The 72,089-nt window shown below is 43.3% G+C and overlaps 1 protein-coding gene across 1 annotated transcript; it reads left to right on the plus strand.

Annotated features, from left to right (window-relative positions):
* The first annotated feature begins 23,849 nt into the window (after positions 1–23,849).
* On the plus strand, positions 23,850–54,236 carry LOC144797642 (arylamine N-acetyltransferase, pineal gland isozyme NAT-10-like). Its single transcript, XM_078668343.1, has 2 exons — positions 23,850–23,967; positions 51,426–54,236. Exon 2 carries the CDS (start codon positions 51,434–51,436, stop codon positions 52,304–52,306), a length of 873 nt encoding a protein of 290 aa, XP_078524469.1. The 5' UTR covers positions 23,850–23,967; positions 51,426–51,433; the 3' UTR covers positions 52,307–54,236.
* Positions 54,237–72,089: the final 17,853 nt, after the last annotated feature.

Consider the following 72,089-nt stretch of genomic DNA (forward strand, 5'->3'; position numbering starts at 1 on the left):
GCGAGGGTGGGGAGCCATGCTACGAATCGACAGCGTGCAGAGAGTGGGTCTGGTCAAGGCATCTAAAATGGCTGCCGTGCACGACAAAAGTGTGGCATTTCAAAAAAGGCAAGATGGCGCAGACAATGTTTTTCAACACTTCCTCATTTCCTTCGAATCGAACGTTAACAGACGTTGGTGCATATTACCAAAGTTAAGCGATATTTATCGCTAACGATGCTTACCAACGAATTTTTTACCGCTAAGCATCGTCAGAAATTATCGAAGATAAACCTTGCTATTATCAAGGTTTATCGCAAATGCGATAACAAACGGCCGCAATGCATGAATATCGCTAAAAAGTCAGCGATATTCATGCATTACCGAGCTAATGCTCTTAGCCATGTTATCCACCTCCCATTGGATAACATGGCTAAGAACTGCTCAGGGCAGGTGTTACTTTTTGGAGATATTCGCGCTTAGCGCGAATATCTCCAAAAGTTGGTAATAGGAGATAGATATCTTGCATGTTGTAATGCAAATTATTGTGGTATATGGAACTCATACCATAATCTCTCAGGAAAGCAGAAACTGATCCTTTTGGGACCGCCTGAAAAGGCCTAGGGGGTGAGGGGTACTCTACTTTGCCCCCTTTTCACGTTCCGAACTATTTTATTTTACTCTCTTCTGTAATTACACAAAATAGCAGCGATAAGATGCATCGGAGACACACAGTGAGAGAAAGGAGGCCGGAGATGAAGAAGACATGTCAAATACACATTGGAGATAATATAGTGGCAGAAGGGAAGTAAATATGAGTAAACTTACCATGTAACATAAAAATGTTGCACTCTATACTATAAGTCTCATTTTATACAACAATCACTTCGCTACAACCTCATAAATTAAAAATAACAATGAATAATGTCTCAAACAATTTTTGATTTCTAAATATAAATTTATTCTTCAGAATTTTCTAAATTTGAAAGAACTAGTAACATGTCCTCATCAGCAATTTCCTCATGAAAAGTCTGCAATGATGATTCTTGTAACTCTATGGTCTCCAAACATTCGATAAATTCGCCATCAACAGATTGATCAAAAAAATCATTCAAGTCATCTCCTCCTTGTGACAATATTTCATTATTGGTGCTGTCAATTTCAATCAATGTAGTGGAATCATTCAAGTCATCTCCTCCTTGTGACAATATTTCATTATTGGTGCTGTCAATTTCAATCAATGTAGTGGAATCATTCAAGTCATCTCCTCGTGACAATATTTCATTATTGGTGCTCTCAATTTCAATCAATGTAGTGGAATCATTCAAGTCATCTCCTCCTTGTGACAATATTTCATTATTGGTGCTGTCCATTTCTCACAATCTAATGGAATCATACAAGTCATCTCCTCCTTGTGACAATATTTCATTATTGGTGCTCTCAATTTCAATCAATGTAGTGGACAATTCAAAAGAAATTGCCACGGTCTCTTCATTGTGAGCCATTTTATTTTGAAATTGCTTGCTGTAAATTGCAGAAAAAAATAATCACTTTCATTTATCGTTTTTAGTAATACATAATATAAAACTAACTTTATCAAGTATTTAGTATAACAGAAGGACTGCAAATAAATAACAGAAAACATTTTTCAAATTATCTTAAAGTGTACAACATAGTTCCCCTTACAAATTAACAACTCACCTTTTTAAAAGTAGGAGAAGTGTTAGTACTGTGTAAATCAAACACCAGAAATTCACCACCAAAAATTCCTCACAAATGTACCTCAGACAGTAGTATCACAAAATGGCTGTGGTTTCCTCTCATTTGACATATATACATAACCAATTAACTTTCATCACACACAAATACAAAACCAAAGTAACATTTTAATTGGTTCTAAATTTCAACACTTTCAAATGTGTTTTCCCCATGCAATTTTCCATAGGACATTTACATACGTCTACAGCCTGAATGGCTGAACGGAATTACACCAAACTTGGCAAAATGGTACATCAAACCTAAGAGGTCAGGAAGGATCTACTATGCCCCCTTATGGTCATTTCCCCCTTCGCTTTGGCCTCCTCTTGTCTCTCAATCCTACCGAGAGACAAGATGGCGGCCGCTACGGACTGTTTGGAATATTGACAGACGCTGGAGAACCAATCAGCTTCGCAAAGCTCCGTAACGCGAAAAGTACGCGAAGCGGAGCGCTGTTACAGATATATATCTTTTTTTGAACGTTAATTTCTCAAAATCCACTGGAGCACATATATTGAGACCTAGCAAAGGCACATCGGGCTACCAGTCCCTAATATTTTACCAAGTTTCGTGCAAATCCATTCAGCCGTTCGATTATTATTATTATTATTTTTTTTTTGCCCCGCGGGGCCCTTTTAAAACCTCCACATCAAACCTAGGGGGTCAGCGAGGATCTACTATGCCCCCTTATGGTCATTTGCCCCTTCGCTTTGGCCTCCTCTTGTCTCTCGATCCTACCGAGAGACAAGATGGCGGCCGCTACGGACTGTTTGGAATGTTTACAGACGCCGGAGAACCAATCAGCTTCGCTTTACAAATCTCCGTTGCGCGAAAAGTACGCGTACTGGAGCGCTGCCCGGTCCGCTGTTACAGATATATATCTTTTTTTAAACGTTCATTTCTCAAAATCCACTGTAGCACATATATTGAGACCTACAAAAGGCACATCGGGCTACCAGTCCCTACAATTTTGCCAAGTTTCGTGCAAATCCATTCAGCCGTTCGGGCTAAAAGTGAGGCCAACCGCCCTATGGAAAACTCAATGTTAAAAACACGTTTTGGGACCGCCCTTTTTTCTCGACCCCCCCTGGACGAACCCCCCCCCAATTTTCAGGGGCTGCTCAGAAACAAAATGTGCCATTTTCCTGAAAATTTCAGCCAATTCCGTCCACAAACGCCAAAGTTATTTGACATAGAATTTTCAAAAATCCCATAGGAAAAAAATCCTAACTATATATACCTACTGGCGACCGCCAGTAGGTAATATATATATATATATATATTTTTTTGTAAGCTGACTCATCTGCAGAATAATTTCTGAAAATAAAATACTTGGCGAACTTACGCTGCACTGGCTTTGAGTGCTCTTTACTATTGGAAATCCGGAGAATTGGGGGATTCCTGAGTTGAAAAAAAAAAAAAATATATATATATATATATATATATATATGAATATTTAAATCAATATTTTTTACATTGATATTTTTGATGAGATTTTTTGGTACTTACCTGTTTAGGTATAGGAGTCGATATTTTGTAATCTATATATTTTTTTCGATATTTAGAACATTAATATTTTTGATATCGATATTCTACCTGTGAACCGGTTGGGGGTCGCTTCAAGACTTTTTTTCCGGGTCTGGGAGGAGTTTGTTCGGGATCAATGGGTCCTGCTTGTGGTATATAAATAAATAATACCGGATCTATTTTTGAATGTATGAATGAATAACAGATAGCTCAATAAAATAAGAGTCAAGATTCGAGGTAGTAGGAGTTTCTGCAGGTTTATTACAGCATAAGGACAGGATCAGGACAACCTGCATAGAACGGGGGTAACAGGGCCCAGCAGGACAACTGGGGCCCAGCAGCTGCCGGGGCTTGATCTGGGATGAGCGCGCTAGCTTTTAATAACAATACATCGACTTATATACATAGCGCAAACACATAGCATTACATTGCAGTAGGCGTAGCAGTGGGTGGAGCAGAAGGCGTGACGCGTAGCAGTCGCGAGAGATAACAGTAAAAGTAGGTGTAACTGGGAGTATACATGGACATGTGATGCAAACGTAACAGAATATGTCATGAATGGGCGGAAACATTGGAGGGGGCTACCTAAGGAGCCGGGACCTCTAACCTAATGGTGCGCGAAAACTGGCAATGACGTGTTACTAGGAGAAGCTGGGGGCTACGAACTCTGTGCTAGGAGCAGAGACTAGAGTCTGGAGGGTCGGAGCGACATGTACCTAAACCCTATCTGGTATCTGATGTTTAGGGAACATGTTGATATAAACTAGAAGTCATGAGGGGAAAAGCTAACTTGATTCTAAGACTGGACCATGCATTATTCTACATGTAGTGCGTGATGAAGAATACTAAATGACCATTAAATGCAGTATTTCTCTAACGTGGAGACGAGAAGGCTAGACAATGACGGAAACTATTGATGCAGTTCAGTAGCTTAGGAATGCAAAGGAGGAGGACTGAACTGATAGCTGGAACTATAACATACTTTTGGCAGACTCAGAGGCAGAGCCAAGCTGCACCGGGCACTGCGAGGCAGGAAGTAAGTGAAGGGTCGAGGATACAGGTGGGGGCTGTATCGCTCCTCAGCGAGGCTTTCAGGAGACAGGAGCTGAATCTGATGTCCGGGCCCTTTTGAGGCCTAGAAACGGGGACTTTATAATGGAATAACGTGCACACTGAGAAACGTGACAACGTAACTTTACATAGGCCTGATATTCGTAGTATTCACGAGGACTGGAAACTGACATACCAGAGGTGGACACAACTGTAATTGCGTCATTAATCAGACACGGGGAATAACATATGCATATTGGTCATGCACACATAACATATGATGGATGAGGCGTAGGGACACAGAACATGGCAAAATTTACTTTTCCACATTCCCTCCTTGTCACTACGTTTCCATCAGGAAACATCAATTTTCATGATACCGTCTATCATTTCATACAGTACCATTTGTTCGTCTCGAATTATCTTGGAACGGGATTTAGAACGGGGCTTGGGACTAGGAATACAAGAGGTAGCACACATGCTGCAAATCGCAGGGCCACATTGTATACAGAGGCAGCAGCTGAATATGATCGCTACTGCAATACCTAGAAAAGACAGGACTTTCCATCCCCATGCGGAAATTATATTCCAGAACCAACCGGACCATGTCCAGGTGCCTGGATCTTGGTGTAACAGATGGGCAATTTTATGGAGTCTGGTTATAGCTGAATAAACAGACGGCGCGTTATTTGGAATGAAAATGCAGCAACTAGATCCGATGACTCTACAGGCCCCGCCCCTATCGGCCAGTATGACGTCAAGGACGAGACGATTTTGCAAAACGACAAATCTCATAGCAGATTGTTCTTCGGTTAAGTTACCTAGAGCAGAGGCAGTCTCATTTACTACAGCTTCAAGGGTTCTTGTTAACCTACGGATCAGTTTACTATTCTGGACAGGTCCTACAAAGAAGAAGAAACCTTTATTGAAATCTGTATACTGTTCTAGAGTAGTTTCAGTATAATCGACAATTGGGGACTCCCTTCTATGTCTAATGTGTACTAAAAGTGTGTTTCTGTGATAATCAGATGGGGCTAGGAAAACAGGTGGCAGTAGGAAAGCAATGTAACAGGTTCCCTCCCAATCGAGGGGCAGACGGACATATGCAGTTTGACCACAAATAAAATAAGAATGACGTGAAGCTTTGAAAACAGATTTCCCACTGTCACTATACTGGATAACAGTAGTACATTCACTATGACCTACATGTATGGAACCATAACTACGGACACATAATTCACCTTTGACTGGTAGTACTGAAATAGCAGGTAAGTCTGGAGTAGTATCAGACTGAACATTCAGGACCATAAAATTCGACGAATAATTACCTAAATTATACACCTCATTTTCTAGGTCTAAACCTGTTCTGTGGGGGAAACCTTGCTTGTCTGAAAAACATGTACTGTTAAGAAAAGACATATCTGTTGAGGATGACGTTAACGTGGACCATGCTCCACACGAACCATTGTGTGAAAATGGATAAGGAAAGAGTGGCAGAACTCCCTTCGGTGTCTGGAAAGGGGGGAGTCGACCACACACCCAACAATTAGTGGCATTGCTGGTCTGGTGTGAATAATGTAACATGCGGATAAATGTGTTGTTGCGCATAGCGAGGCGGTAAGAATATTCGTGAGGAGGCAGATCACTAAACGTGTGCTCTACTGTAGCATTAGTAGACATATTAGCATGAGAAACTGGAAAATACAGATAGAATGCATAGCTGGTGCAGGAAATCAAAATGCTGATGAATAATACGAAACTCAGAAAAACGATACATTGAATTGAGTTATTACTGACTCTCTCACTATGGGGGTCTATTTTATACATGTCAGAAACAATCTAACCGTTTCACCTAGGGGAGGACTTATACAATCAAACTGACTGACTTATTTTACTAGACCTGAGCTTTAACTTATACTCCTGCTGCGGAGTTTTCTCTAACAAGGGAGGGGTTGTAATAATGTCTTTTGCGGGACAGTCCTTTAAAACAATGTTCTGGCAATCTTTCGAATCCTGGGAAATGTTTTTAGAGACGGATTTCAATCCTTTAAAAAGTTTAATATGAGACAGGTGGATCCATCCTTTTCTGCCTTCCAACTTGACGGCAGTACGGGTGGTCAAGAGGACCTGACGTGGCTCCTTCCAACGTGGTTCCAGCGGACTTGATCTGTCAAAATTTCTGATCATCACCAAGGAGCCTGGAACGATCTCGTGCGGTGCCACCTCGGTATTGTCTGGAAATGCGGCGGCAACCTGTGAACGACATGAGTTGAGGGCAGACATCAAGGAAGCTAGGTAATCTGTCAGCATATTACATGAAACATCGGTAATACTTCGGGGTCTAGGAGTACCCCACATGTTAGGGGGGCGGCCGAATACGACCTCATACGGGGACAGACCTGATCTGGAATGTGCGACCATGCGCATATAAAACAAAGCGACTGGCAGAGCTACTAGCCAGTCCACACCTTTTTCTTTACAAACTTTGGCAATACGGATTTTCAGGGTCTGATTATGTCTCTCGACCAGACCGGCTGCTTCAGGATGGCGTACACAATGAAACTTCCACTGGTACCCTAACAACAGGGAAACATGCTTCATTAACTCTGAGGAGAATGGCTGGCCATTATCAGAATATACGACTCTAGGGAGTCCATACCTAGGGAAAAACTCACGAACCAACTGCTTGGCAGTGGTCGCGGCTGTGTAATCTGGGACTGGATATGCTTCTGTCCACCTGGACAAAGCGCATACAACTACAAGGACATACTTGAAACCTCGACATCGCTCCATCTGAATATAATCCATCTGGAGGACCTCAAAAGGGTGGTCAGGGGGCTGGAAACCACCTTGTTCCACCGGGACACTTTTACCTGGGTTAAACTGACAACATATCATACAGGTACGGACTTTCTGCTTGGCTGTAGCTCGTAAATGCTTGTTGAACCAAATGTTCTGAATACTGTCTAACATAGCTTTTTCTCCTAAATGTGCTGGACTATGTGCGGTATTGATAATGACTTGAACCATAGAGTCGGGGAGAAACCATGTGGCTCTACCCTTCGTTAACCATCCTTGATCTGTCTGGACCCCTCCTTGTTCAGACCATTTCTTGATTTCTTCAGGAGTAGCATGTAACTGTATATCTATGACGTCTTGTGTAGGGTCCTTAACTGTCATGCATGTAATCGGATCTGGAGTATGTGTCAGGTTAACTGGAGTGTCTGGAGTCTGTGCTGTAAGCTTGGCTGTGCGGTCTGCTAGATCATTACCTTGGGAAATAATGTCAGTAACTTTCGTATGTGCTTTGCACTTCATGATAGCGATAGATGTCGGTAAATGTATGGCATCTAACAGGGCTTGAATAAGGAGACCATGCTGAATCTTGGTTCCATGAGAAGTCATGAAATCTCTCTCCTGCCAGAGCACTCCGAAGTCGTGTACAACTCCGAATGCGTAACGTGAATCTGTGTAAACATTAACTTTCAGGTTCTTGGCATGTATACAGGCTTGTGTCAGAGCGACTAGCTCTGCTGCTTGAGCGGACAGGGTATCAATACGGTGTGTTTCAATAACTTCGGTGTCAGTAGTCACTGCATATGCTGCGACTAGTTCTCCTGTACTAATTCTCATACATGAACCATCCACATAAAGTGTCAGGTCAGGATCTGGTAACGGAATGTCTGTCAGGTCTTGTCTTGGCTTTGTCGTAATATTAACTACTTCCACACAATCATGTGGGTCTGGATTTGAATTAACTGATGGTAACAGTGTAGCAGGATTCAGAACGTTGCAGCGTCTGATTTCTATGTGTGGCTGGAACAGTGTCAATTCATAACCTGTTAAACGTGCAATTGTCAAGTGCTGTGTTTGTGTTCGGTTTAAAAGAACTTCTACTGAATGTGGGACTTGTACTGTCAGGGAGTGTCCTAAAACTATGGAATCACTTTGTCTGATAGCTAGTGCTGTGGCTGCAACTGACTTGAGGCACGCAGGCAACGCCTGGGCGACTGGATCTAATGTGCTCGAAAAATAAGCACAGGGCTTGTATTGACCTGCTTGATCTTGTGTGAGAACAGATAATGCTGTACCTTCCCGTTCAGTAACGAAAAGTGTAAAAGGCTTACTGTAGTTCGGTGTAGCTAGAACTGGAGCTTGACATAGGGCTTTCTTTAACTCGTTGAAACTAAGTGTATGTTCAGATGTCCAAGGGAGGACAGTCGATACGGCTGCCTCCTGTGTCGTTAACTGTATCAGTGGCTTGGCTAGAAATGCATACTGGGGAATCCATTGTCTACAATAAGAAGTAAGGCCGATAAAGGCACGTACCTCCTTCTGGGTTCTGGGCTGGGGAAGACTCGCTATTAACTGGATACGGTCGGGTGTCAACTGCCTACCCCTCTTGGACAGTAAGTGTCCTAAGTATACCACTTGCTGGACACAGAATTGAAGCTTCGAAGGTGACACCTTGTGCCCCATCTCGGCAAGGAAATACAGGACTGTAAGTGATGCTCGCTCGCAGTCACGTTCAGAACGGGCTGTGATCAGTAGATCATCGACATACTGGAGCAGGGCAGTGTCAGTTGGCATGTGAATATTGTCTAGTTGTCTCTTGAGTGCTTGACTGTAAATACTAGGACTTTCTGTGAAACCTTGAGGAGCGCGTGTGAACATATAGCTCCTTCCATTTAAACAAAATCCGAAAAGAAACTGGCTGTCTGGATGAATTGGAACACTGAAAAATGCATTCTTGAGGTCAATGACAGTGAAAAACATGGCTTCGGAATCAATAGCAGTTAACAGGGAAGAGATATCTGGGACAACTGGGTACTGCGGAATAATACATTTATTAAGCTCTCGTAAATCAATCACTAATCGATATACTGGGGGTGCATTTGGATCAGTACGTTTCATGACTGGAATGATCGGAGAATTGCATACATTGGAGTCAGTTTCTACAACTACTCCTTGAGCCATGAGCTCGTCAATAATTTTGGATAAGGCTGCTACAGCCTCAGGTGGCAATCTGTACTGTCTGATTCGGGGTAACACTACACCTGGTTTGAGAGTCACACGATGGGGTGTGATTTGCATGTAACCTACATCAGTTGGACCTTGCGCCCATAAGTGCTGTGGAACATTAGACAATCTTGAATCAAAATCTCGTAATACATAGTGACCCTTAAAGTCACGTAGGAACAGACGTATTCCCTCTGGGGAACAGCAAATGACTGCACCTAACTCTTTCAGTGTCTTAATGCCTAACAGATTTTCTGGACATGACTTAGTAAGTAACAGATCAGTAGTACGGGACAATGGACCTACTTCTAGAGTAACTGGCTGGGATATCTCATTAACTATTGGCTTTCCTGAAAATCCAAGGGAAACATTTCTTGAGCCTGAGAGCGGAGCCCCTGGAACTTCGGCATGACTAATTGTGGTCCTACTTGCCCCTGTATCGATCAAAAACTTTCTGTCTTTCCCTAATACTTGACTGTGAACATAGGGACCTTCTTGATCTACAGGTATCTCGATGAGAGGCAAGCCTACCTCCCTCTCTAGGCTGTTTCATGAATATGGCTGATACTCTGGATACTCGGTCTGAGCATACTGGTACATCTGCGATGTAACGTGCTGTGTTGCAGCAATAGGCTGCGGTACTGTAACTGTCTGTGGTGCATTCTGTGACTGAGGAATCTGTGAAACTTGTTCTTGTCTAGGCGGACGTGGTCTTTCTTTAGTCTTACCAGTAGCTATGTTATGTTTCAGAACTGCACACTCGTTTATAAAATGACCTGGCTGTTTACAATAATTGCAGTTCCCTTTAACGGGAGCGGCAGGATGACTGACTTGATTCGGACCCCTCTTCTGACTGTCTTGAGGAACAGATTGTGCAACTAGCACTTTCATTTTCGTGTCTTTCATACGTTTTCTCTCGTGTTCTTGCTCTTCCCTGATTCTATTCTGGTGGTACTGGAGCATCTGGAGCATCTGGGACGGAGTATTTGCTTGCCAGGTGCTTTCGACTTTCAAAACTCGATTTTTAATTTGTGGACTTGAATTCTCGACTAATTTAGTTACGAAAAGATGAGGGTATGACTCACTACTTGTCTTGAGACCACTATTGATACTGAAACATTTTTCAAACCTAGAATAAAAATCACTAATATCTTCGTCTTGTTTCTGTTTACAGGCTGAGATTGCATCCCAGTCTTCTTTTCTCGTTGTCAATAATCTGGGTAAAACTTGAATCAATAATTCTGGTAATTCTTTACATTTATCTCCAAGACCGGTACCTGGTACTCGTGCCTTGTCTTCAGCTTCTAGAGCTGCCCAATCGATCTTTTTCTCTCCCACCTCCCATTCTTTTTCCTTTAACTTTTCATACACCCCTGCGGGTAACAGGACCTTTAACATTTTAATGATATCTGGGTATGTGTATTCTCCCATACGGAGCATGTCTTTTAATTCTCTATGGAACCCTGCTGGATCTTTGTCATGACAGGGAATTAATTTCTTCATTTCAAGAAGTTCCATCTTTGAAATCGGAGTGTATACAAACACTCGTTGCATTACGCCACCCGCCCCTTGGACTGGGTGGACTTCTCGTAACGGATTCTGTCTGTCTATGTAAAATGATTTACTTTCTGGGGGTGAGACATGAACAAAATGCGGATTCAGGAACGTTCTATATTTGTGGCGCTGTTCTAGAATGATACTGATTAAATCGGTACCTAGACCTCTCCATCTATACTGGAGTAACTCGTTCAGAATATCATGCAATGGACCTGGATCAGAATGTTGACCCTCATACAGAGTAATGAGGTGCTGGATCATATACATGCCCACCAGTCGCTGCTCGGCTGGGGGCAGTTTCAGAAACATTTGTGCCACTATTTCGTCTGGAAAAGTGGTAGAATCAGTAATCCATCGGACTGCTGATCGGGCTAGTTCTTGTTCATGCATAGTACTTAACTCACTATAACCGACTCGTGATTTCAGAATGTGATCGGTAGCTTGAAATACTTGTTCTAGAGAACCTTGTTCTGGTGCTGGATGATGAAAAATAGACTTGTGTTCTAGACGTAAATGGCGATCTGGAAATCTAGATTTTCCTACATACGCTATTCTGGCGGAATTCTCGTCGTCTTCCTCTTCAGGATCAGAGATACTTTCTTTCTCGCTTACTTGTGCTGCTTTACGCTGGTCGTGTAACCTTATTATCTCTTTACGGATTTTCTTGTACATACTTTCCATGGCACCGACGGTCTTGTGCTTACCCTCGGCTATATTATCACTCCACCTTGTCAGGATTCTCATTTCGGCGGAATCTTTAGACGGGTAATCTTGTTCTCTTATTAGACAATTGATCAGGAACTTTAATATCATGAGCTGAATCTCGGCTTTCCTTTGAGACATAATCTCGCCAATACTTTCTGGATCATCCCCTGTACGGATGAAACGATATATTCTGTCTAGATCTTCTTTCATATTCGGTAAGGTGACTAGATACTCGGTCACTCTCCTTACACGTAAGGAATATAAAACCATATTATATTCGCCTGGAACTGGATCATAGACACATTCGTTAAGGGTTTGCCTGATTTCTGTAACAGACTGATGTTTGGGCGTGCGCTGTAACGCTTGAGCATGTAATTCGAGTAATGTTAAACGCTTGTGTGGCGGCGGGGTTTGAGGAAGACCTCCTCCTACGGCCCCTAGACTAGAATCGTCGATTGACATTCTTCGTGCTGACAGGGTCGGTAGTTGTAACGTGGGCTGGACTTGTATGGCGGACTGGACCGGGGGAGCTGTTAAGGGCACCCCGGTGTCTGAAGGAGCAGGAAGTGCCTGATTTACAGGGACTGGCGGAGCGCGAACAGGATTTGCATATTCTGGGACTGTGTCGTCCAAGTAGGACGAAATAAAAATATCAGCTGCGGTCGGTTTATGACGTAGCTTGGTCGGAACTAATGGTGGCGGGAAATTACTAGATGCCTCTGGGGTCGCTTTTGGCAAGCCCTCGGCAAGGAGAGGATACATACCCTTAATGAGGGCATGCCTCTGTCTGTCTGACTGTTCGGTTTTGACTTGTTCACCTATCTCGATTAATTCTCTTTCTTGGGCTCGTTCCTGGGATTCTCTACTTAACTCCGACTTTCTGACTTCCTTTTCGGTTCTTCTATGCGCTTCTTTACGCCATAACTCGATGGCATCTTTCTGTGACTGTCTGGCTTTCTTTTTCCATAATGCTTCTTCTACTCGCATGATACATTCGGCATCCCATGTACCCGATACGGGCCATCTATACTTTTCTTCTAACTGTTTGGTATACTCTACCCATAAATCTAGATACATTATGGCACTTATGCCATGTTTCTGATACATAAAATGACCTGGACTGTCCCTAGGCGGGACAGAAACTGCTTCCTCTAATAAACCCTTTCTAGTTTTTAACTGACGTAACTTGGAAAAGAGCGGCATTGTAAACTTGAATCGGAACACAATACAATACACGAAAAACAATAACAATTGGGAAAACAATTCAGGCATACCACGACATTGGAAATACATTGAACAACATTATAAATGACAGTTCGAACAGAATATTACCTGGAATACTGAGAACAGAACAGAACAGAATGTCTCGAGAACGGAACAGACTAGAATTACTGGATGCACTGCTGTAACAGTACGGAACATACCGGTCCCATAAAGGGACGCATCAAGACCCGTATCCACCTAGGTGAACACTTCGTTTGTGAGTCTGGGCACCACCAACCCACGGACCAGGAGTCAATTTAGATTGGTCCTGTCTAGATACTACCCCAGCAATGGTACTCACCGGGCAGCACGGAACGGAAGGCCTCGGACGGGACTGGACTGCTACGACGACGAACTTCGGACTTCGGACTTCAGTTACGGGTGGGCCTCCGGATACCTCGGACCTTGGACTCTCGGCTTGGGCTCTGGTCGGGACTCGCCGCGTTCCTCCACCGTCTCGTTCGGATGCTGGACCGCCTCCTCCGTCTCCTCCGTGGGCCTGAGGGATACTTGAAGCAGAAATATCTGCACGTGGCCGGTATGGTTCCGTCACGGCTGCAGAGGGTCAGGGGGTCGGCGTGGCTTCACCGACGCGTGGGGAAAGGGCAAGTCCCTGTTCGGGCGCCATTATGTGGTATATAAATAAATAATACCGGATCTATTTTTGAATGTATGAATGAATAACAGATAGCTCAATAAAATAAGAGTCAAGATTCGAGGTAGTAGGAGTTTCTGCAGGTTTATTACAGCATAAGGACAGGATCAGGACAACCTGCATAGAACGGGGGTAACAGGGCCCAGCAGGACAACTGGGGCCCAGCAGCTGCCGGGGCTTGATCTGGGATGAGCGCGCTAGCTTTTAATAACAATACATCGACTTATATACATAGCGCAAACACATAGCATTACATTGCAGTAGGCGTAGCAGTGGGTGGAGCAGAAGGCGTGACGCGTAGCAGTCGCGAGAGATAACAGTAAAAGTAGGTGTAACTGGGAGTATACATGGACATGTGATGCAAACGTAACAGAATATGTCATGAATGGGCGGAAACATTGGAGGGGGCTACCTAAGGAGCCGGGACCTCTAACCTAATGGTGCGCGAAAACTGGCAATGACGTGTTACTAGGAGAAGCTGGGGGCTACGAACTCTGTGCTAGGAGCAGAGACTAGAGTCTGGAGGGTCGGAGCGACATGTACCTAAACCCTATCTGGTATCTGATGTTTAGGGAACATGTTGATATAAACTAGAAGTCATGAGGGGAAAAGCTAACTTGATTCTAAGACTGGACCATGCATTATTCTACATGTAGTGCGTGATGAAGAATACTAAATGACCATTAAATGCAGTATTTCTCTAACGTGGAGACGAGAAGGCTAGACAATGACGGAAACTATTGATGCAGTTCAGTAGCTTAGGAATGCAAAGGAGGAGGACTGAACTGATAGCTGGAACTATAACATACTTTTGGCAGACTCAGAGGCAGAGCCAAGCTGCACCGGGCACTGCGAGGCAGGAAGTAAGTGAAGGGTCGAGGATACAGGTGGGGGCTGTATCGCTCCTCAGCGAGGCTTTCAGGAGACAGGAGCTGAATCTGATGTCCGGGCCCTTTTGAGGCCTAGAAACGGGGACTTTATAATGGAATAACGTGCACACTGAGAAACGTGACAACGTAACTTTACATAGGCCTGATATTCGTAGTATTCACGAGGACTGGAAACTGACATACCAGAGGTGGACACAACTGTAATTGCGTCATTAATCAGACACGGGGAATAACATATGCATATTGGTCATGCACACATAACATATGATGGATGAGGCGTAGGGACACAGAACATGGCAAAATTTACTTTTCCACATGCTGATTGTCAAGCTGGGCTATCAGATCAAATTTGGGGTTCCACCAGTGAATGTGTTCAGGGCTACACCTGTTCCCAGATCTCAGGTCAAGTGTCGGCCTCTGTTGGACGGGGTGCAGGACCTGGTTTCCAAAGGGGCTGTAGTAAGGGTGCCTGTGAGTCAACAGGGTCTGGGGTCTACTTGATCCTGTTTCTGATCCAAAAGCCAAATGGTGACTTCCGTCCTGTTCTGGATCTGAAGGTGTTGAATTTGTGCATTCCTCATCGGTCCTTCAAAATGGTATTGCTGCAGATGATTCTGCCCTTCCTGTCAGTGGGGGATTTCCTGGCTTCTGTGGATCTCAGAGGTTTCTACGGTTCTGTATGGGTATCAATCATTACCAATTCCAGTTATTGCCATTTTGGCTGTCTGCCTCTTCCAGGGTGTATACTAAGGTTATACAATACAGGCAGGGTATAGTGGTGGAGCAAGAGCTCGTACATCGGTACAGAAAATAAGTTAATGTGGGCAACCATAGGATCAAAAAAATCGGCTTACCAAGAGCTCTTTACACGGACCGGAGTGGAGTTCGGAAGCGGTGTGGTGAACAGAATTGACATGGGCATATTACAGCCCAGAGTCCATAACGCTTAACCAAAACGTTGGCATACTATAGCCCACCAATAGCTAGCCGATTGCATTTGATGGACATTTCGAGACTATAACCAGTTTTGCATTGTTACTTACAGGGGCATATTACAGTCCAGAGCTTAAAACGCTTAACTACAACTTGACAGGGCATTTCGTAGCCCATGGTAAGCCGATTTTTTTGATCCTACGGCTACCTGCATATTGATTACACTGCCTTTGACAAGAACTTCGACTTAAGAGACCTTCTACTACGTGGCCTCCCACACCTCTTATTTGGACTGGTCCACTACCTTTGCAGAACTTTGACAGATATCTTACGATACTATAAGCAAAATAAGCAAAGATAATTTTACGCTCCACTGCACAATGGCGACACTACACCTTTTGAGTTTACAGTATTCCTAAAAATCTTTGAGGAGTCATTGTTTCCACCCATTAAAGCCTTGAAAAAGATACGGATGTAACTAAACACATGCCGGCTGTTATGTTTCTCCATCACCAGACTGTTTTGTTTCTCCATTAACAAGAATTGGACTATTACCATCATACAGAATAACATTTTATTGTTTAGCACTTAAAATCAATGTATGAATACTTTACCTTGAAGACCATGTATACAAAGCGCCATATCAGAAACAACGTATATGTGAAAACACTAAGAACTAACTGAATAATGTATAAATTATTAAATCTGAGACAATTCCAGTACAGCCTACCGATCAGTGTCTCCTGTGATTTGAGCTATCAAAAATGTTTGTTGTATTAGTGCTTTAAATTGAATTAAGAATGAAGCAGTAATTATTATGAGTGCCGGGGTACAATTGTTATATTGTTTAATAAGTGTTGGCACCCTTGGTAGGGTTGTTGCATGCTCAGGGGATCCAGGTGTTTCCTTACTTGGATGACTGTTTGATATCTTCCTCTTCTTTCCTTAAGGCTCAAGCACATACCAAGGAGGTTAGTCAGCTACTTCAGCAGTTCAGGTGGATTCTTAACTTGGAGAAGTTTCATCTGTGAACCACTTAGGAACTGCTGTTCATTGGGGGGATCTTCAACACCAATATGAGGAAGGTTTTCCTGTTAGAACCCTGCAGACTGACTCTGGTGCACAAGCTGAGGAAGGCGTTGGTAAGCCCAGTCATCCTCGGCTCAGCAGTGGTTATGGTTTCAGGGACTAATGTCTGTTACGGTAATGAATGTTCCTTGGGCCCGTTTGCACTTGTACTCCCTGGTGAATAATGTTCAGTGGTACTGGAGTCCAGGGTCTCAGAGTTACGAACAGTTGATTCTGGGGGTGTGGACATTGCCATGTACTTGTCCTAGTGGCTGGAGGATCGGAACCTCTTGCAGAGCTCACCCTTTGTGTCCCAGGAGCGTTTGGTGCTGACAACAGATGCCAGCAAGCCGGGGTGGGGGGCGGTGTTGGATCAGGAACCTGTGCAAGGAATTTGGTCAGTTCAGGATGCAGTGATGTCTTCGAATTGGAGAGAGTTGAAGGTAGTGCAGTTGTCCTTGACTCATTTTCTTCCTTGGGTCCTACAGCGAGATGTTCTGGTGCGGTTAGACAACACAGTGGTTGTGTGTTAGGTCAACCGCCAGGGGAGTGCGAAGGTGGCTTCCCTCAACATGTTAGGGCATCAGATTTGCCTGTGGGCAGAGTTGAACTTGTCTCTGAAAGCATTGCATCTGCCGGAAGTTTTGAACTCCGAGGTGGATCGCCTGAGCAGTTTGTTTCCCTCCCTGTTCGACATGTGCCTGATGCAGGAAGTGTCTGGGGGCCTAATGGAGAGGTTCAGGGTCCCGTGGTGGACCTGTTTGCTGCCCCGGGGAACGCTTTGCAGGAGAAGTTTTGTTCTCTGGTTTGGTCAGACTCGGTTTGGAGGGTGGAAGCACGGTCTTTTTTGGTGGGAGGGTGGACGGATGTATGCTTGTGCCCCCAATTGCCCTAATTCCGAGGGTCCTGCTGAAAGTCAAGTTGGATCTGGCCGCGGTTGTCCTAGTGGCTCCTGCTTAGTCCCCAAGGCCTTGGTTCCCTCTGTTGTTGAGGTTGGCAGTGGGTCCTTGCTGGCGGTTGCCAGTGGTTCCATGCCCCCTGTCGTTTCCCCCTCTGTCCGGGATTGTCTTGTCCGCTTGCAGCTGGCGGGTTGGCTGTTGATAGGCTGAACCTGGTGACTTTGGGGTGTTCTCCTACTGTGGCTGAGTTTATCCAGCAGCCCCGGCGCCCTTCGACTCTCAAATTCTATGCGAGCCACTGGGTGTCTTTTCAGGGTTGTTGTACAGCTTGGGGTTGGTCTGCCTTGAAGGTGGAACCTGTGAGTACATTGGATTTCCTGAAGGAGGGATTCGACTTGGGTCTGTCTGCATCCTCCTTGCGTGCATCCTCCTTGCGGGCTCAGTGGGTGGCTGGGAGTGCCTTTAGGGGTTTGACTGTGAGCCTGTGGTTCCATTGGAGTCCCGGTTATTGCAGAGTTGTTGCCTCCATAAGCCCATAATTAAATCCTTTGCACCTAGTTGAGAGCTTCAATTGGTACTTAGAGCCTTGCAGGTGGCTCCCTTTGAGCCTCTGGGTGAGCTGTCTCTGTGTTTTTTTAACAATCAAGGTGGTTTTTCTTGTTGCTATTACCTCGGCCCAGAGGGTTGGTGAGTTGGGCTCCATGCTTTGTTCAGAGTCCTTTTAGCGTTTTTTTCCGGATCGGGTTGTTGTACGGCCTGATTGTTTCTTTGTGCCCAAGGTCCCTTCCTCATTTCACTCCTCGGATGATCTGCCTGTGTTCTGTCCGGATTCACTTTCGGAGTATGAGGTATAGCTGCACTGTTTGGGCATTAGGCGGGCTCTTGAGGTGTACTTGGAGCCTACTAAGCCTTTTCCTAAGGTGGATTTGCTTATTGTGACCTTTGGACTGGCTGGTTAGGGTCTGAAGCATTCTGGGGCTACTCTCAGTTGTTGGCTGAGGTGGGCTATGGGGGCGGCATATGAAGCGTGTGGCATCCTGGCCCCTGGGTCGGTGCAGGGCCAGTCGAATTGGGTCCTGGGCTTGGTAGGTTGTAGCTGACGAACTCTTGAGGCGGAAGCCGGGAGCCACGCTCATTTTTTAAAATTGTAAAACTCTGTATTGTGTTTACACTCTGTTTTAACTTGCCGGAAAGCCCTGACTCACCTGATCACCTATCCCTGTGCAGCTGAGTTAGATGCTGCAGCGGGATCCCCGTCATCCCCGAGGAAGCCCTGAGCCAGGACACGCCCACTGCCTCAGGCCACGCCCCCTCCACCACTACTTTAATCGCGCTCCTGCACACGCGTGTTGTAGGTTGTAGCTGACAAACTCCTGAGGCGGAAGCCGGGAGCCACGCTCATTTTTTAAAATTTTAAAACTTTGTATTGTGTTTACACTCTGTTTTAACTTGCTGGAAAGCCCTGACTCACCTGATCACCTCTCCCAACGCAGCCGAGTTAGACGCTGCAGCGGGTCGTAGAGGGATCCCCGTCATCCCAGAGAAAGCCCTGAGCCAGGACACACCCACTGCCTCAGGCCACTCCCCCCTCCACCACTACTTAAATCGCGTTCCTGCACACGCGCGTTGTAGGTTGTAGCTGACGAACTCCTGAAGCGGAAGCCGGGAGCCACGCTCATTTTTTTAAATTGTAAAACTTTGTATTGTGTTTACACACTGTTTTAGCTTGCTGGAAAGCCCTGACTCACCTGATCACCTCTCCCCGCGCAGCCGAGTTAGACGCTGCAGCGGGTCATAGAGGGATCCCCGTCATCACCGAGGAAGCCCTGAGCCAGGACACGTCCACTGCCTCAGGCCACGCCCCCCTCCACCACTACTTAAATCGTGCTCCTGGACACACGCGTTGTAGGTTATAGCTGACGAACTCCTGAGGCGGAAGCCGGGAGCCACGCTAATTTTTTTTAATTGTAAAACTTTGTATTGTGTTTACACTCTGTTTTAACTTGCTGGAAAGCCCTGACTCACCTGATCACCTCTCCCCGCGCAGTCGAGTTAGACGCTGCAGCGGGTCGTAGAGGGATCCCCGTTATCCCCGAGGAAGCCCTGAGCCAGGACACGCCCACTGCCTCAGGCCACACCCCCCCTCCTTCCTATTTTAAGATGTGCCTTCCCCGGACGCGCCGGTGGTGCGCCGAAGGCAAGCCCGTCTGCGCCCGTCCACGACCGAGCGGGACCCGAGGCCATACCCCCTGCATCTCACTCCTCACACACAAGGGTATACAGCTCAGACACCCTTCATAGTATGAGAATTGTAGAGATGCAGGGCTGTCTACACACTTCTACGGCCACCGAACTGCCATTGATCTGCCCGGGGTGCAGACATACATTCAACGACAGTCAGCCGCGGGTCACGAAACAGGAGTACCATATGCTATTGCTAAATTACAGGTCTCTACCCAAACACAGGACGGAAATTGCTCTCATGCTAGAGGAACACATGCCAGACGCAGTTTTTCTGACAGAAACTTGGCTGACACCAGATTCCGATCCGGATATTGTAACAGCCCTGCCCCCAGGCTTCCAAATCACCCGGTTAGATCGGGTTGAAGGGAGAGGAGGAGGCCTAGCAATCATATTTAAAGAGCAGTATCACTGCCGCACTACCCCCGAATCTATCCCAGACTGTGAGAGCCTTGCTTTCAGTATTGATTTTTCTCCCAACAACTGTTTCTCCGGAATCGTAGTCTATCGTCCCCCGGGCCTGCCCAAATAATTTCATAAATTGCTCCCAGCCATTTTAGCTGAACAGGTCACTACTAGCTCAAACTTTACATTGTTAGGCGATCTTCACCTACATTTTGACACCTTTCGCGACCACATAGCTATGGAACTGATGGACTATCTAGCGGCCCTTCGGTTAGACCAACGGGTTGATGTACCTACACATATCAAAGGTCACCTCCTGGATCCAATCTTCAGCAATTGCACTGAACTAGTGGTCGGTCAATCTATCTGCCTGCCCTGGACAGACCACTCCCTTATTCCTTTCACATGGACCACGTGCAAATCTTTACCCCCCATCCCCCTGGTCAGGAACTCCAGAAACTGGGCCAGACTACCAGTTGACCTCTGGCTCCACAAGCTGATGCACACCTGTCCCCTTCGCAACGAGGACCCGAGCATAGCCAACCAAGAATATGAGGACTGGATATCAAAATCCCTTGAAGCTACCCTTCCCATCCGTAAAGTCACATCAAAACGTTCACATAAAACTGCCCCCTGGTTCTCAAAAGCCCTCAGAGATAAAAAAAACGCCTCTATAGGAAATTAGAAAGAAGGTGGCGCCTGGACTACGCACCAGATGCAAAAACTCAATATAGAGAGGCAATCAACTCCTACAAAAGCGATGTAAAATCTTCTCAATCTGCCTATTTCTCAGGTAAGATCATGGAAGCTAAGTCCAAACCTAAGGAAATCTTCCATATAGTAAAAAGCCTCACTAAAATCTCTACTTCGATCACGCCTCCTCCCAAAACGTCAGCTCACTGCAACGACCTGGCAGAATTTTTTCACCAGAAGGTAAACTTAATCTATTCCTCCTTCCCGGCTGCAGTAACAAACCCTAGGGCACTGGGACAGGGGAATCTGGAGGTGGCGTCCCTCCAACCCCCGGTAACATTAGATCATTTCCCTCTGCTAGATTCCGAATCTTTGGACCGACTAGCTCGCCAAGTAAAATCAGGATCACCATGCGATCCAGCCCCGCGAGAGATAATATTGTTAGCTAGCCAAGTCGTGATTCCCACCATAATGAATCTCTTAAATGCCTCCATCACCTCCTGCACTGTCCCGCCTGCATGGAAAAAGGCCAAGGTCCGGGCTCTGCTCAAAAAATCGAACCTTGATCCTGAGGATCCCGGCAGCTACCGTCCGATCTCCCTGCTCCCATGGGTGAGCAAAATTCTCGAGAAACATGTCAACATCCACCTAATGGACTTTCTCGAGAATAACCAGCTGTTCGACGCCACTCAAACAGGCTTCCGACCTAAGCACGGAACAGAAACTGCTCTGATAGCAGTCACTGAGGAAACTTGAAAGATCTTAGATCAAGGGGGATCAGTGGCAGTGGTCCTCCTTGACCTGAGCGCTGCCTTCGACACGGTCAGCCATGTCACCTTGCTGAGCCGCTTAACGGACGTAGGAATAGTAGGCGGGGCAATGCAGTGGCTGAAATCATTCTTGAGCTCTAGGTCTTTCCAGATTTTTGATGGAGATACTGTTTCAACAAGCAGGCCGTTGAACTGTGGAGTCCCGCACTGGCTGAGGTTGTTCGTCCGTTTGGCATCAAAATCATCTCATACGCGGATGACACTCAGCTAGTGGTTTCTCTGGCGCAGGAGGACGGCCAATCATCTTCATCGGGACCATTGAAATGCTTGGAGGCAGTTAAGGGATGGATGACATCATCCTCCCTTAAACTCAACGGGGATAAAATGGAGCTGATGCTCCTGGGACCCACATCTCCGGTACACTTCAACTCTCTCTGGCCTCCCTGCCTAGGCAACCCCCCAGCCCCCAAAGACAACATAAAGAGCCTGGGGGTCTGGCTGGATAAGGCTCTCTCCTTCAACACTCAGGCCACGAAACTGTCCGTAACTTGTTTTGGTCTTCTCCGGATGTTGAGGAAAGTCCTCCCTCTCCTGCCTATGGAGGCCAAACAGGTAGCCGTCCAGGGCCTGATTTAATCTCGGCTGGACTTCAATAATGCCTTGTATCTCGGCGCCCCGGAATATACATTATGAAAGCTGCAGATAGTGCAGAACTGCAGCGCCCGAACACTGCTCCAGCTGCCCCGCAGACAATCAGCCAAACCGGGGCTGAACAAGCTGCACTGGTTACCCGTACAACAAAGAATCGCCTTCAAGGCGATGTGCATCTCCCACCAGGCTTTTAGGCGCACAGGTCCAGCAATTGGCCGCCAACTAATAACCCAGTACCACCCCACCAGAAATCTTAGATCAAGTCAGTCTTTTCTGGCCTCAGTGCCCAGAATAAAAAGAGCAAGAGCTGGTGGCAGGGTGTTCTCCCTCAATGCCGCCAAACAATGGAACTCCCTTCCCCTCCAACTCAGGTCCAACCCCAACCTCCTCTCGTTCCGGAAACAGCTGAAAACCCTCCTGTTTAATGCCCACCATTAATTCTCCCAGCAGAACCTCTTCTGTTCAGCAAATACACCTTCTATTAGCGCTTGGACGCCCCAGGGCAGCAACCGCGCTTTATAAATACATATTTCATTTCATTTCATTTCATTTTCAGGGGGCATCTATGGCTGAGATCTGACGGGCAGCTGCTTGGAGTGCACCTCACACCTTTATGTCCTATTATCATTTGGTGGTGGGTGGGACAGGGTCGGTTGGCTTTGGGGATGCTGTGTTGCATTCTACTCATGTGGTGTGACTTTTTGCTGGTGTTAATAAAGTCAATTTCATGCACTCTGTTGAAGCCGATTCTTGCTTCGGTATCTGCTCATGTGGTAATGACTGTGACAGGGAGGTCTGACGAGGAGGTAATGGCCGGTTCCTTACCGGTCATATTCATTACTCTGAGTCATAGTCCTCCCCGTCACAATCCAGGTTCCCATCCCTCCCTCCTTGTTCGGCTTCTTGTGCAGGATGTGCTTTCATGGGTCAAGGGTTATATGCCCCAGGAAGTGGGAGTGGCCTGGAGGGTAGGGGTGGGCTCTGGAGTTTTTACTTGAAAGTTCTGGGGAGGAGCTGTTGCTCATGAGGTAATGACTGTGACGGGGAGGCCTACGACTCGGAGTAATGACTATTACTGGTAAGTAACTGGTCATTTCAGGGCGCACAAAAACGACGTCCCTGAGGACTACTAGATTTGCAATACGAGAGGCAAGTGAGGATTAAAGACCACGCAACCGCTGCAGCAGGACTTCTTGCCCACGCTTTAGGCCCGCCCTCCCTTCCTCCAGAGCTGGTTAGGACATGTTGTTGCCTGCAGTCCTGCCCTCTTACAATAATCTCCTCTCCCAGAACGGCCTACGTGCAAAGATTGCTAATTATAATAATTTCAAAGGTCAAACAGGAACATTGTGGAAGATTATAAATAAAAATAAAAAAATAAAAACACCCAAGAACAGTGTACCTTAACAAACACCAGACACACAAACCTTCACAGTGCTGCCTGGTGTCACGCCGTACCGGCGCTTTTCACCAGCAGTGGCCCTGACATTTCCAGGGGGGCACACAGGGGAACCTGGTGAGCCGAGTTCATCATCCTGCGGGAACACAAAGGTGAGCGTGAAACCCGCGTCCCGCTGAGAGCACGCGCTCATTTCCGGCTTGAAGGTTCCCACGCGGAAGCCGTGAAGGGTTTCACAACCTCCACTCAGGGAAGGCGGATGCTGTTACCTTTGTCTGCGCTGTTGGGGAGGGTACGCGATGCGCTCAGCTGCCACAAAGCCCAGCCCCCTTTCAAGGCACCTATTCCTTCCTCCCAGCACCAGGAACTGTGAATGATTGCAGGTCTGTCAGGTTTGCGACGCCACGCCCTGTGGTGTGTCATTCTGCTGATGCCGCTGGCACTGTTAGAGGCAGAGACGCGACCTGGACACTGAACAGCAGCCACCTTCGAGGATCGCTTTAAAGTAAGTTCCTTCATTTCCACCCATTCTTTAAAGACTAACATTTCGACTGGGAATCTGGTGACGTATGCCGGAGTAAGGAAACATTGCCAGTTAGGTGGTTGCAAGAGGAGTTACAATGTAGCAGACTCCTGTCTCAGGTGTGTATACCTCAAGGAGGGAAGCAGGATTCCTGAAAAGCAGAAATATCAGGCGATTCCACGTCACCGGTACAACCTGCTTCGCTGTGGGTTTAATATTGACAATCCATTCTAATTGGGTGGTTTAGTATAAACTACTTAATTTTAAGTCAAAACAAACTACACTTCCAAAATGTAAAATGAGAGCTAGTAGTGTAACTTGGCATCCTCGGGTGACGTGTCACCATCTGGTGACCCTAGTCACTGAAGAGCCTCGCGAATGTAACTTTAAGCACCGTGCTTCCTCGGTGTGACCTCACCTGGAAGAAGAAATCCGACTTTGGTGTGCTAGGGCTGCCATCCTTTCGAGGTCAAATTAAACTAATTTCAACGTTCTCTATCCAATAGTTCTTTTGTACTCTGCCGGCGTGTTTGTAAATCACTGTAATCACGGGTGTGAATTTATTGCTGGGCGCGAGCTCACAAACACAACACTGGGCAGGGCTGATTCAGACTTTCATCTTTCAGATGTCAAATAAGTTATATCCTGTGATTAGGGCAAGGTCAACCGTGATTCAAAGGGCCAAAGGACAGTCTAGCTTGGAGTGTGTGTTACATAAAATGTAAAAACGTTATTTTATGAACCGTCTGTGTGCATCAAAAGGTGAATTATACACCAAACATTGTAATCAGATTGAAAATAGCTTAACCTTTCGCACGAATAGAATGCTGCAGGACCAGCAATACCTGCCTGTCAGCTCTGTCTTTTGTCCATGTGGTGGGGTGGGGCCGAGTCTTTCCTCTGCCGAGTTTTATTTGAAAACTGACCCAGGTAGTGGCGAAGCGGCAGAGCCGGGGTCATGGGGTGGGTAAGGGAGGGCCTGGAGGACTACAGAGAAGAGGAGCGCACAGTGCTGTGGATGTTGACACTCACATTAAAGAACAATGTGTACTGTTTTTTTTAAGTTCAGAAGAAAATTTTATTAGGCAGAAAATAAGGTATCAATGGGTAATACACGAAAAAATGGAAGGGTAACAAAAGAAAGGGAAAAAGAAACTAAAGCAATCATAAAAATAAAGCACTGGAATCAATTACATAGGTAAATCATGGGTTAAAAAGCAAAGCATGGGTAATATATTGGTTACACATATGAGCAAGGTAAAGTACATGCATGTCAAGTGATAACAAAGAAAAAGGAATGAAAGGGTATTCAAGGAGGTTTGGGGACCTCTTGTTGGATAGGCTGTGGACAAAATGAACGAATAGCACAGTTATCCAAATATAATACAATAGGGAGCCATAACTCTGCCCTTTTCGGAGCTAGCTGGACAGGGAAGACAAAAGTAGTATCCAGTCTATGGTTGTGGCAAACATTATACCACCATGCTTTAAAGGAGATATTGGATGAAGCCTTCCAGTTAATGGTAATCTGCTGAAAAGCAACAACCAACAGTAGGTCAACAACACGTACATCAAGATCAGAGCCCTTCCAGCAGGGTGAAAGGATTCCCAGAAAGACGTTAGCATGAGAAAAAGGAATGCACGTCTGGAAAATTACATTAATTTGAGCCCACACCTGTATCCAAAAGTCGTGTACAGACTGGCAGAGAAACAACATATAAAATAAGGTAGCATTCGGGGAGGAACAAGACCAACACACGTCTGGAATGGCAGTAAATCGCTTATGAAGGGTAAAAGGTGTGTGGAGCAACCTGTTGTAAATAAAGAACATAGATTGCGTCAGAGTCGCCGCTCTGGACGACTTACGAACCTTAATCCATAGCTTGTCCCACAGGGATAAAGGCCATGCTGTGGCAAAGTCATGTTCCCACTGCTCCTCCACCCTTGACTTAGGATTAATAGACTCATTGGCATGAAGGTGTTTGTAGATGATAGAAGCCTTGGAGGTAGTGCGGAGAAGAGAATGTAATCGTGCAGCAGGAGTGAGGGAGTTGGATGACGCCTGTGTCTGCATAAGTCGAGTGTATGTAGCCATCACCGTTGTCTTGAGCAGGAGGTATTTGGAAGCAAAGGACGCAGGTAGAGAAAAGGTCAGGCGGAGAGTCGGGAAGGGCAGGAAAGTAGAGTGTGAAAATAGCTGCGAGACCCAGACCAATCCCCTCTGCCTCCAGGATTTCCAGTAAAAGGGCTTGTTGTGGATTAAGAGATGTGCATTGTGCCAGATGGTGGAAGAGGGGAAGTCAGTAATAGTAGTAGGGGGAACAGGAGAAGAAGATAGTAGAAGTTTGGTGGTAAGTCTATGAATGGGCGTGGAAATTGAAGAGGGCTTACGGTAAAAAGAAATGTACTCAGCAAAAGAAAAGGGGGAAAGGAAAAGGCGCTCAACCATAGCCCACAGAGGACATGGAGATATGGGATCCTGCAACCAGTAGGATGCTTGCCGCAGCAAGAAAGCCTTCTGATAGGCTGGAAAATCTGGGAAGTTGACCCCACCTTCCGATGCTGGACAGATCAGTCTAGCAATGGACATCCTGGGTTTCTTGTTATTCCATAAGAAGGCGGACAAAAGTGAGTTGATTCTCTTAAAAAAGTTGACAGGAATGGGCACAGGGATATTGGAAATTGTGTAGAGGATTATGGGGGTCAACATCATCTTAATAGTATCAAGGCGTCCCCACCAAGATAAGCAGAGGGGATGCCACCTGGTAGTTAGATCCGAAATTTTCTGGATACAATTATTCAAGCAGAGGGAAACGGTACTAGAAATGGAGGAAGTGATATGTAAGCCTAAGTACTTGATATGCGACGAGCTCCAAGTAAAATTGGAAGCATTGAAAGCATTGAAGTCCGGCTTGCAAGTAAACTTCGTCAAGGGCAAGATTTCACATTTATCATTGTTGAGTTTGTAACCAGAGATCAAGGAGTAGCTCCGCACTTCCTCTAGGAAAGCAGGAATGGAGTCTTCGGGGTTGGAGATGAAAAGCAGAATGTCATCCGCATAAGCAGCAAGTTTAATATGAGAGTTAGTGGTCTGAAAACCGTGAATGTTAGGGTTCTGACGGAGTTTGGACAGATAAGGCTCTAAGGCCAAGTTGAAAAGAAAGGGGGAGAGGGGACAACCTTGGCGGACACCTCTGCCAAGATCAAAAAAAGGAGAAACCTGACCATTCGCACAGACTGCTGCACGCGGATCGGAGTACAGTAAAGAGACCAAGGAAATAAAATTGGGGCCAAAACCAAACCATTTGAGAGTATGAAAAAGGTACGGTCATTCAACCCTGTCGAACGCCTTCTCGGCATCCAAGGCGATCGCAGCAAGAGAATGTTGTAAACATGGGGATTTTGTCAAAATATTAAACAGTAATCTGGTGTTGTCAGTAATAAATCGGCCCTTCACACAGCCGGACTGTTCCTCACCCAAAAGGTCGGGAAGCAGAAGGTCCAACCGTGCCGCCAACGATTTAGCAAAGATTTTGTAGTCGATATTCACTAGGGAAATAGGCCGATAGTTCTTACAGTATTTGGCATCTTTCCCCTCCTTGGGTATCAAACAGATATGGGCATCGGAAAAGGTCCCAGAGGAGCCCCCCAGGGTGGTGAACGAACTTAGGAGAGAGTGAAGTTTTGGAATGAGCAGCTTTGAGAAGTGAAGGTAAAACTCAACGGTTAAACCATCAGGTCCAGGGGTTTTGTTTAATTTGAGGTGTTGAAGCGCGGCAAGTAGTTCCCTTTGGGAGATATCAGATTCCAAAGTGGAAAGGTGGAGAGGAAAGTGTGCAGGTTTCTGAATGGTAGAAAAGAAATGTGTGAGTGAGTGGCGAGAGGGTTGGGTTTCAGAGGAGTATAAAGTCTTGTAGAAGAGGGAGAACTCAGTTAAAATGTCGGTATCAGTGTGTTTGAGATTGGAGTTATTGTCATAAATGGCTTCAATGTTTAGCTTATTATGCTTAATCTTCAAATAGTTAGCAAGGAGTTTCCCAGCCTTGTTCCTGCCTCCATAAAACTTAGCACTAGACTTCAACAGGTACAATGAAGCATCCTCTGTGGATTTCTTGTTAAACTTCATTTTGGCGGCCACAAGAGCAGTGAGAGTATCCTGAGAATGAGAGGGAAAGTAGGCGTGTTCCAGTCTCTTAATGTCACAAAGAATATCTCCTGTGAGTTTACGGGCGGCTTTACGCTTTCTTGCCACAAAGCGGATAATAAAATCCCGTGCTGCGGCTTTGAAAGCATCCCAAATAGTGTGTGTCGGGATAGAGGGAGTATCATTAAGCAAGAAAAATTCATCAAAACATGCGATAAAGGAAGAAGTAAATTTAGGATCTAAAAGAAGAGCATTGTTGAAACGCCACCTCTTAGGTCCATCCGATTTGGGAAGTACCTCAATATTGATCAGGACAGGGGCATGGTCTGAAAGTAAAATCGGGCCAATTTCAGCAGCAGTAAGAGTTTGAGCAATATTGTGGGAAGCAAAAATGTAGTCGATCCGCGACTGAGAGCGATGGGAGGGAGAATAAAAAGTAAACTCCTGTAGGGTCGGGTTGCAAAGCCTCCAGGTATCAACAAGTTTGTGTTGGGAGATAGCCTGGGTAAAGAGCTTGTGGGATTTGTTAGGAATATAATGGGCCGCAGAGTACCTATCTACAAAAGGGTCCAAGGGATGATTACAATCACCAGCAAGGATGAAGTTGTCATCCGTAAACCGAGTGATGTGACGAGAAAAATCAGCCCAAAAAAGAGGCTCACCAACAGTAGGAGCATAGACATTGAGGAAAGAGACTGTAACACCTCTGAGAGATAATTTGACATATGTCCATCTTCCATTAGTATCTGATTCCTGGGAGATAATAGAAAGGGGGAGAGACTTAAGGCATAGGATAGCCACACCATTACGCTTACCATCTCCTTGTGAGTAAAAGACCTCACCCACTCAACCCCTTTTAAGTTTGACAGATTCAGTGTCAGACAGGTGAGTTTCCTGCAAAAAAAGCCACATCAACATTTAGCTTAGCCAAGTGAGACAAAATTTGCTGACGTTTGATTAGGGAATTAATACCCTTGACATTCCATGAGATTATATTTAGCGACATATCATAAAAAATAACCTATGGCAAACACATTGACAAAAACAGAAGAAACAACCCATGAGACAAAATAAGAATATAAGAAGAAAGTGATCAGCGAGACTGAGGAGAAGAAGAGAGGGAAAGAAAGAGTAACAGGTATGAAAAGAAGGGAGGGAAAAGAAAGCAGGAAAGAGGTAAAAAGAAGAAAAAAGGCAAGTGGAGTAAAAGGAATAACGGCATAGGCAAGAGCAAATCTTAAGGACGGATATGTATCATCCGAAAACAAATAGGAGAGAAGGAACAAAAGGAGGGGGAGGCAGAGCAAAATGAGGCACAAAAGGAAGACACAAAAGAGGAAACAAAAAGGATCATAACTACAGAGGGAAAACACGAGAAGAAACTGAGGGGGATGGAACCACACGGGTAAGGCGACACACCAAGGTCGGCCGGGCGGGGAACCAGGAGACATCATCAGACGGGGAAGGAATCCTGTGAGGGTGAAAAAGGAGAACAAGGGGTTAAAGTACAGAGAGAAAACGAACCGGTAACAAAAACAGCGATGGATAACAGCACAACGCAGAGAAGATAAAAACCAACATACTGAAACGTCTTAAAGAACAGAGAAGGCAGGTTGCAACAGCAATACAGAGAGACCCCTTAAAGATCAAAGAAAGCAAAATGCAATAGCAATAAGAGAATCAACACAACCACTGGTCATCCAGGAGCAGAGGACGAGGGTCCAGATGAGTCCATGGCGGAGGTCTTATGTGCATTGATGAAACTCTGAAGGCGTACTGGATCATCATAGGTGGTAGTCTTGTTATTGTAGGTGACCTTGAACAGACAAGGGTGGTACAAGCCATATCTCGCTCCCATCTCACAAAGGTCACCTCTCAAATCCAGGAAAGCCTTACGGCGGTTGGCAGTAGGTTTTGCATAATCCTGAGCAAAGAACAGGGAGGAGCCAGACCATGTCAATGTTGGAGAGGATTTGGCAGCCATCAAGACCTTCAAGAGATCAGTGTATTCCAAAAAATAGAGAATGACACCTCTGGGCCTCTGTGAGGGGGAGAGCGAAGATGATGGGCGCCCCAATCGATGTGCACGCTGGATATTAAGGGTTGTGCCCTCTGGCAGACGCAATAGCTTGGGAAGGAACGATTTAAAGAAGGCAAGAGAGTCAGAGCCCTCGAGTCCCTCTGCCAGACCATAAATGCGGAGGTTGTTTCGCCTATTTCTATCTTCCAACTCCTCCACCTGTCGCTGAAGAACAGACACTTGAGAATTCAAATGAGACACTGTGGAACAAGTTTATTGAAAGGACTTAACAGAATGTTCGACGGAGGCCACCCTGGTTTCCATTTGTGACCAGTTATCCGTGAGATTCTGGAGCTTGACGTTGGTTTCCTCCATAAAAGGGTGGAGGGATCTGATTTCCTCCAGAAAAGGTCGGAAAGACCTGATTTCGTCCAGTAATAACTCCAAAGAAAAAGGCCAGACTGTTTAAGAGGCGAGGGGGGATCCTTCTTCAGTCTTTTGGTATTAGTTTTCCCCGGTGGGGGTTGGGAAGGTTCCATTGCTATATCTGAGCCAGATGAGGTGAGGGAATCTTCTAATTTAGAGAAGGCAGAGAAGACTTTAGAGTTCTTGACAATAGCAGTTTTAGTCGTGCGGGGCAGGTGTGACATGGACTTAAGCCTGTCCATAAAGCGGATGCCTGAGTTAATTGGTCGAACAGTGTACGCAAAAGCCCACAAGGAAATGGGCGAATACACCAAAATGGCTACACCAAAAATAAGGAATGTAGCGTGGGTGCAGCGCAAGTCACAAGCATCATTGAAAAGGAGCAGCTGTTAAAATAGGTTCCAAGTGGGAATAATAAACGAGGCAACCATTGGAGAACAAAGTGAACCTGCCAGATTAAAGATGAGGCAATGCTTGTCTTCAGGAACAGCTAGGCAAGAGCCCTATGAGGCATTGAAGAGCAAAGTCGAAATCACATTGCAGCCAACACTGAACATGCGCGGAGAGGGAATCCAACACTCAGATACATCAAAAGCCAACAAAGAAGATGTAATGAGGAGGTCCTTGAGGCGGACAAAATGGCGATGATACAAACAGTGAAGCAGCAAGTAATCTGCGATACTCACAGGGCGGGATATAGTTCAAAAGCTGTAAAGTCACTTAGTTGAGACGCTGTACATTAGCCGCGGGCAGGATGACTGACAGAAAGCAAGTTAAATGCACAAATTGAAAAAGCACATCACAAAGTGGAGAGGGCTGAGCCATGAAAGAGTGTATATCAAGTGAGGAGCATGTCGCAGCAAAAATGGAGAAGTTGTGGCATTCTTAGACTGAGAAGTGTGCAGTTGACCAAGCGAGATAAGGAGAAAGGAGAGGCCAAAGGGCACCTCCAACAACGTAGAATAAGGCATCAAAACTGCATCCAAAGGGCAAGGAAAAACTATCTTAGTAGCCCCTCCACCTCTGTAGCCAAGAAAGATTAATCCAGGTTAGGTAGCGCAGCAAAAGTGCACTGTCATGTTGAAGAACGGAGTAGTTAATCACACAATCCTCAGTGAGATCATACCCAGCGCTAAGCGGCAGTAAATGAAGGAAGAGCAACCACCAATAACCGTAAAAGCTCCTATGCCATAACAGTGAGGGGAACAAGAGAGCGCCTGAAGCCCCACAAAATGGCGGTTGGGAGTATTCAATGATGTGGTAGCAAGTCGTAGCGTTTCTGAGGTGAATGGGAAACGTATGAGCCGCAAAAAGGTGATAAGGGAAGTCCCATAAAAGCAAAGATGTTCCGGTTGTAAAATAAATTCAGTCACATGCAAAGCTCCGTCTGCCGGTTAAAAAGGCTGGTTGTGCGCGGCATCTCAAAATGGCGGCCGCGCACAAAAACTGAAACGAAGCAACTTACTACAACAAAGTTCTCCGTCCCAGAGCAGTGTAGCGCAGTTTCAGGGGTCGCGTAGGAATCCAGAAGTGTTCCGAAGTGGAGACATAGCCTTCAGACAGGAAAAGACGAGCTGTAAGCGGTACGTCTCCCGGAGCCTCAGCAGAGCCTCACTCGGGCGCCGCCATCACCACCGGGCGCCAAGCCACGCCCCCCAACGATGTGTACTTTTAAAATACATTTTTAATTCAATATTTACTTCAAATTTGCAATGTAACTATATGTATTCTTGTACAGAGGTAGAAACACGGTGAGACAATTCGTGAGCACCATCAGACAAATTAGTCCGTGGGGTAGAAATATATAATAATTGTCCTGTTCCCATTAGGCCAATGCGTGGTTAATCTGATGATTTATTATGAAACTTGGTAGGACGCATTTTAAAAGTAATTTCCGCAGTAAAATGTAATGCATAGGACCAGGGATTGTAAATATGACTTACGAAAAATGAGGAAAATACAGTATGCATAATATTAATCATTTTTATTTGTGTGTGTGTGTGTGTGTGTGTGTATGTATGTGTGTGTGTATATATATATATATTGAGATCCTTAAGGAAATAGAGGATTTAAACAAGGATTTGGAAAATGAAGAAGATAAGGATTTCATCAAAAAACAAAGAGAAGAGATTGAGGTCAGGTTGGCAAAACACCAGGAGACGATCAGCACTCGCAAGCAATACAAGTTTGCGCGTGATAAGAACGACTATGAGACGGGAAGGATCTTCACGTTCGCGCGCAAATTTGACAATGCAAAGAGACAAGCCTTGGTAGCTAAAAATGTGGATCCCACAGTTGGAAATGATCAAAGAATAGAAGTGTCGGAAACGGAATTGAGCTCAGTAGCTAGTAGTTGTGACTCGGATGAAGGAGCAGCAGGGGGTTCAAACCTAGGAAGAGTACCCACTAAATATACACCCTCTGAGGAATTGGGTTTTCTCGTAGAGGACAGATACAAAACACTGCGACCGCTGACTCGCCAACAGCGGAAATTAAACGAAGAACAGCAAACAAAAAGCGCAGTACAAGGAGGAAACTCAGGAGGCAGAGGCTTTGTAAAGAGAGGCAGAGGGAAAGGGAAGAAGTGGTAATAACAACAGCAAACTCGACCACTGACAATTTAGGGAGCATTCAGGACCAGGTTCCATCTTCAATTTCGAGTGAATCAACAGCACCGGATCCACAAGATAATACAGTCATCAATTTATCTGATACTACCTTGTCTAAAGCAGAAATTCAGCTCCTCTCATTAGGGTTGTCCTTTTGTCCAAAGAATTCATTCAACTATATGCAAACACGCATAGATGTGTTCAAGTTCATTCGCAAACTTAAATTAAAGAAACATTTTAAATTGAATAACGCTCAGGCTCGGGCATCGAATATTTCTAAGAATACCCAACCATCGAGCATGTTTCAAATTGCGGACATTAAGGCTTTCCGAGTGGTGAATGAATTAGCGCGTGAGGACGTTTTTGAACCAGGAACCACCCAGCAAAATTTAGCTAATGGGGGGATTTCTATGAATCATCCATGTGTGACCACTTTTAAACCTCCATCCACATTCTATCCAGTAATGCCGAAAGACAATATCGACGCTTTTTGTGACATAGTGGTTGAAGATTTGAAAGGACTGCAACACAGCATCACTCGCAGAAAGAAGAGATTCAAATATATGGAAAAACAATACCACATTTTGATGAAAAAATTAAGGAGTGATTCAAACCTTATCATCAATAAGGCTGATAAGGGAGGCAACACTGTCATCTGGCCTCGCAGCCTCTACATGGAGGAAGCAGAAAAGCATTTAAGTGACACCACGTGCTACAAAAATGGCAACTTTAATGACATCAAGTGCTTAAAAGACAAAACCCATAAGGAATTAAATCAGTGGAGACAATTGGGTTTATTGAGCAAGCAAGAACATGCTTTCCTGAAGAATGAATTCCCAGTCACGCCTTTCTTCTATCTAATTCCAAAAATCCACAAACAATTATCTCCGGTGCCTGGGCGACCTATCATCTCTGCCCAGGGGAGTCTGTTAGAATCCATTTCCAGATATGTGGATGAATTCCTGCATGAATTTGTGGAGGATTTGCCATCCTTCATTAAAGACACTGGCCATTTCCTTTCTATGATCAATGGTATCAAATGGGAGAATGATTATGTACTCATTGCCTTAGACATCAATTCACTTTACACCAGTATCTCTCATGTGGATGGGCTGAATGCAGTAAGATACTATTTGAGTAAACGCAGTATTTCTTACAGTCAACACAGCACCATGTTATTGAAAATGCTAGAATTGTGTCTTAATAACAATTACTTTCTGTACAACAGGGAGGTTTACCAACAGTTAAGAGGAGTGGCAATGGGGGCATGCTTCTCCCCTACCTATGCATGTTTACATGTAGGGTGGTGGGAGGAGCATGTCCTCAAGGGAACACTCGATGAATTTTTCCCCAATTGCATGATACATTATTGGCGATTCATTGATGACATCTGTTTGATTTGGAAAGGTTCAGTGGAATCAGCGAATGAATTTGTTGATAAGATCAATGACAACAATCTCAATTTATGTTTCACCTCCCAGATCAGCACCCATCTTATTCAATTTCTTGATGTGGAAATTTACATAGGGGAGGGAGGGTTACATACCCGTTTGCACAGGAAAACTACAGCGGGCAACGCAATTTTGCACGCTAGTAGCTCCCATCCCAACCATCTGATTAGGAGCATCCCCTACGGGGAGTTTTTAAGGATGAGGAGGATCTGTAGTACAGCATCAGATCTAGAGCGCTGTCAGAATGAGGCTATTGGTAGATTTCGTGCTAGGGGGTATGATACTTCCCTGTTGCTAGATGCCAAGGATAGAGCCAACCTTTTGGACAGGGAGATTTATCTCTCCTCAATCAATAAAGACGCCACAGCAAGCCCAGAGGACATGGAGGACGAGACAGTGAGTAGGGACATCAGTTTGATAACTACGTTCAATGAAGAACACAAAAAGCATTTGAAAAAGCATTGGCCACTTTTAAAAACTGATATCAGCTTATCTCCTCTTATATCAGAAGAGCCTTCGGTGGTTTTCAGAAGAGCCCCGTCCATGAGGGACGTTTTGGTTAAATCCAGCCCTGAGGTGGTAACCAATCCTCATCGGATTTCCAACAAGTGTGGCTTTCTCGTGCAGAGCCTGCAAGTTTGGCGTTAATACTAGCGAGTATTTGTCTGCTTTTAATCCCAACCCCATTAAGATCAAGGAACACTTCACCTGCCGCACTGAGTTTGCGGTTTATGTGCTCCAGTGTACCTGTGGGCTCAGGTACGTTGGTAGCACTAAATTACAGGCTTTCAACCGCATCCTTCAGCATCTGCGTGCCGTGGTAAATTCTGATGTCAATTACCCTGTCGCCCGGCATTTTGAGCTGATCCATAACAAAAATCTCAATGACTTGAGGTATTTTATCATTGATGCAGTGCCCAAGAATATCAGGGGGGGCAATAGGGAGAAAGTCTTAAGACAGCTTGAAAGTAAATACATTCTGCTGTTAGACACCAGGATCCCTAATGGATTAAACACAGGGGAAGATCTCCATTGCTTCCTATAGCTGGGTAGATTAACAGTAGTTTTGGACACCCACCTGATGCGTTACCATCGTGTAGTGATCCAAGTGGACATAGGTTTAGTAAGTGAGAACATTGTATTGTCCAAATGGCCCGGTTAGCGTATTTTGTGCGGCATGTATTGAGGTCCCTGGATGACATCACCTCCCCTGCATCGTCCCTGGGTTGCTCCCTAAATTAATAGGATAAAAGGTCTTGACAAATGTCTTTATTCATGAGGTTGTTATGTGTATAGAAATAAGGGCACTATGCCACAATGTTCAGCTTTTGTCTTATTATGAACGTGATCGGATCTGGTTTTCGGCTGTGATATTATCATAGTACAATTGCTTCTGTAGGTTTGTTGGCATGTAACTCTTCATGAATAGAGGTTTAAATAATCGTGCCATCACCAATGTACTCCCATGTATATATGAATTTATCATTCTTGATTTTAAATTCACTAATTTGCACTTTTGCACTAATTTAGCACTTTATTAAGTTTAACATGAGCACTTTCCCAAAGTCGTGAAACGTTTACAGGGTTTTTGACATTTATAGTAGTCAGTTCATGGTGAGTAAATATTGGCTTACCGTTGACTAATAGGAGAAATGAGGATTAATGGCTGTATTATTATAATTAATGCCGTGGGGTAAACAATATGCATGATATATTTTTTAAAGTTTGTTTTTCAGATTATATCAATTTACCTGTCCCTTCTGTATATAGACCGATAATGATGTGGTTTCAGACAATATCTCCTTTTACTCAGTATTTTCTTTATGTCTATGTACTGCTGACGTTTCTTTGAGTGGGATATACACAGTATAAAATGCACCTATTGGTTCTTGGGGTCATGTGATCAAGGCTGCCGTGGCGCAGCCGAAACGCGTCATGCTGGGGACAGAAGAACATTAAACCTCTGTTGAAGTAAATTTAGCGCTGTCTTGTGGTCTGTACCTACGTTTGGTTAGTCGGATTCCAGTGCCGACCAGTGGGAGTGCAGAACAGATATATATATATATACATATATTTATATCCCAAAAGTTGCTCCTTCCAACTGCGTTGGCCCCGTGGGAGGTGGCGCACACGCCAGCGGAGCACGCCGGTAATTAATCACACAAAGTTCCCTCCAGTACGTGCTCTCTCAGTCACCAAGATAACCACCAGGTATTAAACATCAAAGGGTGTTTATTCGATTACAACATGTTTCGGCTTACACAGAAGCCTTGTTCACGTAACCAGGGGAGGGGACCGTGAAAAAGCCTTGAGAATATCCGAATCCAGGAACATCATTGAACTAAACACAAAGACACCGAATGGATTACATTCGGGTGAAGAGCTGGCCGCACATATAGGATGCAAATAGAGACCCTACATGTTTAAACATTATCTGCCTGGAAGTCAGTGTACGATAAGAACCACAGTGCCATTGTGGTTCTTCTTTTAAATCGATCTCACATGTTTTAACATGCAGGGGATAGGGAAGGTGAGCGTAAAAAGATATTGTAGGGGAAAATACAGTGGGATACATTGTTGCGATCCGTCTCCCCATCTATCGGACATACTGAGATAGCTAGAACATGTCCCGTAAATCCAAAACGCCACTTCCGATACATCATTAAGTATTACCTCCTCTTTCTTTGTGCACTTCTCTTTTCTTTTTAGAACATATTGCTATATCACCCTCTTCTCACTACACTTTTTTACCCACTGACACTGATGTACCTGTTCCCATACTCTGACTATAAGAGACGTGCAATCACTAGGCAATAGACTCATTAGCGTCATATGGAATTAAATTATATGGTCTTTATTGGGGAGATGTTAAGCAGAAGGGTACATTACCCGTGAAGTAACTTTATCTGGTGATTCCTTATGAATATGCATTGCCATGAGTTGAGTTGTATCAATGTTTATTTATATGAATTGACATGTCATGTAATAATTTGAACTGAGGGTACATTACCAATAATTCATTATTTTCTTCTGATTTCTTGAAAATGATATTAGAATGATCCTGTGTAACTATTATATTAGAAACAGGACCGTGCATGGAGTCTCGCCACTTGCCACTATTGTGTGTGGATTCCGCCGATGCTTTCCTTAGTCAGGAGGCATTACCCCACACCATGCACTAGTGGAATATTCATGGCAAATAAAAAGCGGCTATGCTAACAGGCGATATGCACAGCGGCCGTATAAATTACGGCTAACGCTAAGAGTTATCGCACGACTGAATGACGGTTGAAACTTTCGTATGTGCATTATTTACCTTTAAAGTCACTTCTTAATTCCTCTTATTTATGGATATAGATTATTTCGCCTATTATGAAATTGTAACATTACGATGTTTATTCAAAACTTTATTGAACTTCATTGAGTGCAATGTAACTTATGTGGAACAGCAAGTTTGTTTACTGTTTCTATGCACCTCGACCTCTATTTTTACGGAGAGTTGGGCAAAGGTCACCAAACTTAAAAAAGGCATCGCCGAAACGCGCTGTTGTGGGCACAATAAAGTATAATTCTGCTATCCTTTGGTGTGTCTCTGTTATCTTTTCGGAGTCCCGAAAGCTTAACGCATTTTGAAAATAAGTAACGCGGTTGTCGTCACCGCTGCAGGCACCGGCGTCGCTAGGAGGAGGATCGGCGAAGTACGCCGAAGAGTGTCGCTGTGTGTATATATATATATATATATATATATATATATATATATATATATATATATATATTTTGTAGCACGGTTCAAAATCACCGCCGTCGCTCCACTGTAAGGGGTGAGGGGGGTTTGGAGATTAAAATTGTACAAATGGATACCAGCGTGCCAGCCTCTTTTTTCTGAAACCGGGATCGGATACAGAAAGCGTGCAGCGATATATATATATATATATATATATATATATATATATATATATATATATATATCAACTCTAATTTCCGACGTCTTTATTTTCCAGAAACACACGGACACTTCTTATAGGAAAAGTAGCCTTTATTTCACTTCAAAGGCAACAGAACTCGACGCGTTTCGGGGCGCGTTTCGGGAGAGTTCCCGAAACGCGTCGAGTTCTGTTGCCTTTGAAGTGAAATAAAGGCTACTTTTCCACTAGGAAGTGTCCGTGTGTTTCTGGAAAATAAAGACGTCAGAAATTGGAGTTGATTTATGGGTTCGCAACCCATACACGAACCGCCTTCGTGAGCGGCTTTGAGCATAGCGGAGCTCGGCGGCTGCCGAGTCATTTTGAATTTATATATATATATATATATTTATATATAGCCACAAAAGCCACTTGATTCCTGTTGAGCCCTTTGCAGGACGGGTGCCTCCTTCGTGATGAATGGCCATCACGTAAAGTTTCAACGAACCTCCACCAGGGACATAGGAGTACTCCTCGGGTTCCAAATTTCTTTATTATAACCAAGTAAACGCATTTCGGCGACATTGCCTTTCTCAATACTGGTTAACAAGATTGGTATCAGTTGCAAGCCTTTTTAATTGAATCTGTTCTCATTCCCATTGGATGATGTCTCCTAGCAAGTGAAAGTGGAGTAACGTTATTAAAGTTGGTACCATTAACATCCGCCATCACAGTGTGTTGAATTTTATATTTGTTCAATTTATTAATGGCATTACACATGCCCCTTTGAATTATCAAGTGATGTTTAAATCATAATGGATCTCATATATGGCACATCTCTTTGACACACTGTCATATTATGTGAATACAGTTCTCCTTTAGCCGCTTTAACATTCGCAGGCTCAAGCAATATCGATTTGCATCCCTTGTCCGGCTGCTTTTCTAACACGATAGGGCACGCACCTGTAAGTGCTAGCATTAGTAACCAACACTAAACATTTAGTAATGTTCCAACCATGTGTCAGCAGGCATGCCTTTCATTTAGTTGGCAGAAGTTCTAACAGTCCTTAAAGTAATCGTTCCACAATAGCCACTTGATTCCTGTTGAACACTTTGCAGGACGGGTGCCTCCTTCGTGATAAGTGGCCATCACGTAAAATTATTTTTCAACAAACATCCACCACGGGTATCTGCTGTTCTTTTGTATGTACAGGAAATAACCGTCAGTCGGACGGAAGAAACAGTGCCCAAAATAACACAATAAATGTAAACATGTGGAAAATGATTTTAAACAAAAGGTTATACCCTGAACAGAGGGAATACTTTACCTGTAGATTGAAGATAGATGTATGAGTATTATTCAGGAGAACCAGTACTAATTAAGAAGCATGAAATTCATTAAGTGCTAACATTGGACAATCAGATAAAAGATGATTGTTGTCATTTATTAGATTCTTGAAGAAGGTGGAATAACGATTTCCTTCCACCGAAACGCCGCGTCGACAACTGCATGCTGTGTAGCATTTTTAAATGAATGTGATATTTGTATATAAAATTGTTTTTTTCCTTCTGCTTATTTGCACACTGTGTATGAAATGGAAAATGTTTAATTTAATTTAAATAAAACTAACTTTTTACAAAAAAAATAGTTTTTTCTATGATATATGAATACATTGACACAAAAGGGACACAGGAGATAACGTGAATAGTGAAAACCAATTGAATGATTTTTAACTATTTTAATTGTCTTGTATATATACATTGAATGAACTTAATAAATATTAGACATTTTTGCATATATTTGGGTTCAGTGTTATGAAATCATTAGAGAGTATGTGAGTCCTGATAGATGTGTGAATATATGAATAAGGTTTAGAAACTGGTATGTGGGGGATATTCCTTTGATCATACTATCCTGAACCCTGTCCCCTACATTTGTAAGGGTACAACTCACACTTTGGTAATAGTACAGCCATACATGCCAACAGACCAGATTTAGGCAGTAGACTCCCAATGTTTGTAAGCACAAAAGGCATTTGTTTTATTTGTCTCCTGCCTAAAATCTACTCTTTTTCAATGTAAATTAATGGGGAAAGTCAATTCCTCAGGTGTTTTTCAAAATCTCCCTCTTGCCAAGTTAAAAATGTTGGCACGTTTGATGCATTGGATCATGGAGGGCAGGAGGAATGGGGTAGGGACATGGACTCGATAAGAGAGGGCAGGAGGGAGATGGGCAGGGGCACCAAACTGACCTTACAAGGCAAGTGTCCCGGGTTGCAGCAGCACAATACATCACACAGGGCAAGCGCAGCGGCTGTGCAGCAAACGGACAATGGAAAGCAAATGGGAGGGAACAGGGCCATGCACATGGACAACAGAGAGCAGAGAGGAAAGAGGCAAGGGCAGTAAGCTGACCATAGCAGACAGACAGGAGGGACAGTTGCAGCATAATGGATCATGAAGGGCAGGAGGGAGGGGACAGTGGAACAACAGCAGACCAAACAAAGCGCAAGGAAGGCGATAGGGGTCTGCACATGGAAAACGGAGGGCAAGGGGAAAAGGGGCAGGGCAAGAGCAGCAGGCTGACCCTGGAGGGCAGGTGGGCTCAGCACTGGAAGCACAACACACCAATGAGGGCAACTGTGAGACTATGATGGCATACACAGAGACAACAGAGAGAAGGTGGGAGGGGGTCTGGTGCAGCAAGCTGACCACACAGGGTAGGTGGGAGGGTGTGTGGTAGCACAGAAGACCATGCATGGCAAGCAGGAGGGTTAGGTGAAGCCCAACAGCCATGGTGGCAAGACAGAGGGGGCAGGGGCATGCAAAAAAGACCATAGAGAACAGAAGGGAGGGATAGGGGCTGGACACAGCACCTCGAGACCCTCACTGATAAGTAGCTGTGCTTTACAAATCCCATATTAATTGACTTATTGACACAGATACAAGGGGAAAGGCACTTCACAACAGTCCATGCAGGGCAGACAGGAGGAGCAGTTGCAGCACAACAGAGCATGGATGGCAGAGGGGATTGGCAGCAAAATGGGCCAAAGAGAACAGGTGGGAGGGGGTAGGGGCATTCTCTGGTGCAAGAGCAGAATCATTGCATCACCACTGTTGAGGGAACAGGACAGGTGCAGCGCGCTCATAACAGCTGCATCGCCCCCATTGTGTGGAGATCGATGCATCGTCTCTACAACATGGAGAAACCGGTGAATCACATTCAGAACTGCGGCACTTCAGAATTAACGCTTCGCTTACGGACCTGACGTATTGCTGGCATGAATGGCTTTCAACAACAGATTTTGCTTTTGTGAACAGGATCAAGGTACTTTTGCTTTGGGGCTACCCAGAGCAACCCTTTATGGCAGTTGTTTAAGCTACAATCAACCAAATACCCCAGGTCGCATTTCCTAATTCCGTTTGGATGGAAAACTATCTTTTAGCTTCCAAATTCCCTCTCCCCTCTTTCTCAATTTATTTTTGTATGCACATTTGGCATAATTACTTTCAGGCCTGTTCGCCAATATACCACGATTTGAGTTATACTTGCTACATCTCTGATTTTGAATGTTGAGTTGATCAGAAGTTAAAGAATGTACTCAACTTTACGACATCTATAAAGAATGGGACTGCTAAAAATTCTGGGTTGCTTTATTGGATTACATCTAACTTCACAAACAATCTACCATGACCATCTGCCACCAATCTACCTTCTTCATCGTCATCTGCAGGCACCCCTTTTGGAGACAAACACCTAACCAACAGGCATTGACAAACCCAATAGGTCTTGCCTATGCAAGAGCTATTGGCTTTGCCAATGTGTTTAGCCATATTGTACACCAACGTGGATACTGATCAGCATGGCTAAACCTTAGTGGTGTGGAGTGTCGTAGAGTGAAAAGGCAAAGAGTGAAGCATAGTATCAGAGTGGAGTGGCATTGAGTATAATGTCTTGGAGTGGCATAGAATGGAGTCTCTTAGAGAGGCGTACAGTGAAGTGGCATAGAGTAAAGTGGGCTGGTGTAGAGTGCATTGGCATATTGTTGCATAGTAGATTGGGGTAGAGTGCAGTGGTGTGAAGTGCAGTGGATTAAAGTGCAGCAGCATAGAATTCAGTGTTGTACAATGCAGCGTCCTAGAATGCACTGGCGTAGATTAGAGTGTTGCATAGTAGAGTGCAATGGTGTAGAGTGCAGTGGTGCAGAGTGGAGTGGTGCAGGGTAGAGTACAGTGGCATAGTGTGCAGTTGTGTAGAGTAGTGCAGAGTAGAGTGGTGTAGAGTATAGTGCCATAGAGTGTAGTGTCATAAAGTGCAGTGGCATAGAATGTAGTACTGCAGAGTGTAGTGACATAGAGTGCAGAGTAGAATGTCATAACGCACAGTAGTGTAGAGTGGCACAGAGTCCTCTGACAAAGAGTGCGTAGAGTTGAGTGGCACAGAGTGCAGTGGTGTTGAGTACAGTGGTGTAGAGTAGAGTACAGTTAAGTAGATTGCAGTGGTGTAGATGCACTAGTGTAGAGGGCAGTGGTGTAGGGTAGAGTATAGTGGCATACAGGGGTATGGAGTAGAGTGGACTGGTGTAGAGTGCACTGGCATAGAGTGTTTCAGAGTATAGTGGCATAGAGTGCAGTGGCATAGAGTGCAGAGCCACAGAATTCAGTAGCTTACAATACAGCATTGTAGAATGCTGTGGCTTAGATTAGAGTGATGCATAGTACTGTGAGAGCGTAGATGTGCAGAATAGAGTGGTATCAAGTGCAGTGAGATAGAGTACAGCAGTGTAGAGTGCAGTGGTGTAGAGTGGCATAGAGTAGCCTTGCATAGAGTGCAGTGGTGTAGAGTATAGTTGTGTAGTATGCAGTGGCATAGCATGGAGTGCTGCAGAGTGCAGTGGCGTAGAGTTCAGGGATGCAGAGTAGAGTGGCATGAAGGGCATTGGCTTAGAGTGCAGTAGTGTAGAGTAGAGCGGCTTAGAGTTTAGTGGCGGAGATTGCATTGTTGCAGAGGAGTGTGTTGTAGAGTGCAGTGGTGTAGTTTGGCATATATTGGCATGGCATAGAGTGCAGTGGCAAAGTGTAGTGTAGAGTTGTGTAGTGCGTAGTGACATAGCATGGAGTGCTGCAGAGTGCAGTCGCGTAGAGTGCAGGGATGCAGAGGAGAGTGCATTGGCTTAGAGTGCAGGAGTGCAGAGTAGAGTTCAGTGGCGGAGAGTTTCATTGTTACAGAGGAGAGTGTTGTAGAGTGCAGTGGAGTAGCGTGGCATGGAGTGCAGTGGCATAACGTAGAGTGGCATAGAGTAGAGTGGCATAGATACAGTGGCATAGAGTACAGTTGTGCAGAATAGAGTGTAGTGGTTTAAGTGCAGTGATGTAGAGTAGATTGGCGTAGATTACAGTGGCGTAGAGTGCAGTGGTTTAGAGGTGAGTAGCATAAAGTGCAGTGCATAGTTTGGAGCAGCACAAAGTGGAGTGCAGTGGCATAGAGTGTAGTGCCATTAAGTGCAGTGGCATAGAGTACATTGTTTCAGAGTAGAGTGAAGTGGCATAAAGTGAAGTGGCATAGAGTGGATTTATGCAGTGCAGAGGTGGCTGCCACATCGAAAAAGTGGTTGGATGGGGAGGAGGGGGATCGTGGGGGAGCACGGGAGGTGGCATGGATAATAAAAAAAAAAATCAAAACTTAAACATACCTGCTGCCGGCCACCTCCAGCTTAGTGTCTCGGTGCTGGGTCTTCTGTGTCCCAGGAGACACTGGGACTATATCACATAGTCCCTATACAAGTCACGCACTGCAGAGCAGTGCGGGGATCGGCCTGAGTGGGCTGAAAAAACTCTGCACTCAGGTCAGGGAATCTTTGGGGTTTCTCTAACCCGGTTGTTAAATACAGCTGAGTTAGAGAAACCTAAGTGGGGATGTGTGTTTTGGTCGACCATTGCGCTCCTCCTCCCATTTCCATGCCCTTGCCCTGCCCCTTTGCGCCATTGGGGAGGAGCCACCCCTGGTGCAGGGTAGAGTGCATTGACATAGAATAGAGTGGCATAGAGTGTAATGGAGTTGAGTAAAGTTGTGTAACGTGCAGTGGTATAGAGTGCAGTGGCTTGAGTGCAGTGGTGCAGATTAGAATAGATTGGTGTACAGTGGATTGGCATAGAGTGCAGGAGTGTAGAGTGGAGTGGTACAGAGTAGAGTACATTGGTGTACAGTGTATTGGCATAGAGTGCAGTGTTGCAGAGTGGTGTAGAGTAGAGTTGTGCAGAGTAGGCTGGACTGGCCTAGAGTGGAGTGGAGAAGAGAGGAGTGGTGTAGAGTCCAGTGGCAAACAGTGCAGTGGTGTAGAGTAGAGTGGCCTAGAGACCATTGGGATAGTGTAGAGTGGTGCAGAGTAGTGTAAAGAGGCGTAGAGTGATGTGGTGTGGAGTGGGGCAAGGTGCAGTAGAGTACAGTGGCACAGAGTGCAGTGGCATGGAGTGGTGTGAAGAGGAGTGGGGCAGAGTAGAGTACAGTTATGTGGAGTGGTGTATGGTAGAGTGGAGTGTGGTATGCATGGTGTGGTAGCACACAGCCATAGCAGACAACACATTCCATTTGAAATGTCCATTACATGTGCACAGACATAGAGTTTTACTAATAAAACTATACAGCACACAAACGATAATGTGTGAAATGACACCACCTACTGTATTGATTTTTTATGATCATATAAAAGTATTTTTTCCAATACAATGTCAGAATTACCCAAAAATATGCTCCATTCGTGCTTTCCTATTTCTGATATATTCTGAAAAACTTGCACAATTTACTTACATGTTGTTGTGCGCAAGGAAAAAAAAACGTTCCCACCCCCAGTATCCAGTAAAATTATCACATAAAGCCTCACATTTTGAAGTCAGAGAAAGAAAAGTAAACACCAGGCTTCATTGGAAGACCGATCCTGACTTGTGATCTCTGTCTTTGAATGCACAGCAAATGTGACAAGATGAGACCAGGACTCTTGTCACAAAATTTGAGAAGGTAAAACTTTAGTGGGACTAATCTCGGACTGTAGCTGACCCACATGGTAGGCCAAATTTTTGAATTTGAGCCAGTCTAGGGCAACCAGATAGTTGGCGCTTTCTGTTTCAAGGTGCTATTTTACTGTTTATTCTTTAAAAATGTCATAACTTCGGTTCTACTGATTGGATCTTTGTTCTTTTATTATGAATCTAAGCTCTATTTTACTAACCTGGTGAGGATCTTGTTGTGTGGTGTTTTCATAGTTTGAAGTATTGCACAAATACTTTACACATTGTCTCTAAGTTAAGCCTGACTGCTCTGTGCCAAGCTACCAGTGGGTTGAGCGCAGGTTAATTTGGGGTTCGTTTATGCCTTACCCTGACTAGGATTGTGGTTGTTGCTTCATCAAAGCTCACACCCAAGTAAACTAAAAACACAATTTATAACACTAAGGTATTATTTCTTTCCTGTCAGCACATCCTTAAGTGGGTCAGTCGAGATCTATCACCTTGGCCCCCAATTCTATACAGTCGTGGGGGGTGGTTCCTAATTATCTCATATTTTATTAAAGCAATACCTCATCCCTCTGCTTCTTGTTTCATGGACTGGGGTTTTCTTCTAAGTGTATACAGATGATACCCAGATGTTATTGAACATCTTGGGTGAAGAGGATATGCTTCCCTCAACCTCTCCTAGCATTGTGGGTGACATGCTTGTGGGTGAATTGGCAACAGGCTTAATTTGAACTCTACACAATCTAAGATCAACCTGGCAGTGAATTCTACAAGTTTGTGGAATATTATCCTCTAACCCTGTCTACTTGGTCTCTCAGTTCATTTCAGATGTATTCAGAAATCTTGGAGTTCAAATTAACACTGAACTCTTTCTCTCTCTCTCTTTTTGAACCTATATTAGCCTGGATTAACAGTGTCAAGAGGCTTTCTTTGAGGGTATTCGTAAACACCTCATAAATAGCCTCTTAATTAGAGTTGGTCCTTGGAGTCTGGCGTGATATTGTATGTATGTTGTGGTGAAATCTTCTCCATTGGCAATATTTTGTTCCTTACTTATGTCGTTAAACATAATACCTCGAAACCCTAGGAATCTGGGTATACATGAACAAAGAAAACAAAGATTGCATTATGAATATTTGTTTTGTTTTCAGAAATATGTTACCAATGGATTCTGAGAAAATGAATGGATTGCCTGCGGTAAGCCAACTAGTTGAATTGGGCTCTATAGAAACAGGCATCAAATTCCTTGGAGACACCCCCTCATTTGTAAAGATGCTACCTCCTGTGAGAGTTTGTGAAAGTAGCTAGCATTGCCTAAGTTCTCTTTAATGACAGAAGTTGATGAGGAGGTAAAAATCAAGTTAGCCTAGAGGCAGTTTAAGGTGGAACACTGCCATGAATGGTCTTGTTTGGTACGTTTTAGACCTGTCATCCCTAGGGTGGTCTGTTCCCAGAGTTATTGCCTTTTACCTCCATGTTTAGCTGATTTTTCTTGTTGGCCATGGGACTCTGAACACTGATAACCAGTGCTAAATTCCACGTGTTTCTCCCCAAAACACTATGACGGGGTAAATACCTGATTGGCATATTTGAGGTAGTGGTAAGTTGCTTTTAAAGTTGTATGCCATATACTCAGGGCCTGTACTTCAAGTGCAACTAGTGGGCCTGCAGAACTAATTGTGCCACCCACATAAGTAACCTTTCAAACCGGTCTGTGTGTGTGCTGTTTACTGCCACCTCGATTTGACATTTAAAACTAGCTGCCAAGTCTCAATCTCCCCTTTTATTACATATATGCCACCCCTAAGGGAGGCCCTAAGTAACAGTAAGGGCAGGGTGCTATGTAAGTAAAAGGTAGGACATGGACCTTTAGATTTTACATGTCCTGGTAGTAACAAACAGCCTATTACTTTTTCACTACTGTGATGCTTACTCCTCTTGTAGTCTAGCATTTGGAATTCCTTAATGTTCTTTTAAACTGTAAATCCTGATCAGAGAGGAGTAGCTTTTACATTTGCATATGTTTAGAATGGTAATTATAAATCCCCCTTACTGGTGACGTTTGATGTAACATTACTGTTCTAGAAATGCAACTTTCAGATATATTGACATTTCTCTGTACTTACTGTTCTGTGTGCCTGGCAGCCTGTCCCTATACATGTCTGGGGCGGGTGACAGCTACACTTTGTGCATTCTCCCAGACAGCCACAACACAGGAAGGATAGTTGTGTCTGAGTATCCATCTACATACATCTTCATTCTGATGGCCTTGTCTGGGCAGGATGGAAGGGAGGGGGCAATGCTTAACATGAATAGGCAGTGCCCTGTCCCCACACAAAGGAGTGATTATTCCCCACAGACTGCCTGACTGACAGCACAGGGTTGAAAGGGATCATTGTGCACTTCTGAGGGCTGCTTTGAATTCAACCCCCACATCAAAGGCAGTTTGTTAAACTGTTTCTCTCTGACTCTGCTGAAGGAGTGCTAGACTCTTCCTTCACTTCAAGGGATCTCCAAGTGTTTGTTGGCTTGCCTCCTATTGCTTGAGACTCAGGGATATCAAAGTCTCTACACCTGCACCTATGCCTGGCTCACAGGAAGTAGCCCAGATACATGAAACACAGATTTTGACACATCTCCTGTTTGCATGTAGCAGAACCGGCGCATAAACCTGGTTGCAGGAGTAAAATGGTTGCATGGCAAAGAGAACCAGTGCTTTGACTCCAGAAATCGACGCATCAGACAACTTATCATCACCACTGTAGCTTGGTGAGATCGATGCATCCCCTTGACTGCATGGCAGAATCAGGCGCATTGCTCTATGTCTCTCAACTCCAGCACCTGTCTTTGGAACTGACACATCACCTTCACTGGATGGAGAAGATAGACGCATCTCACTCTTTATGGCCAGGAAAGGTACTTTGTTTACCGAGGCCTGTGTAGGTCCTGTAGTCAGCCGCGCTCCATCGCGTCAGCCTGAACATTGACTTTGCCCTTGTCCAGCGCAACCTAAAGTAACCTTTTTAGCGCTACTTGCTTATAAGCACTTTACTGCATTTATTCATTTAGAATTCAGTATCTCAACCTCAATACATTGTTTTGTTTATAATATAATACCCTATTTTTCTAAACCTGTGTTGAGTTTTTTTGTGGCTTAGTCATTGTGTTACTGTGTGTGTGTGTGTTGCACAAATACTTTACATATTACCTCTTTAGATAAGATTAACTGCTCTGTGCCAAGCTACCAAAGGGTGAGCACAGTGTATCTTTTAGTGTGTATTTAGCTTTCCCTGACTAGAGTGATGGTCCCTGCTTGGCCTGGGTGCATACCTCAAGCAACCAGGGATTCCATTTCTAACAGTACTCAAAGGTCATTAAAAAGAATGTGGTAGTACATTTCAAGTCCATGCAGTTGCAGGAGTGGTTGAGTCGTACATGAGAGACAGTGTGCTCTCATGACCTGAACAGCCGCCACATTTTGCATGCACTATAATTTAGTAGCTAAAGTGAGAGGCCTAAATATAGCTCATCATAATAGCCAACCCCAGTTGACACAATGGCAAACTGTTTCTACATTGGTAGGCAGTAGAGGAACCCCTTTCCTAATAATTTGTAGCTGCAAAATGACAAGATTTAACTAGAGTAAGGATTCAGAGACCATAGCTAAGGTTCCCATATGAGTGGACATCCAGTTCTCATACCGCGTTGTAGGTTAGATATGGTCTGTAGTTACTGTTCTTAATTACAGTTTTGTTAGCAGTGAGAAAGAAGTGGCTTGCTTTAAATTAGAATGGGTGCATACTGTTAACAATGAGCTTAAAAAGGAGCAACCAATGTTGAGATTGTTTTAGGAACTTTTATAGGGCAGGTATCCTGTGCAGAGCAGGCTGAATATTTCCCATCAATCAAGACAATCACGTGTTGCAGGTCAACTGGCCGAAATAGGCAGATGAATGTAGATTCTGCCTCTGGCTTATCTGTTTTTGCATGTATTGGCTCACAAAGGGAGTTCCTCAGAGAATGGCTTTGCAGCCTGCCACATTTTATTTGTAAACCCATGTATTGAGGCAACTGCACATCATTTATAGAGATGACATAGAAGAGATAGCCGATTCAGGATTCAGGACTCAAAATGTCTGAGAATCAAAAATACTCCATTCATATCATTTAAGAGATATTTATGAGGGCATCGAGTAATGTGGAGGCAGCACCAGATAGATAGTCACAAATCGAAACGTGAGAGTATTTTGAAGTTTCTTTTTATTTTTCTTCTTTATTTATAATCCAGAACAAACAGCCAACGCGTTTCGTTCCTACTTGGGGAACTTCATCAGGGCATAAAACTATAAAGAATGGAGCAATTGGAGTTTGTCAAGTATGAAGAAACGGATAAAAAAAAAGTGCACTTTGGTTGATAGGTGTTCGCAAAGAGTTCTATAGAGTAGCCAATTTTCTGGAAGAGTCGTTAGCACTTTATATGTTGGTAAAAAAGACCACGATAATCCCCTATAGGCGAAAGAACGGTAGGTAAGCTGATGGGCAAAGTTGGATCAATGTGACCAACAACATGTAGATATAAAAGCATATTACCAATTCGACTTACTCTATAATTCAGGGTATCAAAAATCCCAAATTGACTCAGCAAAAGGTACGACGTTCAAGGCGGTCATAATAAGCCACCAACTTTCCCAATCAGAAAGAAAGAGTATCCGGAATTTCCTCCCATACCTCGAAAAACGCCACTGAACGTTGTACCTTTTGCTGAGTCACTAATTGCGCTTTTTTTATCCGTTTCTTCATACTTGACAAACTCCAATTGCTACTTTCTTTACAGTTTTATACCCTGATGAAGTTCCCCAAGTAGGAACAAAATGCGTTGGCTGTTTGTTCTGTATTATAAATAAAGAAGACAAATAAAAAGAAACTTCAAAATACTCTCATGTTTCGATTTGTGACTATCTATCTGGTGCTGCCTCCACATTACTCGAAGTCTTTATCTGGAAATCCAGTGGGATCAAAGCACAGCAGGTCCTGGAGGTTTTTTGCACAGAACTTAAGATATTTGGGGGACTTTAAGATTGAGGTGCTCAACTTGTAGTCAGCTGTGGGTGCTATTTTTTGGTCTTATATTTATGAGGGCAGAATGAAACAAAATCAAAGGGACACAATACTGGTTAATTTATACTGATTGTCGTAGAACTTTAGTTGATACTCTAGAGCACTTTGTAACATTCGGGTTCTAAAGTTTTTTACTCACTTACTGTAAGAAACAAGGCTTTCCTGACCCATATTATTGGAGTGTTACTTAAATAACACTAATCAATTCTAAGTTCCCTGGCAGGTCCCATTATGTTGTGTTTGAAGTAATTAATATGTTTGCTTTGGGATACATTTGCAGTTACTATTTCTGATTTGTACCAGACCTACGTTAAACTCGGCCATCTTTGTATTGTGGTACACAGATGGGCAATCTCGAATACCCTTGCCATTTTCTGTAGATAATTGCTGTCAACCAGAGTTGATTATAGCACTTAATAAATTACCTCTCAACCTTGTTTTTTATCAGAATTGTATACTACTGTAAAATATCCTATTTTTGCATAAGTGCAAAATGCAATTATAGTTTCCTCTACAAGTCTTAACTTCTTCAGTTGTGTTGACCTAACGAAGGAACATATGTTGACTCGATAGCCCTCAACCAAGCATTACCATTTGTCTAGAGAAGGTATCATCATTGCAGGTTTGCTTGTTTTCAGTTTAAAAAAACATTAAAAAAACAAATGTATGATAAACCAGCATGCACTAAAACATATTTGCTTGTGACTTCATATGTATTTATTTCATTACACACAACTGATCATTCTATGTTTATTATAGCATCAAGAATGAATTTGGAAGAATATTTCTCAAGAATCCAGTACAAAGGAGCCGCTGAAAACTCTGACTATCAAACATTGAAAGACATCTTCAAGCAACATATTAAGACGGTTCCATTTGAAAGCTTGAGTGTCCAGTGTGGGGAAGCCATTGACTTGGCCCTTGAAGTGATATACAACAAAATTGTAAGAAAGCGACGTGGAGGGTGGTGCTGCGAACAGAATCACCTTTTGTTTTGGGTACTTAAGACAATGGGATATGAGGTCACAATGCATGGAGGAAGTGTTTACCTTCCATTGCAGAAAATATACAGTACTTATATGGCTCATCTCTTGCTCAAAGTGGTTGTTGATGGCCAAGCGTATATCGTCGATGGATGTTTTGGTGCCTATTATCAAATATGGGAGCCCTTGGAGCTTATATCAGGAAAAGATCAGCCTCAGGTTCCTGCCACATTTCACTTAACAGACATTGATGGGGTTTGGCACTTTGATCAAATAAGAAGAAAACAATATGTTGTTGATCAAAGTTTTTCTAATGCTGATCTGCTGCATAAGGATGAATACAAGAAAGTATATTGCTTCACTCTTCAGGAGAGAACAATAGAAGATTTCCTGGACATAAACAATCTTCTCCAAACATCTCCAGATTCGATATTTAGAAAGAAGTCCGTCTGTACCCTACAACTCGCTGATGGCGTTCGATGTCTGTATGGCTGGAACTATACAGAAGTAACATACAACCATAAAGATAATATGGACCTGGTGGAGTTCAGAACCATTAAAGATGAAGAAGTGGAAACGGTTCTAAGAGAGAAATGTAATTTGATCTTAGAAAAGAAATTTGTGCCAGTGTACACAAGTGGTGTTTACTTACTATAGGTGATAGGAAACCACTTGTGAAAAGGTGAGAGAACATGAATATATGAAGTTACAATGCAAACCATTACAACGCATGTTTTCACAATGTGGTTTTTACATCGCAACTACCGTTACATAGCATGATTTTACAATGCCTACCATTACAACACATTTTTTAAAACTACCATTACAACGCATTCCATTACAACGCATTACATCACAACGCATACCATTACAATGCATAATACTTTTAGTGCAACAGTAGGGTAAGTGGTGGATAGCGTAGGGGTAAAAATTACTATTCCCACTCCAGTGAGTGCAACAGAAGGGAAAGTGTCGGATACCATAGGGGTAAAAATTACTATTCCCCCTCCAGTGAGTGCAACAGTAGAGAAAGTGTTGGATAGCGTAGGGGTAAAAATCACTATTCCCACTCCTAGGAGTGCAACAGTAGGGAAAGTGTTGGATAGCGTAGGGATACAATTTACTATTCCAAACCCAGTGAGAGGAACAGTAGGGAAAGTGTTGGATAGTGTAGGGGTAAACATTACTATGGTCAACTACCTCTAAAACCATACCCACCCTAAAACCTAAAATTCTCCATTACTTACCTTATAATGTGTTGTGATGACATGCGTTGTAATGGTATGCAATGTTAAGGCACTTGCGTTGGAAAAGTTGCATTGGAAAGGTATTGCGATGTAATGACTGCGCTGTAATAGATGTTTCCCGGAGAACATTGGCCAAAAAGTAGCACAAGAGGGTTTTTCTAAGTTGATGCCAGACAGTGCCTTTTAAGCCTTTTCAGTTAGGACTCTAACATATATTTTCCACGATGATAACTGGGCTCCACTTTGATTATACTTTTGGAACTGATTTACCAAACCTAAGTCTGGATGAACCTTTCTCAGTTTTACTCATATGCCATCATTAGTCATGTTTTTCTGTTTGTCTGGGTAATCAATGTATTAAACGTACAGCTCAATTTACAGGCCTAACCCTTGGTGGCTGGGAGCTTTAGTATGCTCTCATATATGTCCAGGTAAACCTTTGGACTACCTTTGTTTTCCCCTCCCCAAATCAACATTTCAAGAGAAGCAATCTCAAAGTTTACAGCTTCCAACATGCCCTCAATTGAACATGGAGACATTGAACTTTCTTCAAGTGAGGCATTTTTTAGCAATACCAGGGACATGATCTGTACTCAAGGGGTCTTCAGCAGAGGTCACTATAGGTCATATCTATGCCTGAAAGTCTGGATATTCACAGGTAGATTTTAATACAAAGAATCTAATGGTGCTCCTCTACATCGTGGTCATTTTGAAAATCTGGGATGAATTTGAACCTCTATAGTGTTTTTTGTACCCTCACATTGTGGTGCAATCCATTTTGCCCACATGAGGCAGTTATTCACAGTTGTTATTTAATGAGTCGCACAGTCACAGACATTTCATTAAGATGTTTTTGTGTGTCCATGACTGGGTTGCCTGATGGTGAGCATTGCCCTTCCCCATGACCGTGTTTTTTAAATGTCTCCTCTGAGGCCACGTTAGAGTTGTTCATCATATATTTTTTTTTGTCTACAAGTTTGTGTACGCACTGACGTAGTGAACAACTACTCACACTAGCTACAAGGCAGACCCATACTCAATAATAGTCAATGTAACTGTCTATTTCTTAAGAAACCCTATTGCCACTCAACATTCAATTAAATAACTAAAGCGGAAAGGGGTAGTACAAGGAGCATGCTCATTTAGCTGGGTCTTTCTAGATGCCTTGATGGGCCAGAGTATCCTCAGGAAATAACTACTCTTGAAAGATTTGTCTGTGAAACGATCTGAATTCAATTTCACTGCCATATATCAGAAGCTTTGTCATCAGCATCCCAGTTCTAGGTGGTTTATAGGGGCAGACCCTGCTTTTAATAAACAACATATTGAATTGAGCATCACAAGAATATCTATCTAATTTGTTAGAAGGCTGCATTTCAGTAATGGACACAGATGCTGTTTTATTAGAACCACCATTCAGCCATTTGCCATAAAGATGGCTGATGTTCGTATGCTTCAGGAAGGCACTTGTTCTGGTTGTCCAAAAAAGTGCTTAGTTATTGAGAGGGAAAATGATAAGAGCCTGGAATTGCTGAAGATTTTTGAAATGCTGGGAAACGCCACCTCCTAAGATGCTTTGAGAGACTGAATATTATTTTGAGAGACTGAATATTATTTTGAGGGACTGAATATTATTTTGCAGAGACAGGGCGGTGAGAAGTATTACAAGACAAAAAGATTGAAATCCCGATCCGATATTTTTTAATGCTGTGGCCCTACAAAAAAGGATTTGGAAGACCTCATGGTTCTACCCAGGGAGTAGTTTAACAGTTTATCAGATGCTCTTGTCATTTTAGTTACATTCAATTTGATTCAATACTGATTTGTTTTAGAGTGCACTGGTACATTTCAATACAGTAGACATATACAACTCCATTTTGAAATCTAAATCATTAGGGAAGATTTTCTATTACACAAAATATTACAGTATATAAATCGAGTAAAGTAAAACCGGAACATAAAAGTTTTGCATTATTCAAGTAGTTTCAGTTATTAACATCACACAAAATACCACTGAATTATTTTGTCCTCTTTTATGAATCGCCTTATTCAATATACATAAAAATTTTAAACTATTCAATGTTATAGATCATAAAATAAGGGAACTATGGGATGTACATGGGGCATACATAATCGGAAGACTGATACTGTGACAATTCAAAAGTCCTAATGATTTAAGAACTCTGGTAATAGCTCTAGCAACTTTGTTGAGAATGTCTAGCTCATGAAAACATAATGAGAATACCTCTTTCTTGCAACATCATATCATTAGGTTTTTCTGTATTGGTTCAAGAACTTGTCAATCTATGGCCCAAGAGCTTGTTTTCTACTCCTGGGCACTTACATTTGGTAAATGAGGTGGTTACAGCTGAACTCCTCCAACCACACTGTTGCTACTGATCCTGCTTCTAAATATCACCCCAACTGCACCTCCCTTGTAGTGCACGAACAGACAAAAAAGTATAAACTTTCAACCTTTTACTTTACAAGGCCAATAAAAAGGCATTTCCATTGGATAAATTTCACTCGTCCTTGGGAAGGGACTCAATCTGGGTTTTGTCCCCGAGACCACAGAGTAGAAATTTTTGATGATGGGGCGCAAACCAAACCACTAAATGGGCATAAGTGACCCAAGATCCTCCTGTAAGTTAAGTGGAACAGTGGAACTCTTCACTGATAAAAGACTTTAAAAATGTGACATAATTGTGTATGTTACAACAAAATCGGTATATAATTGGTTAAAACCTATACGTTCGGAAGAGAAACTCATGAAATAATGTAATACTTTCATTGGGTGTCAAGCAAGCCTCAATCTTCCCAGGGCTGCTGAGGTGTTGTTATCGTTACTACGGAAACTGATTTTGAGCACAATGTTCCTAATTATTGAACTTTGTCAGAAAAGGAGTTATTAATTTGGTACGGGGCAGCCCTACCAACTCAAAAATCTGTTCGGAGAGAGTCTGTGCTCACCCCCTGGCATCTAAAGTGAAATCTGCAGGCAATGCTCGGAGAATTGTGTGCTAAGTTTATTAAATACCAACACTTTTAAAGTAAAAAAACAAGGCAATACAATAACCAAACTAATTTAGAAAAATATAGAAAAAATTATTAAATATACATTTTTTAATTTTTAAAGCAAAAAGTGCCTAGAAAACATCAGTCACTATGGAAAAACAACAGTTTGCAGTGGACCAGGACCTATGTGCAATTTCAGGCTATCTGCAATTTCAGGTTGACTGTGATGGAGTGAAGGTCAGATACACCAAGTGGGTTGTCCTGGTTGACAGGTTTTACCTTCAGACTTGATCAACAGCTGGGGGAAGGTTTTTATGCTCAATGCTGCAACGCCTAGCTCCTCAGGTCAGGTTTTGGGGAACCAAGTATCTCTCTAGCCAGGTCTCCGGCTGTGTACAGGCCTCTTCTGTCAAGTGGGTCCTCTTGGAGTCAAGAGTCCTTCTGCTTTTCGTGTCCCTGAAGGGCAATAACTTGATGCTTGGAGAGCAGTTACAGTGCCTGGATCACAGTAGGATACAGGAGTCCTTGAGTGCTTGTGCGTGTGGCTCACTGGTTAGAGGAGGCAGACCTGGAAGCAGAGGTCAGCCCGGGACCAGGGTTCAATTCCCGGCTCGGGGGGGTCTTGAGTCCTAAAATGTCCATGGACTCAACAATTCTCGCTCCGGTGCCTACTCGATTCACGGGTTCACACTCTGCGACTCTGGGCAATAGCTTGCTTAATCTCCACAACGGCCCCTCGCGGCGGGATGCCTGGCTTTCACCTTGCGGATACCCTGCCGGGGTTATCTCACAGGGGAATACCAGGACGGGTTCCCTAAGCAAGCGCTTAGAAACCGCTTGGTGATTTGCGCTATATAAATTCCTGTACATTTACATTTACATCTTCTTCCAGCATGCATCACCAGTCAGAAGTCAGGATTCTTCTTTCTGCAGGGTCTTCTTCAGATTGAATATACCTAGGTCCAAGAATGCTCTGAGGATGTGGGCAAGGGGTGCCAGATTTATCCTATGTACTATACAGTGGTTGGAAACATACTACCACCTAATCTTAATTATTTTCTCACTGTTAAACCACCTCCTTTTGCTGCTCTTCCTTATTGATTTACTGTAAAATTACCCACAATCCACAGTGGCAGCCTTAAGCTTCTTGACTAGAGCCTGACTGCACTCTATAGCATTTCTAAGTCAAAATAGGTAGGGGTTAATCTGCCCTTTGTCCTGCAGAGTGTTATGTCGGCTCCCAGATAGCAAATTCCAAATAAATGGGCAGTAGTAAACAACCTTTCCTGGGCCTAGAGGCAAGCCATTATCTTCTGATCCAGACCAGCCGAACCAGCTTGGCCACATACCCTGTATTTAGGAAACATTCGATATTTCTAACACAATCGACCTAAACCTAAAGGCTAATGACTCTTGCTCATTTTATATAATAGAAACAAATCTGACCATGTGCACACGTATTCTGAATGGCAATGTTACAATGTTAACGCTTATCTTTTAGTTCAACAAAGCAATTTCTAATATTTGGCTATTGAGCCCCTTTCTACCTAAACACTCCCTGATATTTACAAATATTCATTCATTCAAAATCTTTATTTCAGTTTTTCCAACCATAAAAGATACATTAAAAACATATAAAACATATAAAACTGTTCAAATGATCCATAAGAAATCCCTACAGGCTATTTGTGCAGAAAGAACAATAGGGTGCGGTCCATATGACCCTACACCCCAAATTAAAAACATAAATAACAATATAAATATCTTAAAAAGGCAACAATATTAAAATTAGGATAACACACAACATTTACACTTATATTCCTTTTCCAAAATAGGCTGCTCCATTACTAATTAAAAGCAAAGGTCAATTAATATCTAAATGTATACAAATACATGATATAGTACAAATATATAAGTTCATTTCAATACTATCAACAGCATTATATATTTAACTTCGGCTTCAGACTAGAGCTTTAGCCTCATCACTGCGGCGCGAATTCCGCTGCAGTGCTGAACATTCCGATCGCAGGCGTGGTCATGATGGCTCCCGGCCGTCATCAGCACACGCCCACGTTGACTCATGATGGCTGGGAGCCGTCATGAGCATCGAAGAGGTTTGACCTAATTTTGCTCTTAGAAAACTGGCTGCTAGCAGAAATCTGCTAACATCAAAAACAATGACTTGTGTGGTTTCAGTTTTTAAAATCCTTTCAGCCTCTTTACATGATCTTATCCCTAGGTTAAAGCAGATCGGTTTGATCCATTTTTTCCTCGCCTTGGCATATAATGAACAAAAAAACAAAAGGTGCAACTCATTTTCCTTTGCTTTAGCTGAACATAAAGTGCACAAATCGTTGGCACCTACTTGAGAATTATTGGTCCAGCTGGCTACAATTGCATTGATAATCATAACACTATATCTGAATTTCATGTATAGCGTTTTGGCGGGTTGGGGACGAATCTCGTCCAAGAAAGGGTTAAAAAAGTGCAGTATCCTTAAACAAAAGAAACCTTGACGTTAGGACCCCACATACTGAATCATGGAGCACACTGCTTTGAATGTGGGTCCAAAAGGTAGATTTTAGTACCCTTTTCGAGGCTTGGCTAATATTAGATGGGTCATCCCAAAATTGGGATAGACCAATCTTCTTTAACCATGTGCGAACGTGTGTTAGCCAAGCAATGTTTTTATTCTGGTCCAACTCCATGATTTCTACTAAACCTGCCTTATAGTCTAACAACTCCGGAGTTGTCCAGAGTCTTACCCAAAATGTAAGAGGCCTTAAAACCATCACACCAAACTAGACAGCAAAAAGGCCCCCTGGTTCAACGATGACCTTAAGAAATCCAAAAAGCTATGCCGCACTCTCGAGAAAACATGGAAAAAAAAAAACAACCACAACATGACCACCTTCAAGGCAGCCACCCGCAAACACCACCAGCTGATCCGAGCCACCAAGAAATCAGCACTCAAGAATCGACTCGACAACAACGCCCATAACAGCAAGGAACTATTCAACATCGTCAAAGAATTCACCAACCCCACCGCGGCCTCAAACGACATCACTCCCTCCCAAGACCTCTGCGATTCGTTATCCTCCTTCTTCTACAACAAAATTGCCGACATACATAACAGCTTCGAAAACAGTTCCAACAAACAATCCTCCCCACCCCCATCAGAACACAAACCGCCCTCTAACAACCTCAGCGCCTGGAACACGATCACCACTGAAGACACCATCCGCCTCATGAATTCCATCCACTCTGGCTCGCCAACGGACCCATGCCCCCACCACATCTTCAACAAAGCAGACTCCATCGTCGCACCCCATCTCCGTGATGTCATTAACTGCTCCTTCACCTCTGCCACGTTCCCAGAAAGCTGGAAACATGCCGAAGTCAGCGCCCTCCTGAAGAAACCCACAGCAGACCCCTCTGAACTTAAAAACTACCGCCCCATATCCCTCCTCCCATTCCCGGCCAAAGTCATTGAGAAAGCCGAACACTACTGGACAACGGAGAAACAGTGGCCCTCATTCTACTCGACCTCTCCGCCGCCTTCGACACTGTTTGTCACAGCACACTCATACAACGCCTCAGCAACATCGGCATAAAAGGAAAAGCCTTGGACTGGATCATCTCGTTCCTAGCTGGGAGAACGCAGAGAATCCGACTTCCCCCCTTCAAATCAGAGGCCACCGAAGTCATCTGCGGGGTACCACAAGGATCTTCACTCAGTCCCACCCTCTTCAACGTTTACATGAGTCCACTCGCTTCCATCGCGCGTCAACACAACCTAAACATCATCTCCTACGCTGACGACACCCAACTGATTCGTTCCCTCACCAAAGACCCCAACACCGCCAAAACCAATCTTCACGAAGGCATGAAAGATGTAGCCATTTGGATGAAAGACAGCCGCCTTAAACTTAACTCAGACAAAACAGAAGTGCTCATCCTAGGATCAACCCCCTCTGCCTGGGACGACTCATGGTGGCCTTCGGATCTGGGCTCAGCACCCATACCCACGGACCACGCACGTAATCTTGGCTTCATCTTCACTCTCGATGACCAATCAAGTCAACGCCGTCTCATCCTCCTGCTTCAACGTACTTCGTATGCTCAAAAAAATCTTCCACTGGATCCCCGTCGAGACAAAAAAGACTGTCACCCATGCACTGGTTACGAGTCGACTAGACTACGGAAACACCCTCTACGCCGGAATCACAGCCAAATTACAGAAAAAACTCCAACGCATCCAAAATGCATCAGCGAGACTCATTTTGGACATCCCTCGCCAAGATCACATTACCGGCCACCTGAAAGACCTCCACTGGCTTCCCGTCAACAAGAGAATAACATTCCGTCTCCTCACCCACGCACACAAGGCCCTCTACAAACTAGGGCCCAAATGCCTCAACACCGGACTATCCTTCTACACACCCACTCGCCAACTAAGATCATCCAATCAAGGCCTCGCCGCAGTTCCGCGCATCCAAAGATCCACCATGGGAGGTAGATCCTTCTCCTACTTGGCGCCCAAGACCTGGAACTCACTCCCCACTCACCTCCGCCTTACACAGAACCACATCTCCTTCAGAAAAGAACTTAAAACCTGGCTATTCGATAAATAATGAACCCCCTCCCCAAGCGCCTTGAGACCCTCTGGGTGAGTAGTGCGCTATATAAATTCTTGAACTTGAACTTGAACTTAAGATTGCAAAATGATCAGTTTGTCTTATATTTAGGTCCAAAGAAATTGGTATCAAGGGTGTGCGCACTAGGAGTTCTAACAATGCTCTAAAAAATGTATTGTCTCCCGGCTCAAAGTTTTTTTTACTGTTTGGTCCCCAGATTTCAGCCCCATACAATGCAGAGGATTGTGCCTTGTATCTGAACACCTCCAATGCGGGCGAAGCAGCCTTTGTAAAGCTATTCCTATGCCTTTTCATGTTAGGCAACGTATTTTGTGTCAAAAGCATCCTGCTTTTTTCCAATTGGGTCTTCCATGACAGTTTACTGTCCAGAGATACTCCCAGGTAACTAAAACTTGATACATGTTACAATTTTTGTTCATCTAGGCTTAAGTTTGCTCGAAAAGTTTTATTGGGATTTATAGCCATGTATTTGGTCTTATTAATATTAATTTGAAGACCCTTAGCAATACAATAGATCTGGAAAGAACTTATTAACTGTTGTAACCCCCTTGGTGTCTGTGATATTAATATTGTGTCGTCCGCGAATAATAAAGCTGGCATCAACTCACCCCTTAATTTTGGTGCATCATTTTTGCAGCCATTTAAAAAAATCGGGATGTCGTTGACATATAAAGAAAATAGTGTAGGTGCAAAAACACATCCTTGGCGAACCCCCCTATTTATGGGTATTGCCTCTGTTAGCTCGCCCATTGGACCCCACCTAACCTTGGCATAATTGTTCTCATGTAGCCTCATAATCAAGTTAAGTAGGTTAGATGGTAACCCTTGTGATCTTAATGACTCCCATAGTAATGCACGAGGAATGAGGTCAAATGCAGCCTTTAAATCTACAAAGGCTACACAAAGATGACCCTTTTTTAGGGTTACATACTTCCAGCATAAACAAAAAAATCTGAACACCTGATCTATTGTACTAATTTTTAATCTAAAACTGCCCTGAAATTTAGAAAGAATAGTGTTTTCCTCAATCCATATATTTACACGATTTAAAATGTGCTAGCAAATTTATTTTTTTAAATATCGATTAAACTAATGGGGCGATAGTTTACCGGGTCATTGCGATTGCCCTTCTTAAAAATTGTAAAGATTTCCGCCCCTCTCCATGTTTCCGGAATTTCTGCACCCGCTGCAATAGCATTACATAAATAGTTAATGTAGGGGCCCCAGACACTGCCTTCATGCTTAAATACATCTCCCAAATTTTTTTTCAGGTCTAGGGGCTTTCCCTGATTTAACTAAGTTAATTGCCAATATGGTTTCTTCTAAATCGAATATAATCATATCTTCACTGAGACTGGATGGTAGCCCAACATTGGGTTCAATCGTGTCAGTTTCAGGTGCTGCGTACAATCTTTTAAAGTGGTCAACCCAGGTATCTTCGTCAAGATTAATATCCTTAGTTTCCTTCCCTGTTTTGTTACATTTGGCCACTAACCTCCAAAAACACAATTGGTCCTTTTTTTGGCAGCTATAAGCGTCTCCCGGCGCTCACGGTGCGGTGCGCGGCGTGCGCGCCACACAGAATGCTGGGGGATGTGGTTTCAGGGCAGGCGGGCAGTGATGACGATTCCCAGGCGCTCCGCGCCTGTCAACAAGTATGTGGCTCTGTATCCTGGACTTGTGAAATGTCCCAGGAGTCCCAGAGGTCGACAACCAAGCAACGTGGCCCCAGCAGCAACAGTAAGTATTTTGAAATCGGGCTTCCGCCCCGCGGGTGCCCTAGCCCCCTTTTGAGCGTCTCCCGGCGCTCACGGTGCGGTGTGCGCCGTGCACGCCGCATAGAATGCTGGGGGATTACGAGGCCAAATGTGGTTTTCTGGATTAGATGCCGGTGTTGAAGAAATTATTCAAGCCTGCCATGTAAGTCAATGCAATGCAAAGAAAACATTCACAGAATAGCTTAAAATGTCAAAACTTCCAGATGCAGTCTGAAAAATATTTGCAGCAGACTTCTATGGACCCATGGACTCGGGACATTATCTGTTTGTTGTTATGGATGAATACTCAAGATTTCCATATCAACCTCATAATCTTCTGTACTTCCAATCCTAGATGACATATTTTCGAATTGGAGAATACCATCTGCGTTACAAACTGACAATGGACTGCCAGTCAAAGGTGAATAGTTAAAAAAAAATCTTAAATTATATGGAAGTAATTCATAAGAAAATAACTCCTCACTGGCCACAGATAACTAGAATGATTGACTGATTAATGAGTACTATAGAAAAGACAGTTCAGAGAGCAAAACAGTTCCAGTGGCATTAATTCACCCATTATGCTAAATGTTGAGACATTATAGGAACACTGTTCATGGATCCACTGGTAAACTCCTGTCAGAACTGATACTTGGACAAAAAAAGCAAATAGCTACCACAACTACATTCAAGGTCTCGATAATGACAGGAAGAAGTTTTCAGACAGGATAAGCTGGCAAAAGAATGAAAGAAAAGATATACAGATGAACAATGATATGCCGGAATACAAGATTCACATCTAGGTTTTAATCAGGCAGCCACAGACAAGGAATTCTAAAAGTTTCTGTGATTCGAATCATTTAACTGTGACTAAAATAAAAGGCTCAATGATTTTTGTGCACAGTAAAGAAAAGATTATTACCAAAAATGTCTCACATTTCCAATGTTTTTAACAACCAAGACAAAAAAAGATTGTATCGAATTTGAAGGTGAAGGACTTGTGAAGACTGTCCAAACTCCAATATATGGATACAAAGGCGGATTCATTTTCTCAAACCTGTCCGTCTGCTAAAGCTATTTTTTTTTTGTATCGTATACTTACACCAATAATGTTACTTTTGGCATCCTCAGGAAATCAACAATTTACATTAGGAAACGTCATACTGGTTGAACAATGTTAATTAGTCCAATCTGTTTTTATTGTTGCAATTATTAATTAATTTAACCTTTTCTTTAAATGAACTTTTATGTGTTTTGTATTTTATTTTTAATAAGGGAATTAAATGCGATATTTTGAGATGGCTTTTTAAAGTTAGAATCTAGAATACAGCTTTTAGCTTGTATAGGACTGTTATATTAAGTTTTAGTGTTAGTTAGAACATAGGGTGCAGCTACATGACAGCATAATGGTGAGTTGTCTGAGACTAAAGTCTTAATTAGAATACTACAAGACTCCCTGCCCACCTCTGCATGTCGCTGCTGCTTACCTTACAGTCACAATGTAGTAGGGGTTTCATGCATGGTGATGGACGGTGGAGTGTAAAACACATGATGCTGGATGTGAAGCCTGGATGTTAGGAGTATGCAAATCAGGATGTGGGCAAGTTCAGTCCATAGAATAACAGATACCTGCTTAGGAGTGATGTTGGTAATATACAGGATGTAGGGCCGGAGTACAGTCAGGGCTTGCTGCAGTCTGCACTAGGGATATGTTATAGGACGAGGGTCATATATTTGGTCACTGTAGGACACAGGTATGAGCCAAAGACTACCTCGACATGGTGGTAAGTCAAGATTTGGTCAGTATTTCAGGCAAGTGGTGTGGTGGAGTAAGGGTTCAATATGACACGACATCCAGTAACTTTATGATGGCATCAATATGGTGATTTATGAGAGTGGGTTTGGTGAAGGATGATGTGTAGTGAAAATAAGAAAAATGGAGTTAGGATGGGTTGGGATTAGAATATAAAAGAAGATGGTGTGGTTATGACAAAGGGAGGTGAAACTATGGTTACTTGAATATATTATGGAGGATGTCAACTTTGTTATTTTGGATATGGCGATGATTGGTAAGAATATGACACAGCACGTGGAGTCAGTGTGTAGTGTCGTATATAGAGAATGCATTTAGAAGAATCGTACAGGGTGTGAGAAAACTGTAATTTAATGGTGTAGCAATTTTGAGACAGGGAATGTTCTGTATCAGAAACCTCTAGCCTTTCTGTTCACAGGTGAGTGACACATCTAGACTTCAGGTTGAGCATTCTCACTCACAGCGGACTGAGTCTCACACTAGAAGGGTAGGACCAGAAATCAAGATGTAACTTTGTTTAGATGTCTGCTGTGTTCAGAACAGCTCCTGGTAGACAAAGTGGATGCAGGAAGTCAACCCACACAGAGACCATTCCTTTGTGCCACTTTTGGTTGAAGGAAGGATCTGATCCAGTGATCTGGGACTAATACATTTCTACAGACAAGGTCCAATTTCATTACCCACAAAGTCCCTTCACGGAGGGTTAGTGAATTTTCCAAAACTATACCAAACTTACTCTTCTCCAATTTGTATCAATTTGTATACTAAATATGCAATGCAATCTTTGTATAGTTGACAGGGTTTGGCAAACTAATACTTGATTCATAAAATACCCATATTCTAAATAAAACACCTCTAATAAAAGACAGACTCATTTGGATATTTTTAAATGATTCATCGAAATAATGTGAAATGATGCTCATCAGTACCAACATACAGTACAAACCATAGATCGTCACAAGGCAAACAACATCAGAAGAGAAAATGACTAATTCATATCATTGACTGTGCATAAAGGAGTGGAAGGGCGAAGAGACAAAAGTATCAGAGACAAAAATACATCTGCAAATGATTATGCAAATTCAGATTTCAGTCTATAGTAACCCAAATAGGAATAGCAAATCTACTCTCTTGCAATGAGAGCAGCAGTGCCCCTCAAGAAGGTTTGAAGAGGCAAAGACTAAGTCAGGAATCAGCAGACAGGAAACAGAACAGCAAACCGACTACAACGACAATCTCCCACACAGTCTGAACCCATATGAGTCTGCAAAACCAGGAACCTCAATTATACCTCCCTCCCACCAGGAACCTCAATTATACCCTAAAACTCAAATGTCCAACCCACAGTTGTATCTAACGAAGTGTTATTCTACACTTGATTGGTTAAGGAAGTTACTGTCACATCACGCTCGCCATTTCCATCTCACTAAATGTCCCATTGTTTTATTTATTCATCATGTCAGCTTCCATCCCAGAAAATATGATTCAAGCCACTATCAAAATGTTCTCCGCCTTCATGCCGACCATCATTTGTGCCACTCGTGCCTTTCCAGAGGAATCGTTTCCTCCGCTTGATGAATCAAATCGTCTTTTCATGCAAACTTCTTGTGCGGCACGCAGGATTCTTGAAGGACAAATCCTTGTCCACCTTCCTCTTCACTTTCAAACTTTTAAATTCAAATATTTATTCTTCTATTCCATTAACCCCATATCTTCATGCAGAGTAGAAAACCATGCTTCTACGGAAAACAAACACATGTGTAATTATTCACTTATAATGATTTTTCATTACGCACCAACCCAATACGGCATCTATCCATGCGCAACCCATGGTAAATATTATTTTCCTAGCAAACATTAATAACGTGTACAAAAGCAGCATTAGTCTCATATTTTCGTTTTGTCCTAAAGCATTTGCGGCCTACTTCAGTACTGCAGTACGCGCTTGCGCAGAAGCGTTTTCCCTCATGTTAGGCGCTTTTCCGTATACGTTTTTCACCGCACACTGTTAGTGAATGTTACTGAGGATTCAATCTGAGCAGGTTTCATTTCACGAAAACCCTGCTCCATCAGATCCAATGTTTCACATATCGGCTTTGGTTATTTTCTATATTGTATCCAGACACCCAATCGTATTATACATTAAGTGCAAGCTTAATTCTTGTGTCTTTTTAGGTCGAGCCTGGACAGCGTATGGGCTGCATTGCGAGGCATGCTGCATTAGTGTATGGACTTGAAGCTCTGCCCACTCTCCGCCCATCTTTTCAATTTGTACCTGTCACTGTCCTTTCTAAAGGGTTGCTTTTGATTCGTGAATAGGCTTAGTAGTCCCTCCTTAGTACCGCCTTGTCTGCATTTGTAACCTCCCATGAGGACTGGACCCTTTACTGTGCCATTTCTTGGTGTGCTTTATTTACAGTCGGGGAGCAATACTTTTTTTAAATGACTTTCTCCTATTGTACACAGTAGGTGCTTTCCAGCAGGGGACCGCTTTTCAACTCTCTGCAGTCTGCTCCTCATTGCCTGGGCACCTGCTTAATGTTTCAGCAAAGCACGGTACATACAAACAATGGCGGATGGGGCTTTTTTTCCTCACAGCAGGCTCCCTTGAATTTCAATTAAACATTTTTTTTTAACCAGCTGCGCACTCGCGCTTAAACAGTGACACTGCTGCTTATGTTTATTTTCAGCACCTTTCACTTTCAACACAGCAGCTCCTGCCTTTCTTCCAGCATGGTTCGCCTTTTTTATTTTCTTGCCTCCCAACACGATTTAAGATACTGCACCACCCCCTCATGTGAGACCGCACTGGGGGGCATATTACCAACAACTAGCGATAATTATCGCTATGTTGGCTTAGCGGCAATAATTTTATCGTCGTGTTGCGGCGATTATTATCGCTTAGGAGCCTTGCTATTATCAAGGTTTATCTCCTAAGCGATACAAATCGGCCGAAGTGCATGAATATCGCTGTAAAGTCAGGGATATTCATGCATTACCGGGCTAATGCTCTTAGCCATGTTATCCACCTCCCATTGGATAACATGGCTAAGAACTGCTCAGGGCAGTTGTTAGCTTTTGGAGATACACCACAAGTAGCAGGGATACCAAAAATGGTATGCCTGTCCCCCTGGGCACCGATATGTGCTGGATGTCCTGCTCTGGATATTTAATACAACATCATATGACCAATGTTTAACGAATGATGCCTCTTCTCAGTAAAGGTAATGTCAAGCTTTCATTTTATTTCATATCTGATCCAATGCATTTCGGCAGTTAATACTGCCTTCATCAGGGAAATGATTTCTACAAAAAGCAAAGCATAAACGATAATCAGCATCAACAATTTCATTAAATTCATGATTATGTCGTTAACAAGTGAAACGTTTTACACAATTCATATAACCAATGCATTTTTTAGGACCTTTTCACTTATGTCAAAGTTCCGTTTAGAGCGCTAGAGATACAAGTGGTAAATGATGCAAATTTCACTTTCTCCATGAGTTATGCATTTATCTCGCAGGTGACTACGGGCAGGTTTGTTGTTTAGCGAGGGTTAAGCCCTGTTGGACAAGTTTAACACTCGGCGTGCGCTCGATAACAATATTAAAGTGAACTCCCCGTAGTAGGGGCTGTTGGGCTAAACTGCCAAGTAAATAGTTTACTTTCAAGCTACGCCTGGCATTGTTCTCATGCTTACCTTCGCTTGTGTGGCGCGTTGCCCTGCGGCTCACTCGCGAATTCGTTTCTCTTCCGGTTGGAGTACTCGGAAGTTTGCGCATGCGCATTTATGGTATCTTAGCGGTTTGTGTGTTTTTTTTCTAGTTTACGATGCAACTTTATCGGCAATACGATATTAAAGGAGATCTACCAAGGAGCTCGCTCCCAATACGATTTAAAGGGACATGAAACTAATGTCCTACTATTTCACGCAATGCTACAATTATGAAAAATAACATACAGTGTTATGAAGAAAACCGATAAATGAATTTTACAGATAACATAGAAATTCTGTTCTTTCGTTTAAACCCCCCGGTTTTAAGCTACACAATTTATAAATCCAGTAGTTTTCTTGTTTGAGAAGGCTGTTTTTGTTAGCTGGTCCTTCTTTTTTTGGTAGAATTTCCAACACACAAACTCGTAGCTGGCTCACATTATGCTGTTTTTGTGTGAAGTGTTCTGCTAGGCTGGTCTTGGATGATTTCAGTCTGATGGTACTTTTGTGTTCGTTTATGCGTATTTTGAGTTTCCTTTCTGTGTGGCCAACATAAACATCACCACACGGACACTTTATCATGTAAATCAAATTGGTTGAATCACAGGTTGCGTTTACTTTTAATGAAATGGAGTAACCCTTTTGGGGGTGAGTTATGGTGGGTCCTTTCATGATGTTATGGCATGTGTTGCAATTATGACATGGTAAAGTGCCTCGAAATGGAGGGTTTTTTTCTTCGAGTTTTGGTTTAAGAAAGTCAGCTAAGTTTTTAGAGCGAGTGTACGCAAATATGGGTTCTTCCAGAAAGATTCCACCAAAGTCAGGTTCCAATCTTAACATTGCCCAATGTTTCTTGATGATGCGTTTGAACTGCGTGCTCACTGTGGAGTATTTGCTTACACATGTGATGCGATTACTGGATTTTTTGTCGCTTCTTCTCAAGAGATCCATCCTTGGTTTAGCTTGGGCCCTTGTTAGGGCGTTTTGAGTGAGGTCATTAGGGTATCCCCTTTCACTGAATCTCTGTTTCATATTGTTAAGTTGTACTGTGCACTGTGAAGCCTCAGATACTACTCTTTTCACCCGTAACATCTGTGAGTAAGGAAGATGTTTCTTAAGTGATGGAGGATGATGGCTATTGTACATTAAAAGATTGTTTCTGTCAGTACTTTTGCGGTACAAGTTGGTGGTGAATTTGTTACTGGTTTTGGTAATTTCCACATCCAAGTATTGAATTGTAGTTTCATTGATGTTCCATGTGAAACCTATTTGGTCTACTTTGGTATCCAAAAGTGTTAGTGCCTTTTCCAAAGATTCTTTCGTGCCGCTCCATAAGCAAAAGATATCATCTATAAATCTTACGTACATAGTTGTATACTGATTCCAAGTGGGGTTGTGGTAAACATGTTCCTCTTCGAACGCTGCCATAAATAGGTTAGCATATGCCGGTGCGGCACAATTTCCCATGGCGGTGCCATGCTTCTGGATATACCATTTTTGGTTATGTTCAAAGTAACTATGTAACAAAGTAAACTCCATCGGTTCTAAAATGAAAACTTGAAGATCTTGGGGATATTCACTGTCGAGCAAAGCCCTTTCAATGGCTTCCAAACCACTTTGGTGAGGTATTGAAGTATAAAGTGCTTTGACATCGATGGTTGTCATAATCAAATTATCCTCAGGGTCAATAGAGGCCAGTTTTACTAAGAAGTCTGTGGTATCCTTCAGATACGACTTGGTTTTAAGTACAAGAGGTTGGAGATATTTGTCCAAATACTTCCCCACTGGTTCGTGGATGCTTTGTTTGGTTGGCACGATTGGTCTACAAGGGGGTCGCTGTAAATCTTTGTGTACTTTAGGTACCAGGTAAATCGATGGTGATTTGTAGTTGTCTTGAATAAGGTATTTTTTGGTTTTTTCCGTTATGATGCCCATGTCATAAGCTGTGTTGACTATGGTGGATAAGGTGTGTTTAATTTCCATTGTGGGATTAATTTCCATTTCCATGTATAAGCTTGTGTCATTTAGATGTTCCGTCATGCTGTATTGGTAATATTCTTTATTGAGTATTACAAGTGCGCCGCCCTTGTCTGCCTTTTGGCATATGATGTTTTCATTGGTTGCTATTGATCTCAAAATTCCAAATTCTTTGTTTGTCATATTCATTTGGTTGATTTTCCGCTTGGTATTTAATTGTTGAATTTCCTTGCTGCAAAGTTGTTCGTAGAGGTCAATTGTCTTGTGGCTTATAGGAGGCATATATGTACTACGGGTTTTAAGGCCCATAAGTTCATTGGGTTCAACAGTCGGTTTTTTTTCCACTACGTTCTCAAAAAAATGTCTTAACCTTAGTTTCCTTGTGAGTTTGAACAAACTGACTTCCAATTCTAAGGTATTCGTGTGAGCCGTTGGAATAAATGATAATCCTTTTTGTAACGTTTCAATTTGGTTCGGATTGAGTTCAAAATCTGAAATGTTCAATACTAGGTTTTTGTTGTCTGTTGTTGCTTCTTCTTTTCTTTTTTGGTTAATGTCGATCTGGTTTGAGGTTGATTGGATTCTGTTTCTTTTTCTACGTCCCCTCCGGAGTCTTCGGTTTCTATTCGACCACTCTCTAAAAAAGGCGCCGCTGTAGATGTAGTTGCTTTGTCGCTTGGTGCTTCTTTTTGAGGTCTGAATCTCGTTTGGGTGGTTCTTTCGCTGTCTGTAGAGGACGTATCTGTGTGGGAAGTGTATCCTTTGGTTTGTCTTTTGCGTGCATAAACTTCAGCCCATGTATATACTTCTTGTAATTTGTAATCTAACGTATCTCTTTTGTATTTACGTAGTTTACGTTCATTAACCTCTTGGGTGTGTTTAATCAGCTGTTTATTGATGTCTTCAATGATGGTTTTTAATTCCTCCGGTGATATTAATTTGTCGAGTTCAGCCTTGGTTTGATCGATTTCTTGTTTGAGTTCTTCCAATATCTGGGCCAGTTCCTCTATAATTAGAAGGATGAGATCCAAGCTACACTTGTTCAAGATAGCAAACCACTTTTCGGTAAAAGATTTTGAATTCTTGCATAGGCTGGGTTTGAGAGCTATCCTGAGGCCTCTGGGTATACGTTGAGCCTTATGATATTTAATCATAGTGGATGCGTGCAATCTTTGGTTGATTTCCTTGCGTGTCAAATATAGTAAATGTTTCACTTGTTGTTCTTTATTTTTGGTGTATGTTGGTTCAGTTCCGGAAGTTTGGATAAGTGAATATATCTTTTCACTTGCTTCTGCGGTGTATGCAAAAGTTTCCGCTTTCCTATCTGTGAAGATGGTAATTTCTTCGTATTGCATTTTGTTGGTTGCTTTCGCGGTTTGGTGCGTGCTACTGGTTCAATGTGGCGGGACACATGTGGCGCATTAGCTTTTGGAGATATTCACGCTTAGCGCGAATATCTCCAAAAGTTCGTAATAGGAGATAGCGATGTTTCCAGTCGCTAACATCTTGGCATGCCCACTTTGCATGTCATTAGTGATAAATATCTCTGACATGCAAAGTGGGGCCCAAGATGGTCGCTATCTCCTACTAGCTGTCGCTAACTGGTGTTAGCGACAGCTAGGTAATAGGGAGATAATTTTATCTCCGCTTTCTTGGCTTTTAAAGCCAAAAAAGCGGAGATAATTCCCTTGATAATATGCCCCTGAGTTCTTAAATGTACACCGAGCCGGGTTAGGCTCCGGGGACGTGCAGCGGAGGAGATTTTATATTGCCACTAACCTTCAACTGCCCTTTGAATCACTTCCGCCGAGTCACTCACTGCCATGGCTGCAGCAGGAAAGAATGCTGCTTTCTTAAAGGGTGACTGGATGTAATCTCACAGGCCGCAGCTACTGCTCAGGTTAAGAGGATGTTGTACAGTAGAAATGGCTTTAGGTTATGACTTTATTCTGAATTTTTACTCGAAATTATTGAATTTAAAAATAAGGGTACTGCTTTGCAGGAAAACTGTTAACAGTCAGAGCTGTTGTTTGTTCCTTGATTTGGTGCTAGAGTCAGCTTGTGAACTTGCATTGAATTAACTTATTTTCATAGATTACAATTTCCTTATGTCAAGCATGGGTAGCTCGGTCGGTCATATTTTCCATGAATCCTGGTACAGTGTTTGTAAATCTGCATTTAGGAGTAAAATTAAAACTACAAGTACCAGAAAATAAAAAATAAAAAGAGGTTGGTCTCTCTTTTCACCTTGCCAGGTG

This window comes from Lissotriton helveticus, chromosome 12 (assembly GCF_964261635.1).
Source record: "Lissotriton helveticus chromosome 12, aLisHel1.1, whole genome shotgun sequence".
In the NCBI taxonomy this organism is placed as follows: domain Eukaryota; kingdom Metazoa; phylum Chordata; class Amphibia; order Caudata; family Salamandridae; genus Lissotriton; species Lissotriton helveticus.

What these genes read in the sequence shown, in the direction of transcription:
- LOC144797642 (XM_078668343.1), top strand. Translation starts at nt 51,434, where the DNA reads ATGAATTTGGAAGAATATTTCTCAAGAATCCAGTACAAAGGAGCCGCT.